This window comes from Chiloscyllium punctatum, chromosome 1 (assembly GCF_047496795.1).
Source record: "Chiloscyllium punctatum isolate Juve2018m chromosome 1, sChiPun1.3, whole genome shotgun sequence".
Lineage (NCBI taxonomy): Eukaryota > Metazoa > Chordata > Chondrichthyes > Orectolobiformes > Hemiscylliidae > Chiloscyllium > Chiloscyllium punctatum.
This window is the reverse complement of record NC_092739.1, coordinates 96301460-96373548: the sequence shown is the minus strand read 5'-3', so window position 1 is coordinate 96373548 and position 72089 is coordinate 96301460. Positions and strand designations below refer to the sequence as shown.

Genomic DNA, 72089 nt, shown 5'->3' with positions numbered 1-72089 from the left:
AGGTACCCCATTGGAGACTGGTTAGCAAGGTTAGATCTCATGGAATTCAGGGAGAACTAACTATGTGGATACAGAACTGGCTGAAAGGTGGAAGACAGAGGGTGGTGGTGGAGGGTTGTTTTTCAGACTGGAGTCCTGTGACCAGTGGAGTGCCACAAGGGTCATTTTTGTCATTTACATAAATGATTTGGATGCGAGCATAAGAGGCACAGTTAGTAAGTTTGCAGATGACACCAAAATTGGAGGTGTAGTGTACAGCAAAGAAGGTTACCTCAGATTACAACAGGATCTTGATCAAATGGGCCAATGGGCCGAGATGTGGCAGATAGAGTTTAATTCAGATAAATGTGAGGTGCTGTATTTTGGGAAAGCAAATCTTAGCAGGACTTATATACTTAATGGAAAGGTCCTAGACAGTGTTGCTGAACTAAGAGACCTTGGAGTGCAGGTTCATAGCTCTTTGAAAGTGGATTCGCAGGTAGTTATGATCGTGAAGAAGGTGTTTGGTATGCTCTCTTTTATTGGTCAGAGTATTGAGTACAGGAGTTGGGAGGTCATGTTGCGGCTGTACAGGACATTGGTTAGGCCACTGTTGGAATATTGTGTGCAATTCTGGTCTCCTTCCTATCGGAAAGATGTTGTGAAACTTGAAAGGGCTCAGAAAAGGTTTACAAGGATTTTGCCAGGGTTGGAGGATTTGAGCTATGGGGAGAGGCTGAACAGGCTGGGGCTGTTTTCCCTGGAGTGCAGATGCTGAGAGATGATCTTATAGAAGTTTACAAAATTATGAGGAACATGCATAGGATAAATAGACAAAGTCTTTTCCCTGGGTCCAGAACTAGAGGGCATAGGTTTAGGGTGAAAGGGGAAAGATATAAAAGGGACCTAAGGGGCAACTCTTTCATGCAGAGGGTGGTACGTGAATGGAATGAGCTGCCAGAAGAAGTGGTGAAGGCTGGTACAATTGCAATACTTAAGAGGCATTTGTATGAGTATACGAATAGGAAGGGTTTGGAGTGATATGGGCCAGGTGCTGGCAGGTGGGACTAGATTGAGTTGGGATATCTGGTTGGCATGGACGGGTTGGACCGAAGGGTCTATTTCCATGGTGTACATCTCTATGACTCTATGACTCTATGAAGTCCCTGCATACTCATGACCACAATTCTGCTCGAGTCTTCACCCACACAAGTTGGCATGAGGAATCCACTATATTATCAAGCTTGCTTTCAGACCAACTTAGACAATACCCCAATGCTTTACTTTTGAGTTCAGGGACATCTATGACTTAAACGATTCTGTTAAATCACTTTGCCAACAGGGACATCATCAGGGACATCACCATCATCTGCATAGGATGCAGCTTATGTCTCTTACCTTCCTTTCTTAGCACTCTCACTTTTTATCTAAGGAAGGACATATTGGCCTTAGAGAGAACAACGCATCGGTTGACAAGAATTATAGAAGGACATCAGGAGAGATTATATAAATTACATATGTTTTCTCTATCCTTCTAATTTAGTACTTAGAAGGTTGAAGGGTGGTCATATTGAGTCTTCAATATATTAACCAGAAAAGATGGGGTAGATGGAGATAAACTATTTCTACTGGTGGGTGATTCGAGATCTCAGGCATAGTCTAAATGTTAGGGCCAGACAGGTCAGGAAAGATGTTCGGAAGCACTTCCAAGCACAAAGGGTGGTAGAGCTTTGGAACTGTCTTCCACAACAGTAAATTAATGCCTCATCATTGGTTCATTTTAAATCTGAGATTGTTTAACAAAAATAAGCTAAGGTATGAAGGGACGTGGGCCAAAGACAGGCGTATAGAGTTAGACCACTGATCAGCCATGATTTCATAGAATGCTGGAACAAGCTTGAGGGGCAGAATGGCCTAGACCTTTTTCTACAGTCTTATGTAGCACTTATTTGGTTGAAGAATGGGGCATACTGTATGTTTTACAGAAATGTGATCACTGCTGTGATTGAATAGGGAAACACTAGCTAATTAGGAGACAACAATAAAACAGCAAAGAGCATTGAAATAATGACCAAATAAACTGTATTTCCTTTAATGTATTATTCTGTTATACTGGTCTCCCTCCTATTGTACGGATGCTGTGAAACTTGAAAGGATTCAGAAAAGATTTACAAGGGTTGGAGGATTTGAGCTATAGGGAGAGACTGAATAGACTGGGGCTGTTTTCCCTGGAGCATCGGAGGGAGGATGACCTTGTAGAGGTTTATAAAATCATGAGGAGCATGAATAGGATAAATAGACAAAGAATTAATCTGGTTTGGGGTGTCCAGAACTAGAGGGCATGGGTTTCGGGTAAGAAATTAAAATTTAAAAGGACGTAAGGGGCAACTTTTTCATGCAGAGGGTGGTGCCTGTATGGAATGATTTGCCAAAGGAAGTTGTGGAGGTTGGTACAATTACAACATTTAAAAGGCATCTGGATGAGTAGGAAGGGCTTAGAGGGAAATTGACCAAGTGCTGGAAAATGGGATTAGATTAGGTTAGGATACTTAGTCAACATGCACGAGTTGGACCAAAGAGTCTGTTTCTGTGCTGTACATCTCTCTGACCATGATTCTATTTATGTTTCAAAATGTTAAGACAGACAACAATATGATTTAAGGCTTCATAACATGACATTAATATTGTACCAAGTAAGGCAAGAATTCATCAGATTCCTGATGAAGGGCTCCTGCTTGAAACATCTATTTTCCTGTTCCTCAGATGCTGTCTGACCTGTGCTTTTTCAGAACCTCTCTAACTTTGACATGTAACAAAACAGGTAACTTCATATGGTGCACTGTTACTGATGCTTAAAGATCAACCTGTGACAGGCAGATTCTGACAAAATGCCTATTTGAATATTATCAATCTGGTGTTTAACTGTTGTTTCCAGGTGTTATTATCTGTTACCAAGCTGCTGTAGCAGGTTAGTTGTCTTAATAACACACTTGTACTCAAGTTGCTTGTGAAATATCAATCTTCTATAAAGATACCTTATAGGCAGTAATGCATGTTACTGTCAGCATAATATCCATTTTTTAATAACATAAAGAATAGGTGGTGTCCCTTTTATGGACTGGTCTCCATTGTGTTTTAAATCAGGAGAGAAAGATCCTCCAGTATCCCAATTGAAGACAAGGAATTAGTTCCCTTGTAGCAGGTAAAGCTGAAATGCACATATTGGCTTCATAACTAACAACTGCCATTCAGGAAAGTGAGTATATGTGATCATTGTAAGATAAAACTTCTTTTGTGCACTATGGGTAACAACATAATGAATTTAATATTTAAAAAGCAATATTCCCTCCAGCTGAGGAGAAACAAGATTCACATGTGAAACACTATCAATTGGGTGCGGTACTGAATGCCTACTGCTACATACAGTGAAGGCAGGCTGAAAATTTAAGGTAAATTACAGAAGAAAAAAACTCAAATTGCAGAAGAAAAATTGCTCCAACAATCTGCTTGCTGAGAATTGCATTTAAAAGTACTTTTCGCATTTCAGATGCTTCCTACTCTGTTAAGTGCTTTCATTATTACATACCCTAAAGAGCTGCAGCAAATCAACTGTTACGGGGTCTCCTCAAGCTTGAGAGCCAAATAATTTTTGAAAGAAAATCACAAACAGAAATTTTTGCTTCATTTCCTCCATTACATTTAATAACTATTATTAGAAATACAAATTCAGAACAGTCTGATGATTTTTTTACAGGCTTTATTAGCAGATCATATGTTCGAACAAACATTTAAAAATTTTATACAATATATTCATATGTCACAAGAATGAAAAATTACAAGAGCATTATTATCAGTCTTCACTTTGTAACATACCCTGAACAGTTTGACTTTACCAATGTCTCAATGCACTGCTTTCATTTGACCCCTAATTTTGTATTATTGAAAATACATAAAGTCCTACTATGTGATTTGGTCACTCACAATTATACCAGTGGAATGCAAAGGCATGGGCTTCAGTCAGTTTAAATGTCTGATATCAACAGTGGAAGGATAAGCTTAGTAAGGTTCCATTATATCCACTAAATTAGCATAATCTCAAATATCTTTAGATCCAAGCATGCATATAGGTGGAATGAATACCTGGCATTCTTAAGTTCAAAGTAAATTGGGATCTTGGACTGAATTTGATTAGCATCTGAAGTTTATTTGTGTTGGATTTCAACTTCAGACTGCAACTTCAAATATTTCAGAGGTGAAAATACAGAACTTGTATATAATTTGAATGGTATCTTCAAAGAGTAAACTACATTAGTTGTCCACATCAAAATATTAGTAGATTTTAATGTAAATATCATAATAATATTTGATATTAATTTGATATTTACAAACAAAAATCACAACTAATGTTGATGCTTCAAACTCAATACGCATCATTTATAGAACCATTAGCTTGACTGCATAATGCATAAACGACATTGGGGATATTTTTTAACATTCTTGTTAAACATTCTTGTTTTAACAGTAATGTGTATTAAAATCATGTCTAATAGCATCTGCATTGATTTTGAAGTTGTCAATTTCCTACTTCCTGAATTCAATTTTATGACTGCCACAGACATAGGCATAGAAACAACAATGTGTCAAAGCATCTGGGGTGTTTCATATCTGGATAAGAAATGGATAAGTTAACACTTCATTAACCCGGTGATGGCAAGAGTCATTGATTGTATCACGAAGCCATAGCTATTATCAATAACCTGTACATTGCTGCTATTTCAGGTTTGCTGGAACCTCTTGCCTAGTTGTCATTACAATCTTGATACAGAAGGTAAATGCAGGGGATGAATCCAGAGGACAGGATGAGAATTTTTGTTCTCAACGTAAGGCACTATTCAATCAAATAATGGCACCAGAGTCCTGGCAAAATCCTGTCACAGTCTTGTCAACAGTAAACACTTAAGTGACTTAAGTTCAACCTGATATAAAGGAAGATAGTTGTGACCATGAAAACGATCACAGGCTTAGGACCTCACCGTAGCTGTTCCTCAGGTAAACACCCTTAATCCCAATCATCCCCGGTTGCAATTTCAGTTACTTTTTCTCCAAAGTTTGGCTGTTCATTCGCAATTTCAGTGTTCCTTGCTATGTGTAACAGCTCCAATGATGAAACAATCCAGAATAGCCTCCAGAAGTCCAAAGCCCATGTACGAAATGAAAAATAGTATGTAACATTCATGAGTATCATTCTCCGGTAGATGTCAATGTCATAGATGCATTGGATAACCTTGGCTGGATAAATAATTACTTCTTTATATTAAAATCTGAAAGAACTCTGAATGCTAGAAATAAGAAACAAAATCAGAAATTGCTGGAAAATCTTAGTAGGTTTGGCAGCATCTATAGAGAGAAATCAGAGTTAATTCAGGTGGAGATGGAGTCCAGAGAGAGAGAGGAACACAGAGGCGTAGTTAAAGTCAGTGTGGGAGAATGAATAGCTGCTTATGAGGGCCATTAGTAGCTGATAATATGCTTTGTGTGGCAGCAGCCCATGTGATGACAAGGCCTGATGTGTGGATGTTGGGATAAGGACACGGCCTCAGACATTAAAATTGTTGAATTCGATATTAAGTCCAGAAAGCTTCACTTTCCTAAGTAGAAAACAAGCTGATGATTTTCCAGCTTGCACTGAGCTTCACTGGAGCACTGCAGTGAGCCCAAGACAGAGATGTTGGCTAAGGAAAGTGGCAGGCAACTGGAAAGTCAGGGTCATTTTTGCAGACAGAACATAGGTATTCTGCAAAGCAGTCAACTGTCTATGCTTCTTTTCCCCACTGTAGAGGGAGACCACATTGTGAGCAGGAGTACAGTAGACTAGATTGAGTGAAGTGCAGGTAAAGCACTTTTTCACCTGGAAGTTATGATTCTTGGATAATGAAGAGGAAAGATGTAAATGAACAGGTGTTACTCCTTCTGCAGTTACAGCGAAAGGTGTTGTGGGGCTGTAGGGATGTGGGGAGTGAAGGAGGAGTAGAGCAGGGTGTCCCACAGGGACCGGTCCCTGTGGATGGCTGACAAGGAATAGGAGGGTAAAATGTGACTGGTGGTGGTATCCTGCTGGAAGTGGCAGAAATGGCAGCTAATGATCCTCTAGATGTGGATGCTGGTGGGATGGTTGGTAAGGTCAAGAGATCCCTATCGTTGTTTGGGAAGTTAGCATTCAGGTGACTCGATGAGAGCGTTACTATGATGCAGCTTTACTTGATTCATACAACCTCTTTTTTTCTATGCTCACAAACACATAGTGCTAGGAGTAATTCACAGATTACTACCTTTCAGATCCTGTTTGCTAGTCTCATTCCAAGCTCTTTAAAATATACCCGCAGGGTCTCATCCTCCTACCTACCCTTTTTTTTGGCACTGATATGGATGTAAACTCTGACTGCTCACCCTATTCCATTCTGAGCATTCTGCAACCGCTCAGTACCATCTTTGACCCCAGCTCTAGGGCAGCAAATTACCATCCTGGAGTCACGCCTGACAGAATATAGAGAAACTAAGGTGATGGTGAAGGGTAAGTACTGAGGTAAGAATCTAAGAATTAAGATGTAGAAAATGTAGTCTTCCAATGCTAAATTTAATCCAAATGCTTTGATTTGCAATACTCAAAGTAAACTATATTTATGACAGACTTTACTAAAATCGTTCTGCACAACAAGCACTTCTGTTGAACAGAAACTGTCAAAAAAAGTATCTGGTATACACAAAATTTCCAGAAAAGCTTTAATTTTACAGATGCCGATTCTTCACTTCCTCTTCTGGAGCAGGTCCCGTATCAGGACATGGCTCCACTCCATGACACTACATAGAAAAACATTTGAGACCCTCACTTGCACTGACGAGATACAGCACTGAATGATATGAGGAACCAGATTCCCCCTGTCACCCAGTTGGAAAACCCTGGCCACCGTGCAGCCTTAAAGCAGCCAATGAATGTTAATAGGCTGGAGGTGGGGCTTCTGTAAATCACAGTCATGAAGATCTGCCTCAGCAAGCCTTGGCATTAAAAGTTGGGGCTAGGATTTGAGAGTTCATTGGAGAGAGAATAACCTGATTGGGGGAGCACACTATAACCCAGTTGCATGGCGGGATTGGCGGCAGTCAGTTATCTTCCACTTACCCCTGATGCACAATAGAGGAATGAGCCCCTCACCTCCTATCATCAGCCCACACAAACCTGCCATGTTGGCCAATTAAAGGCCTCAATTAGCCCATTGACAGACTCATCATCAGATGCCACCACCACCACTGATATAGTTGGACTGGGGCAGGAGTTAGTTGGCTGGATGGTAGAGAGGCCACCCATTAGACTGAACAATGCCTCATTGCCTTCAAACACTGCTGACAGGGGAATGAAAAAGCAGCCACAGCAACAACACATACCTGCATTTGTTGGGACAAGTGAATACTTTGCCATTTAAACCATTGCATTTCAACTCCTGATATCAGACTGCCTGAGGGCAAATACTATACTTATGTTATATTATCTTAACTTATCAATAATTATGCCCACTTCCCATATAATCAAATGCTAAATCCAACATGATGACCACCCAGTATAGGTAAGGCCACTCCAAATTTCCATTGTTGCACACACCCTAATGACTGCTGAATCCCATCAGAAAGATTGCTAGGTCCAAGTTCCAGTGGAATTGTCTCAGTACAGGGAGTGATGAGATCAATTTTGTTACCACTGCTTCAGCATCAATCAGTCACCACAGAACTGTCCTTGAATCAAACCTGTACTGTATGCAACTCATTTTCACAATTTGCTGTGTATTTTTAACTGAGTCATTGAGAAAGTCAATTATTTTATCCCCTTTGGACCTTTGTAGCAGTTACATACATCTGCAAATTCTTTCCTTTATTCTCAAAATTAGATTGCACCCCCTCATTGTACAATGAGTTAAAGAAAATCGGCAACAACAAATAGAAGGCAAATGAACTGGTTGTTCTATTTCAGTTCTAATGAAAAATGTATGAGATGAAACATTGGCCTGGGTCTTCCAAGGAGCAGCAATTGTTGTTGGATTACCATTCAACTTGAACGCTTCCTTGACAACACTGCTCCATATTTTCTTTCTGGATCTTCCAATCTCATCGTTATCAGAAATGCAGAGTGCAGCATCCCTTGAAGAACTCTGTCAAAGAGCAGCAGCCTGGGCGGAGCGACAGACGTCCCCCTTCAATGTCACTAGTCAGAGCGAGCCAGTGTGTGATGCAAGGCAATCAGTTCTTCTGTTTTCTAAGCTTTTCTGGCCAATTTTCTCGGTAACATTCCAGCTAAGTAAGTCAGAACTGCCCGATGGCTCCGGCTCATGCAGTGACTTTTGTGCAGAGTCCTACAGAGCATGGAATTACCTGTTGGAAGGTAAAACTTCTCAGGTTAATTCCCACAATGTTTAGGGCATCACCTGGTATACATGTTGCCTTCCTTTTCAGGTCTGCTAGTGATGGCCACTAAGGTCTGGCACTCTTGGTGATGGAACTACCTGGTTGGCATGCAGCTCTCCAGGGCAAGATTTCCATTCCCTGAGGGTTAGACGGCCCATGCTACCTCACTCAGACTGCCATTCACTTGTATAAGCCCTCTGGAAGTTCAGCTTCCTACAGGTGGAAGCAGTAACAGTGATACAACCTTCTTAGATGTTTTTGTTGTCTTCAGACACTTGTAATCACGTTGCACAACAAAATCGTGCAACATCACCTGACTTTACCAAACATGTATTCACTGTTATGTTGTAATATCACAAAGAGTCTTCCAAGACTTCAAACAAAAAATGAAAACAGTCATTTCACCAAATGAACATATGTCACAGAGGGTTGTGTAGGTATGATTTATAACTATTTAGATCTGAGGCCTCTGCAACTGTAGGCTAACAGAAAAGATGCCTGTCGATAATGGCATTTCTGGAATGTTCCTTCTGTTCTTTTATGGCTCTCTTCTCCAGGAAGGTGGGGGAATGGGCCTCAGATTGAAAACGCAGTAGAGGAAGTTGGGTGAAAAGGTCACTGGTTGATGATGGCCCTGGAGGTTGAAGAGAGAAATCCCGATTATATTGTTCTTTTTTACTGTTGTATGATAACTTTGTCGACCGATTACGAGAACTAGACTAGATCCTGTCTTATACACTGCAGCATCAAAGTTGCTACTTACTGCAGATCTTAGTAAGTAAAAAATAACTTTTATTCAGACCTCCATTTATATTCTTTTGCTACAATTAGCAAGGACAGCAACAATGCACCCTTACTGGTTCAGTGCAGCTAATTCAAAACTGTTAACCCTTCGTTCCAGGGCAAATCACAGTCATTAGTTTATGTTTTGTCAGTGCAGCTAAGGATCCACTTCATTAATAAAATATATAATAGGTTCTCATCATGCTAAAGTAGTCTAAACATTATTACTCATTTCTGTTATAGCAAACATTGATTATAGTAAAATACTGTATTATAATGATACAGGTATATTGTTATATTGTAACTATATGATAAATACTATAAAATGAAACTTGACTATACATGAAATAAGTGAGGCAAATTTTAATTGAAGTTCACCAAAACCTATTTCTCAACTGGAAGCTGTACAGTGTACAGTCATTTGTAAGCATTACCATTGGAGATTACAATGCTGTTCTTCATAAGAGTCAAATTTAAACTTACTATGTAAGTATAAAATGCGACTTTCATATCATTGCCATTACCAGCCTGCACCTTAGTAAACAAAGAAGAAATAAAGCTGTAACTTTCAAGCAGCTTTTCCTTCCCAAATCTTGCTATTAGGTTATCAATCGCCTCTACAGCGCTAGTTTTCACAGCACAACATATAAAAATATAAGAAATTGCCGTAAGAATAGCCCATTTTAACCCATTCAAAAGGATCCTGGCTGACCGGATTGAGAATTTAATTCCATTTCCCTGCCCAGCTGACATAACTTTAGACTTCACCAGAGATCAAAAATCTGTCTAACTCAGCCTTAAGTATATTCAATTAACCAGACTGCTTTCTGGCGATATGAACCCCAAAGATTAACAAACACTTCAGAGAAGAAATTCCTCTGCACCTCAGTCCCATGAAGACACATTAATTTGACTATACTCTTCATTATAGATTGCTCCATGAGGCAAACTTTCCTCTCAGTGTTTCTCCTGTCAAGCCCTCTCAAAATCTAAAATTACCTCTGATTCTTCTAAACTCCAAAGGATCGAAGCCCAAATTGCTCAACCTCATAAGACAATCCCTTCATTCCCGGATTGAACAAGTGAACCTTCTCTGAACTACCTCCAATGTAAGTGTGTCACTCCTTTAAATAAGTAGCTGGAGGGACAGATTTTCACTAGAACTAGGAAATTCCCCAACCAGCTTGACAGGAAGTGTCCCACGAAACCCAAATTTGTCTCAGTGGGTGGAAAGAGTAGGGTGGGGGGGAGGAGGGTGGAGGTGTGACTGAGTATACTGGAGGCAGCGACAAGAGCAGCTATATGCTAAGATGGGCTGAGTAAATCCCCATTTCAGTTCCCTGACACTTTGTTCTAGTTATTTATTCTGTATTAGCTCCTTGAGTCCCCACTCTGCACATCTCATCACCATTGTCACCCACACCCCATTCCACCTCCATTGTATAATGCCAACTATCCACCTCCCTTAACTTTTACACCGTCCATACTTATTCACACAATGTCCAGCAAGTATAGCCCTCAGAACTATATTAAGAAGAAACAAAATAATGGTTAGGGATTTGTCTATGATATTTGTAACTATATTAAATGACCACTGCTATCCATTAAAATCTATTCAAAATTTAAAACCTCATTGGTTCTATTTGTAACTTCATATCAAAGACAACTGATCTACCTTTGAGCCATCAATCAAACTTTGAACTTAGAAAGCCCTATGCTGAAATATCTACAAATAATTCTCACTGACACAGAAACCTTGTTACGTTTAAATTCAAAGTGCTAGGGTTTTAAATAACTTCATAACTTCACATGATGCCACAGATATTTTTTGCCCTTGCCAAAGCAAAACTTGTATCTATTTGAACTCAAGCACTACTCAAGTTAGGCATTTTCCTCATTTGTGAATCATGATCCATTACTTTCCCCTATCAGAAAAAAAAGGGATCTGATAGATATGGGGACAGGATTTCCATATTCAGGTCCCACCAACCATTTTTCATGATCTGTGAAGTCTCCACATCTCTGAAAAAACATCCAGGCCCAAAACTGTAAACAATTTTCCATGTGTGATCTCTCTAATGCTCTGTATAGTTGCTATATTTTGCAAATTTTGCTACTTTCATACTCCATCCCTCTACTATGATGGGATTCAAGGGGCTTGGGTCCCAGAACATTACTTGCAGCTCAGAGTAATAGTCCAGTGGTAATACCACTAGGCCATCACTTTGTCCCTGACTACTATTGAGGCCAAACACACCAGACTTTATCAATAACAGAAAAGTAGCAATTTTTGGCATCGCACAACTTTAACAAAAGACAGAGAAGAGAAAGGATTTCTAATCTGCTGCTTTGAAGTTTAAACTGTACCCCTTCAAAATAATGCCAAATACACACACACACATACGCAGACGCACGCACACGCAGTCACATATGCACATGCTGACACACACACATAGATACACACACGCAGAAACATACACACACACGCGCAGACACACACACACGCACGCATTCACAATTAACAGACACAAAACAGGCTTTTTCTCATTGACACAATGAGTGGGAAAAAAAATACAGACTAGGTAAACAAATTTCAAAGATTACAAGTCCAGATTTCAAGGGCAGGTTAAATTGGTTCACATAATCATTTTTTTCAAACTGATGTCATGCTGCTGAATGTAGGTTGTTCTTTGATTTGATAGCTGATCAGGGGGACCTAGGTCTTTTCTTGTTAGAATCCTTTCTTTAAAGCTTTCTTAGTTTTCTATTCTTTTCTCACATGCCTAACACATAAAGACAGATAGACTGAATTGAATGCTTTCAGTTTGCAGCCTCCAGATGTTTCTCCCTTTGCACTGACACTTGGAATTTTTAACTGTTGAACTTTATTTCTTTATTTTTCTACTTACTATGAAGAGCTGTAATGTCTAACATTTGACTTTGTTTCTTTATTTTTCTACTTTGTACCTAGGATTTTGTACTTAAGATGGTGTCGAGAATGGTGACATTGTACACTTTTCACAGTGCTCATGTACTTCTGTACTTGAGCACATGTCAATAAAACCTAATTCTAATTCGAACACTCTGCAGTTCAACCAATCAGTGTGCTGTCATTGAGCAAAATTCCTTTAATTCAAAAGCCTTTCGCTTCTACTCAGTCTTGAATCCTACACCTTCACCACTTGTATTGTACAGCTCAAAAATTTTCAAGTTGCAAATTTCTCTTGGTATTTCATTTTTTTTATTAGATTCCCTACAGTGTGGAAACAGGCCCTTCGGCCCATCAAGTCCACACCGACCCTCCGAAGAGCAACCCAACCAGACCCATTTTCCTCTGACTAATGCACCTAACAGTATGGACAATTTAGCATGGCCAATTCACCTAACCTGTGCATTTTTGGACTGTGGAAAGAAACCGGAGCACCCAGAGGAGACCCACGCAGACACGGGGAGAATGTGCAAACTCCACACAGACCGTTGCCTGAGGCAAGAATTGAACCTGCGTCCCTGGCACTGTGAGGCAGCAGAGCTAATCACTGAGCCACCATGCCACCCAGCTTCCAGTTCAGTTTGTGATCTCCAAAAACGTGTGTTCTTTTCCAGTCAATTTTTCTTTCACATAGCCACGCTAACTCTACTTGTTTGTATTATGAATTTACAAATATCCTGCTACTATTTTCAGAATACTGCATTTCAGCATTTATCCTTGAGAGGTGTTCAGATAACTAACCTATCGGTTCTTCATTTCTATCTCCCTCGATTCTTGAGTAGAGGTACTACTCTTGTGACTTTCCAATTCGCTGGGACATCTCCAGAGCCTACAAAATTTTGTGAGATTACAACCAACGCATCCACGGTGCAGCCACTTCTGTTAAGCCACTTGCAAAATGCAGAGGATGCAGACAATGGAAATGTGGAGCTGGTTTAAGGAACAGATATTGCGTGTCCTTGACAGGTATGTCCCTGTCAGGCAGGGAGGAAGTGATAAGGTAAGGGAACCATGGTTTACTACAGAAATTGCATCTCTTGTTACAAAGAAGAAGGAGGCTAATGTGTCGATGAGACAAGATGGTTCAGATGAGGCGATGAAGAGTTACAGCTCAGTTAAGAAGGATTTAAAGAGAGATTAAGAAGATCAAAGAGAGGACACAAGCAGTCTTTAGCAAATAGAATAAAGGAGAACCCTCAAGCTTTCTATGGGTATGTGAGGAATAAAAGGATCATTAGGGTAGGAATAGGGCCAATCAAAGACAGAAGTGGGAAGTTGAATGTATGAGATATTAGACTAGAAAGGATCGAGGTTAGTGACAAACAGGTGTTATCAATTCTAGAAGGGGTGAAAGTAGACAAGTCCCCTAGGCTGGATGGGATTTATCCGAGGATTCTCTGGGAAGCTAGGGAAGAGATAGCAGAGCCCTTGGCTTTGATGTTTGAGTTGTCATTGTCTACAGGTTTGGTACCAGAGGACTGGAGGATTGCAAATGTTGTGCCCTTGTTCAAGTGTAGAAGTGATCCAGGTAATTATAGACCAGTGAGCCTTACCTCTGTTGTAGGAAAGGTTTTGGAAAGGATTATAAGAGATAAGATTTATAATCAACTAGCAAGCAACAATTTGATTTCAGATAGTCAACATGGTTTCATCAAAGGCAGTCGTGTCTCCCAAACCTCATTGAGTTTTTAGAGAAGGTGACCAAGCATGTAGATGAGGGTTGGGCAGTTGACATGGTATACATGAACTTCAGTAAAGCCTTTGATAAGGTTCCACATGGTAGGCTGTTGGAGAAAATGCAGAGGCATGGAATTGAGGGTGATTTAGCAGTTTAGGTTAGAAACTGGCTTTCTGTAAGAAGGCAGCAAGTGGTAGTTGATGGAAAATATTCAGCCTGGAGTCCTGTTACTAGTGGTGTGTCACAAGGATCTGTTTTGGGACCACTGCTGTTTGTCATTTTTATAAATGACTTAGACGCAGGCATAGGTGGATGGATTAGTAAATTTGCAGATGACACTAAAGTCGGTAGAGTAGTAGACAGTGTGGAAGAATGTTACAGGTTGCAGGGGGACTTGGATAAACTGCAGAACTGGGCTGATAGGTGGCAAATGGAGTTCAATGCAGCTAAATGTGAGGTGATGCACTTTGGGAAGAATAAGAGGAAGGCAGAGTACTGGGTCAATGGAAAGATTCTTGGTAGTGTGGATGTGCAGAGTCCATGTACATAGATCCCTGAAAGTTGTCACCAGGTTGATAGTGCTGTTAAGAAGGCATACGGTGTATTAGGATTCTTTTGTAGAGGGACTGGGTTCAGGAGCTGCAATATCATGCTGCAACTATTATACAGTTCTTGACCCCATATTTTGGAAAGGATGTGGAAGCATTGGAAAAGGTGCAGAGGAGATTTACCAGGACCTTGCCTGGTCTGGAGGGAAGGTCTTATGAGGAAAGGCTGAGAGACTTGGGTCTGTTCTCATTGGCAAGAAGAAGGCTAAGAGGGGATTTGATAGAGACATTCAAATGATCAGAGGATTAGATAGGGTAGACAGTGAAAGTCTTTTTCCAAGGATGATAATGTCATCGTGTATGATTGGGCATAACTACAAATTGTGGGGTGATAGATTTAAGACAGATGTCAGAGGCAAGTTCTTTACGCAGAGAGTGGTAAGGGCGTGGAATGCCCTACCTGCTAATGTAGTCAACTCAGCCACATTAAGGAGATTTAAACAATCCTTCGATAGGTACATGGATGATTTTGGGGTAGTGTAGGGAGACAAGCTGAGAATAGTTCACAGGTCGGCACAACATCGAGGGCCAAAGGGCCTGTTCTGCACTGTATTGTTCTACGTTCTATGTTCTAAGACTCTTGGATGCAGAAAATCCGGTTGTAGAGAATGCAAGCAGCAGAGTTTCACTACTGCTTCAACTGGAAAAAATTCTGCATTATAAAGGGGGCAAGTGCTGAAGAGACAAATTCCTGTTATCCTTGATTTCCAACAGCTGTTTGTAAAATCCAAACTGTCAGCTTGCGAATTATTTTTCAGATCTCCTGTTGAGCAGGCAGGATTCTGATGTCATAAGGTGTGAATTAATTCTATGATTGTCAGACAGAATTGTTGGTCTCTTGTCATGGGGGTTATACAAATTTGTGATCTTCCTGCTGTTGCAGCTTTTATTTGGCACTGATGCTTTGTTCAGCCATTGAGAAAAGGTAAAGCTCTATATTGATCCTCAGAACTTAGTACTTTGATGCTTAGACATACAACTGAAATATACTTTTGGCATTCAGAGACATTAGTGACTGTTTGCAATATGATTTGGAGATGCTGGTGTTGGACTGGGGTGTATAAAGTTAAAAATCACACATTACCAGATTATAGTCCAACAGGTTTAATTGGAAGCACTAGCTTTTGGAGCGCTGCTCCTTCATAAGTGGAGTATAGGATCATAAGACACTGACTTTATGGCAAAAGTTTACAGTGTGATGTAACTGAAATTATATATTGAAAAAGACAAGGATTGTTTATTAAGTTTCTCATCTTTTAGAATGACCATGTTGGTTTCAGTTCTTTCATATGTAAAGCACAAAACATTTTTAAAAGTTACATTCTCAAGTGAACTTTAACAATTGGTGTCATGTCGGCCTAGATAATACATTAAGGTGTGAGGTGCCATGTGTGAGATTGTCAGTGCCACAATAGTCAGACTGATTCTAATCTAAAAAATGGATTTACGGAATCTTACATGGATTCATGCAATTTTTGAAATGTAATTCTGCAAATACACATTCACCACACAAACTTTTGTGTGTGTGTGTGTGTGTGTGTGTGTGTGTGTGTGGGGCGGGTGGTTATGAGTGTCTGCATGTGTGTGAGTGTGAGCATAAAGGTGTCTGTGATAGGGTGCGTGTGTGCGTGGGAGTGTAAGTGTGAGGGTATGAGAGAAAGCTTGTGTTTGAGAGAGGGTCTGCATGAGTGTATGGGTCTGTAAGAGTGTGTGCGTATCTATAGGAGTGTGTGTGTGTGTGTAGGAATGTCTGTCTGTCTGTGTATGTGTAGTGCAGTGGGGGTCACCTGTAGTGTGACATGAACCCAAGGTCCCAGTTGAGGCCAGCCCCATGGGAACCGAACTTGGCTATCAGCCTCTGCTTGGCCACTTTGCATTGTTGCCTGTCCCAAAGCCCACCTTGGAGGACGGTCACCCGAAGGTCCGAGGTCGAATGTCCTGGACCATTGAAGTGTTCTCTGACTGGGAGGGAACACTCCTGTCTGTTGATTGTTGTGCAGTGTTGATTCATCCATTGCCATAGCCTCTGCTCGGTGTTGCTAATGTACTATGCCTCAGGGCATCCTTGCCTGTAGCGTATAAGATAGACAATGTTGGCCGAATCACATGAGTACCTGCCATGTACATGGTAGGAGGTGTACGACCATAACGCGTGGGGACACCACCCACCATGTACGTGGCAGGTACTCATGTGTCTAGGCCAACATTGTCTATCTTATACACTACAAGCAAGGATGTCCTGAGGCATAGTACATTAGCGACACTGAGCAGAGGCTACGGCAATAGATGAATCAACACTGCACAACAATCAACAGATAAGAGTGTTCCCTCCCAGTCAGAGAACACTTCAACGATACAGGATATTCAATCTCGGATCTTCAGGTGTCCGTCCTCTAAGGTGGATTTCAGGACGGGCAACAACACAAAGTAGCCGAGCAGAGACTGATAGTCAAGTGCGGTACCCATGGGGATGGCCTTAACCGGGATCTTGGGTTCATTCCACACTACAGGTGACCCCATTGCATTACACATGCACAGACACAAACAGACGCACACTTACAGACACAGACACACACACACACTGACACACCTGTATATACACACACACTCCTACACAGACACACACTCCTACAGACACACACACACACACTCTTACAGACCCATACACTCACGCAGACCCTCGCTCATACACAAGCTCTCTCTCATGCGCTCACACATAAAATCCCACACTCACACACACACGCACCTTCTCACAGACCTATACCCCTTTGCACTCACACACACAATCTCACAGACACTCATAACTCCACTACCCCCACACACACCCACATGCGCATACACACACATATATAAGTTTGTGGGGTGAATTTGTACTTGCAGAATTACATTTTATTTTGCTCAAAAACTGTATGAATCCATGTAAGATTCTGTAAATCAGTTTTTTAGATTAGAATCAATCTGAACAGACAGTCTCACACAGGGCACCTCACACCTTCAATGCATTATCTGGGCCGACATGACACCAATTGTTAAAGTTCACTTGAGAATGTAACTTTAACAAAGTTCTGCGATTTACTTTTGAAAGAACTGAAACCAACATGGTCATTCTAAAAGATGAGAGATTTAATAACCAATTCAGGTCTTTTTCAATAGATAATTTCAGTTACATATTACTGTAAACTTTTGCCATAAATTCTGTGTCTTATGATCTTTTACTCCTCAATCACCCGAAGAAGGAACAGCGCTCTAAAAACTAGTGCTTCCAAATAAACCTGTTGGACTATAACCTGGTGTTGTGTGATTTTTAACTGTTTGCAATATCACATCGTTTACATCTAATCTCACTGCACAGCATAACTCCTGACAGTAATTATATCTACAATACTGCAAAGTGAATGAGGTCCATCTGAAAATAAGTGCTTTTGCAAGAAGTTTTAATACCATCACAGAGGAATAGGATTTAGTTTATTCTGGCTATCAAAAGATTGAATGCCTTATGCAGAGCAATGCTATGGCAGAAAAAACTCATTGTTTGAGTTTTAATATCATTTGAGTCATGTCCTACCGTGCCAAGAATCATGGCACAGTTGAATACAATTGAAAATGCTGGCAAAAGCCAACAACAGGATAGTAACTTGCAGCAGGGTGTCCATCCTGTTGCAAACTTTGCATCTAGAGCAGATCAGGATCCTGATTGACCAATTCCATACATCATAACTTCTCTACTTTCTTCCACTGATTTGATTCTCATTTACAGCTCCAAGCAGAGTTTACGTGGCTGATTTTCCTTTTAGTACTAGTGGAAAATCCACTCATCCTGTCATCAGTTAAATTTCTGAAGGCAATAAGGAACTTTAAAGATATGTAAATATCCATAATGGTAAACTACATAATGAAATGGCACGTTGCCAGCTGCTACTAGCATACTCTTGTGGGTGGTCCGGTCATTAAAGAAGTATTTCGCCTGCATCAGTTTTTCTTCAACTTTCTTCAGGCATCTGGCTGTTCTTAGTTTAAATTTGTTTCTCAGTCTACCATAAGCATGACTGAAACTTATCCCACTGATGACAAGGATATAATCAGTCTTCATTTTCCCACATGACCAGGTAAACTGGACAAAAGCTCAGTGCAATAAAAAAAACTGTTTCTTCAATTAGAGTAAGCAGAAAGATTGATCTGCTCAATACCTCTTAAAATGATTGAAATATGAAGGGACTTGAGTAAATTAGACAGACATTGGCTATATTTGGAATAATTGTGATCTCCATGGTGTTAATATAATAATGGACATAATTTCTTCTGGACATTGAGCTCATAAACTGAGTCAGTTGCAATAATCTGCAGTTTATTTTCCAACTGTATATGCCTACATATATTGCATCATGAGCAACAACAGCTTGCTTTATATAATCCCTTTCACATATAAAAATAACCTGAGCTGTCTCATGGAAATGCAAGGAAGAAATATGAACCAAACAAGGAAATGTTCAGAAAGAAGTCCAAATGCTCAGTGAATGTGTTTTTAATGTGGGTTTGAAATGGTGCTTGACCCAGAAGCAGTACAAATGACAAAACTCGCAATTTCTTTAAAATGTCCAGGGAATCTGAAATCTGTTAAGAGTTTGTATCAGTTACAATGTGATCAATTGTAATTTTCTTGAATGACAAAAATTACAAGCCTTTACCTGAAGTCCTGGCTTACATCTACTGAAGTTGCTGTTAAAAAGAGGCAGAACAAGTACTCACTCCTAAACTCACCATTTCCATGCCATTCTAAGTTTTCTGCTTCATGAAAAATAATGTATCAGTTTTAATGTTCTGGCATAATCTTAATACCTTGTGCTGAAGAATGCCAATTGGAGTTTTCTGAATGCTACTCAACAGATTGGTACTGTTTTCTGATCACTACAACAAATTTTCTATATGGTCCCATTGCTCCAACTCTTGGTAAGCTTTAATGAGAGATTCAGAACCCCACAAACAGATAGATTGGATGTAATTATTTGTGATTATTAAGGCAGAAGCACAATCCTACTCTAATACAACTTTTTTTTAAGGTTTAAAAAAGATACTTTTGGATAAAGGTTAGAAACATGCATTCTAAAGTCAGGAACTTACTCATGGGTACATTAACATCCCTAAGAGATGTTAAGGGACACTTATCAAATGTTTTTAATTTGATCCAAGATAAACTTGTAAATCACAGATTTCCTGGGGCTTGAGTTTGAGTTGGATTTATTGTTGTCACATACTGAGATACCATAAAAAGTGTTGTTTTGTGTGCTGTACAGGCAGATCATACCATACAAAGTGCATCAGGGTAGTAGAACAGAGTGCAGAATATGGTGTTACAGCCACAGAGAAGGTGCAGAGAGAGAGAGAAACAGAGACAGAGACAGAGATCACAATTAACATTTGAGAGGTCTGATAACACGGGTAAGAAGCTGCTTTTGAATCTTTTGAAGCTACATTCAAATATTTGTGTCTTCTGTGGAAACAGAGTGTGGAAACTGGAGTGGGAAGAGTCTGACAATGTTGGCTGATTTACAAGACAGCAGGACTTTTAGATGGAATCACTAGATGGAAGGCTAATTTGTGTGATAGTCTGGGTTGTGTTCACCAATCTTTTTAATTTCTTGCAGTCTTGAGAAGAGCAGTCACCATACCACGCTGTGATGCATCCAGATCGATGCTTTCTAAGGTGCATCTTTAAAAATTGGTAAGAGTCTTTATGGACCTGCTGAATTTCCTTAGCCTCCTAAGGAAGTAGAAGTACTTTTTTTGTTTGCTTGTCATGACGATGTAGGTGGACCAGGACAGGTTATTGGTGATCATCACTCCCAGGAACTTGACTGTCTCGACCATCTCCACCACAACATCATTGATTCAGACAGGGATGTGCCCTACGCTCTGCTTCCTGAAGTCAGTTCCTTTGTTTTGCTGACTTTGGTGGAAACATTGTTGTCTTTACACCATGCTGCTAAGCACTTAATCTCTTTCCTGTACTCTGTCTGATCGTTGTTTGAGATCTGACCGACAACAGTGGAGTCATCAGCAAACTTGTATATGAAGGTGGGGTGGAATTTGGCCACAGCCATGAGTATATAAGGAGTATCATAGTGGGCTGAGTACATGCCTTGTAGGTCACTGGTGTTGGGGATTATGGTGGAGGAGGAGTTGTCGCTTAGTCTATGGTTCAGGAAGTCAAGGATCCAGTTGCAGAAAGGGGGAGCTGAGACCTAGTTCTCATAGTTTAGAGATGAGTTTGTTTGGAATGATGGTGTTGAAATTATGGGAAACCGACCAATAACGTAGAGACGAGTACAGTCCAAATGGAAATTTAAACTCCATTTGAATAAAAAAAATTTCCTTATTGGCAGCTGTTGTCTCATCTATTCTGCAAATGTTTAGCAGATTGCAAGGGCACTGTACTTTTCAACTTTGGGCATTTTCAAATTGACAAGATCAACAGTAATCAACGAATAATCAGAACTCCAAGCTAAGGTTCTGAGGATAGAGGTTTGAATTCCACGACAGCAAATAATATAATTTGAATTCAAAAATCTGAAATTAAACCTCAGTTAAATGTGACCAAGTAACCATTGTCAATTGTCAGAAAATCACATGTGGTTCATTACTTTCCTTTAAGATAGGAAATCTGCCATCTTTACCTAGTTGGATTATATGTGACTCCAGACCAACAGCAATACATGTTTAGTAGGCCACTAAAATGGCCCAGCAAGCCAGTCAATTCAAAATCAACTAGGGAAGTGTTTCCTGCATCTGCAGCCCTTGTCCTATTAGGTGATGGAAGTCACAGGTTTAGAAGGTGCTGCTGAAGGAGCCCTGATGTGTTAGTCTAATGCATTTTGTAGATTTTACACCTAGTTGCCATTGTGCATGTTCAATGGTAACATGCAGAATTTTAATTATGGGAGATTCAGCAAAGATATACCGTTGAAAGTCAAAGAACAATGGTTAAATTGTCATTACCCAATACTTTTGGGCACACGTGTTACTTGCCATTTTGATTGGCCAAGTCTGGGTATTGTCCAGGTCTTGCTGCAGATGGTGACAGGCTGTTTTCGTATGACAGGATTCACAAATATTGCCAAACATTGAACTTCTGCAGTGATGACCTAGGGCTGAGGTGACTGATCTTCAACAACCACAACCGTCTTCTTTGTGCTAGGTATAACTCCAATCAGTTTTCATCTGACTCACACTCTCCTTCCAATTTAGGTGCAAACCGTCCTTCTTGTACAGGTCACTTCTACCCCAAAAGAGATTCAAATGGTCCAAAAATGTGAATGCTTCTCCCATACACCAGCTCCTCAGCCATGCATTCATCTGCTCTATCCTCCTATTCCTGCCCTCACTAGCTCGTAGCACTGGGAGTATCCAGATATTGCTACTCTCAAAGACCTCCTTTTTAAATTCCTGCCTAACTCTAATATACTGGCAGGGAGATTTGCTAGAGCTGCTTGGGAGGATTCAAACTAGTAAGATGGAGGGGTGGGGGGGGGGGGGACCCCAGGGAGATAGTGAGGAAAGAGATCAATCTGAGACTGGTACAGTTGAGAACAGAAGCGAGTCAAACAGTCAGGGCACGCAGAGACAAGGTCGGACTAATAAATTAAACTGCATTTATTTCATGCAAGGGGCCTAACAGGGAAGGCAGATGAACTCAGGGCATGGTTAGGAACATGGGACTGGGATATCACAGCAATTACAGAAACATGGCTCAGGGATGGGTAGGACTGGCAGCTTAATGTTCTAGGATACAAATGCTAGGAAGGATAGAAAGGGAGGCAAGAGAGGAGGGGGATTGGCATTTTTGATAAGGGATAGCATTACAGCTGTGCTGAGGGAGGATATTCCAGGAAGTACATCCAGGGATGTTATTTGAATGGAACTGAGAAATAAGAAAGTGATGATCACCTTATTGTGATTGTACTATAGACCCCCCAATAGTCAGAGGGAAATTGAGAAACAAACTTGTAAGGAGATCTCAGCTATCTGTAAGAATAATAGGGTGGTTATGGTAGGGAATTTTAACTTTCCAGACATAGACTGGGACTGCCATAGTGTTAGGGGTTTAGATGGAGAGGAGTTTGTTAAGTGTGTACAAGACAATTTTCTGATTCAGTATGAGGATGTACCTACTAGAGAAGGTGCAAAACGTGACCTACTCTTGGGAAATAAGACAGTGCAGGTGACTGAGGTGTCAGTGGGGGAGCACTTTGGGGCCAGCGACCATAATTCTATTAGATTAAAAGTAGTGATGGTAAAAGGATAGACCAGATCTAAAAGTTGAGGTTCTAAATTGGAGAAAGGCCAATTTTGATGGTATTAGACAAGAACTTTCAAAAGCTGATTGGAGGCAGGTGTTCGCAGGTAAAGGGACGGCTGGAAAATTGGAAGCCCTCAGAAATAAGATAACAAGAATCCAAAGAAAGTGTATTCCTGTTAGGGTGAAAGGGAAGGCTGGTAGGTATAGGGAATGATGGATGACTAAAGAAGTTGAGGGTCTGTTTAAGAAAAAGAAGGAAGCATATGTCAGGTATAGACAGGATAGATCGAGTGAATCCTGAGAAGAGTATAAAGGAAGTAGGAGTATACTTAAGAGGGAAATCAGGAGAGCAAAAAGGGACATGAAATAGCTTTAGCAAATTGAATTAAGGAGAATCCAAAGAGCTTTTACACATACATAAAGGACAAAAGGCTAACTGGGAGAGAATCAAGCCCCTCAAAGATCAGCAAGGTGGCCTTTGTGTGGAGCCAGAGAAAATAGGGGAGACACTAAACGAGTATTTTGTATCGGTATTTACTGTGGAAAAGGATATGGAAGATATAGACTGTAGGGAAATAGATGGTGACACCTTGCAAAATGTCCATATTACAGAGGAGGAAGTGCTGGATGTCTTGAAATGGTAAAGGTGGATAAATCCCCAGGACCTGATCAGGTGTACCGTAGAACTCTGTGGGAAGTTGGAGAAGTCATTGCTGGGCCTCTTGCTGAGATATTTGTATCATCGATAGTCACAGGTGAGGTGCCGGAAGACTGGAGTTTGGCTAACGTGGTGCCACTCTTTAAGAGGGTGGCAAGGACAAGCCAGGGAACTATAGACCGGTGATCCTGATGTCAGTGGTGGGCAAGTTGTTGGAGGGAAGCCTGAGGGACAGGATGTACGTGTATTTGGAAAGGCAAGGACGATCAGGGATCATCAACATGGCTTTGTGCATGGGAAATCATGTCTCACAAAATTGATTGAGTTTTTTGAAGAAGTAACAAAGAGGATTGATGAGGGCAGAGCAGTAAATGTGATCTATATGGACTTCAGTAAAGTGTTCGACAAGGTTCCCCATGGGAGACTGATTAGCAAGGTTAGATCTCACGGAATTCAGGGAGAACTAACTATTTGGATACAGAACTGGCTGAAAGGTAGAAGACAGAGGGTGGTGGTGGAGGGTTGTTTATCAGACTGGAGTCCTGTGACCAGTGGAGTGCCACAAGGATTGGTGCTGGGTCCTCTACTTTTTGTCATTTACATAAATGATTTGGATGCGAGCATAAGGGGCACAGTTAGTAAGTTTGCAGATGACACCAAAATTGGAGGTGTAGTGGACAGCAAAGAAGTTTACCTCAGATTACAACAGGACCTTGATCAGATGGGTCAATGGGCCGAGAAGTGGCAGATGGAGTTTAATTCAGATAAATGCGAGGTACTACATTTTGGGAAAGCAAATCTTAGCAGGACTTATACACTTAATGGTAAGGTCCTAGGGAGTGTTGCTGAACAAAGAGACCTTGGAGCGCAGGATCATAGCTCCTTGAAAGTGGAGTCGCAGGTAGATAGGATAGGGAAGAAAGCGTTTGGCATGCTTTCTTTTATTGGTCAGAGTATTGAGTACAGGAGTTGGGAGGTCATGTTGTGGCTGTACAGGACATTGGTTAGGCCACTGTTGGAATATCGCATGCAATTCTGGTCTCCTTCCTATCGGAAAGATGTTGTGAAACTTGAAAGGGTTCAGAAAAGATTTACAAGGATGTTGCCAGGGTTGGAGGATTTGAGCTATAGGGAGAGGCTGAACAGGCTGGGGCTGTTTTCCCTGGAGCGTCGGAGGCTGAGGAGTGACCTTATAGAGGTTTACAAAATTATGAGGGGCATTGATAGGATTAATAGACAAAGTCTTTTCCCTGGGGTGGGAGAGTCCAGAACTAGAGGGCATAGGTTTAGGGTAAGAGGGGAAAGATATAATAGGGACCTAAGGTGCAACGTTTTCACGCAGAGAGTGGTATGTGTATGGAATGAGCTGCCAGAGGATGTGTTGGAGGCTGGTACAATTGCAACATTTAAAAGGAATTTAGCTGAGTATATGAATTTGAAGGGTTTGGAGGGATATGGGCTGGGTGCTGGCAGGTAGGACTAGATTGGGTTGGGATATCTGGTTGGCAAGGACGAGTTGGACCGAAGGGTCTGTTTCCATACTGTACATCTCTATGACTCGATGAAAGTGACTTCAGTTTTGCTTGGCACTCCTGATGCAAAGAACAGTCACACTCACACCACCACTTGAGTTCAGCTTTTCAATGAGGTCAGGAGTCATGTCACCATGATTTGGAGATGCCAATGTTGGACTGGGGTGGACAAAGTTAGAAATCACTCAACACCAGGTTATATTCCAACAGGTTTATTTGGAAGCACACTAGCCTTCGGAGCGCCACTCACCACCTGATGAAGGAGCGACGCTCCGAAAGGTAGCGTGTTTCCAATTAAACCTGTTGGACTATAACCTGGTGTTGTGTGATTTTTAACTTTGTGACCATGATGGAAGCCAAGCTAAGCAACACTGAACAGTTAAGCAAGTACTGTTTTTTTAGCACTGTCGATAACGTCTTCCATCACTTAAATGATGATTGAGAGTCGATCAATAGGGTGTTAACTGCCCTGGTTGGATTTCTTCTGCTTTTTGTGAACAAGACATTTCTGGCTGTTTTTCCACAATGTTAGGTAGGTGTGTTGTAGCTGTACTGAAACAGCTTAGCTAGAGCTGCAGCTAGTTCTGACTACGTGTCCTCAGTGATATTTTGGAGTGTCAGCATTGTCATACATTTGCAGTATGCAGTAGGACAACTGAGTTAAGGGTTTGGATTGGAATGTGGAATTGTGATATTGTTGCCATCACAGAAACTGACAACTCAAGACACTCTGGTGTAGGATCTTTAGGCAAGACAGGAGAAGGTATAAAGTAAGATGTGGTATCACACAATTAATTAAGCAGTCAGTTACTGCAGTAAGGAGGGATGATATCACACAAACCTGCTCTTTCAGTTCCAACATAGGACTCTGATAATGCTAGATCAGAAACCGGGGATATTCCTAATCATGTTATGTGAGACAGTGTGGCAATAAAGACTGGAATAGCAGAAGAGTAAGGAATCTTTTAAATAGTTTTGAAAATCTTGCCTATTTTATCAACACTTTTTGACGCTTATGAATTGATAAACGTCTTCTCACTGTTTCAAAAGTAAGAACAGCCCAAATTCATGTCAGAAAAAATTACAGATTACAGTTAAATAACAAATGCAGACATTAAAGTTCTAACAAAAACTTTAATATCGTGTTTTGAATATTATTATTCTGTGATTGCACTAAGGATAAAATTAAAACAAACATCCTCCATAACTATCACAAGCAAACCATTCCTTGTAAATTCTTATTAAACTTCTTCCCTGGCACAGCCTGCCTGAAAGATGTAAGCATCATATCCAGTTTATGCAAGCATATTATCTTCATTTATTGTTCAGTTTACGTGAATATTAGTACAAAGTTGACTGTGCACTTCAACTAATTCATCTCACTAGTGCTTTGATGTGTATATAGCATTCCTGAGTGCTGCTGAAAGCCAGATCAACTTTCAACTTGTTCCAACATCTTATTTCACTGCAGCTTATTGTTTTCGGAATGGAACTAAATGTGTGGCTCTTTTTAAATATACAGCCCGGTGTACAATTTTAAAATACAATTTTAAATAGGAAGAAGGTAAATTCTCCAACATATGAATCCCAGTTACAAGATATATTTAAATCCTTACTACATTTGCTATTGGATTGCATGGTTTAGCACAGGTCAATGTAACCTGAACTAATGCCTCCTTTGCAAACAACAAAGTATAAATAGAATGACGAACTCATTAAAAAAAACACTATGACTCACTCGAGATGCACATTCATCAAGAAATTGCCAAAGCTTGTACACATATTCCCACTCTTACATTGGGCTGTTCTGAGTCCAGTCAGTGGGTGGGGAGGGAATTCCTCATCACTTTCAGCACACTCCCAGTGTATAAATGGCACAGTCCATTAACAGATTTCATTGCACTTCTTCAACTTTCACAGTCACCTGATGAAGGAGTGGCACTCTGAAAGCTAATGTGCTTCCAATTAAACCTGTTGGACTATAACCTGGTGTTGTGTGATTTTTATCTTTGTCCACTGGTCTTATTTGTATATGTTAGAAGAGGACAGAGAGCAAAGGAACTGCAAAGTTCCTGAGTCTGTAGATTATTGCTCTCTTGCAATTCAAGTTGAGAGGTTTTGAAAACGTCAAAAATGTAAACACTGATTTTGCAGCAGGGAACTGTGTTCAGTACTGTTCATGTCCCTGGATTTCTGACTATAAGCACTTGCATTTCTTTTTGTTAGGATGGTTATTTCAGATTATGCCCTCTCCACACAACTCCACCAGCAATGTAAATCTCTTGAGGGACAGATGTGATGGCCTTGTTTGATGTACATTTGTGTGTGCTATTAACATGGTGCAGCAGAGGATGGAAATAAAGAGGCAGGCATCATTTAATGAGGATACACTTTGCCAGTTATCAATTAACCTTCATTCAAATATGAAAACAGCAAATATCTAATTAGTACTTGTGGGGTGAAGGGAGTAAAAAGGGGCAATAGACAGAAGACGTGCTACCATTTTCAATTACCCACAGTGATCTTGGAGTATTATGAAAGTGACCAAAATCTGCAATTTTTATGGCCCAGGATCATTTAAAGAGAGAGGGAGAGGATCTATAAAACATGAAGAACTGTACAATATATTGACAATTTCCTTTTACTCTTTAGAGGATACAATGTCATCTCATCACAGCTAGACTGCATCATTGGTTGTTTCTCCAGCATCCAGGGTACAAGCAATGTCATTCATATAACAAGGGTACCACAGAACACCCATTCAACAATGCCAACTAATTCCATCCCATCAGATCCACTATTCGATTGAATGCGTTACAAGACCTTAGTCCTGTTTTCATTGATGTGACCTTACCAGCAATCTTCTCTTGAGTAAATTAGTCAGCACAAAAATGTGTGACTGTAGCCTTTATGAGTCACAAGTCACCTTGACAACAGGCAGTCTGTTTCCATGCAATCTTTTGTAATGTTATCAAAACATTTTCTTACACTTTGGGGTGAATTTTATTTTTCTTGGTTCTCTGGCAGTGGTCTTGGTGAGACATTAAAAACCCTGGAAACGTGGGTTCCCTTGAGTCTTAATGACCCATTGTATATATGCTGCCATTAACAAATTCTCCAGCCACAAGGCAGGACAGCTGGAGTATTCCACAGGACTACACAGATTGGATGGGAGTCACATATCCCTGTTTACAGTGAGGATTCAGAGATTAGAAGCCTGATGGGGAAATACAAAATTTAAGAGGGAGATTGGCAACCTGAAAGTGTAAAAGTCAGAGGCTTGAATGAAGGAGTTGCCAGGTGGGGTTCTGGAAAATTGGAAGTCTCAGGCTAAGGAACAAGATCAAAGAGCTGGGGGGTGGGGGGTGAGGGGCTTGGGGTGGAATTGGAGGCCAAAAAACATTTGAATCAATGGATTATTAGAGGCATCAATGGGCAGTGAAGGCTGGACAGAGGTTGGATGGGTCAAGGGGTTAGGAAGACAATGTCTGATTACTGACAATTCTTTCAGTTCCAGGCCATCCCTACAGTCCTTCCTCAGGTCTCAACAGGTCTCAGCCACCATGGTCAAAAGGGAAAGATGTCTCCTCCTGCATTGAGGGCACTTATGGCAGATGAGCCCCTCATCTCAAGTCATCCTGCTCCTGGAATACTTGACCTTCTCTCCCACTCATATGGTATTATCAGGAAACAATGCTGCGGACATGTTGTCCTTCTGCCCTTAGACAGTCTTGGTTCCAATTCCCTCCAATATTATCATCTTTCTCCTGTACCATCCAGTACCATGGTGAACCTAGAAGAAAGAAGGTTAGAAGCTAATAATGGATGAGCAATATCTTTTATCTGTTTAAGAGATAGGAAAGAGTCTGGAAATTTAATAATGTGTGATGCTGTACAAGATTCCAAGGTAATGGTCTGAACACAAAACTAATACCATGGGACAGAATTGTACACTGAGAGAGCTGGTCAAACTTCAGCAAACCTCAGGGTTAGGCTTTCCTCTAACTACCTGGTTTGCCCTGTGTTAATTAATATGAGGTGGTATTCCATTCATCCCCAGGAGGAAGTGCTGTTTCATGGAGTTAATTGGAAGTCAGCAACTCCCCAGGAGGTTGCTACTAGTGTACCTAGTGATGGCAATGAAATTGAACATCAATGGGTGATGGTTAGATTCTCTTCTGTTGGAGATTACTATTATCTGGCACTTGCGGTAGGTGAATGTTATTTGCCAATTAACAGCTCAAGCCTGGATAGTGTCCAAGTCTTGCTGCATTTAAACATGGACTGCTTTAGTATCTAAGGCATTGTGAATGGTGGTGAACATTGTGCAATCATCAGCGAACGTCCCCACATCTAATCTTACAATAAAGGAATATCATTGATGAAGCAGCTGAAGATGGTTGACCTTCAGACACTGCTACCCGGAGGAAGGCCTGTAGGGATGCCCTGGAGCTGAAAGAATTGTCCTCAAATAGCTACAATCATCCTCTTCTGTGCTAAGTATGACTTCAACAAATGGAAGGTATTCTTCTGATTCCAAGCTGCAGATTTGCTCAATGAAGGACGTGAGCTCTCCTAAAAATGTAAAAGCAAAGATTGTAAAAACCTCAAAGCAATGAATATCATTTCAAACTGTAAAGTATGAGTAGCTAAACTGAAACACAAGATACAAAAGTGAAATATTCAGGGACAAAGTAATTGATTGTTACCTTGCAGAAGTCAAGCATATTAGAAAACTAGAAGTAACATAATCACAAACAATGGTGCAAGATACTTCCATTGCCAAAAGCATTTAAAAGATTGGAACAGACATAAATGATGTCTGTTCCTAGATGCAGGCATGGTTCACATTTGTATTGTTTTTTTTATGGAAACAACATTCGATCCAACCAGTCCTGCCTTGTTCAAAGCATGAAAAAAAGGATAAAACACTGTACATTTAAGAAGGATGACGGTATTGTAATGTTTGTGATGTGAATCATCATAAAGAAGGACATTTCCTGAGTGTGGTTACTGCAGCTGGAAAAAGGACAGATACTGCTCATCTTGCAATCAACACTGGTAAAAATCAGGTATGTAGATGACTGTAACTTTCAAAGACATTTGTGGGGCAGTTTGTCTGCAGAGAGTTTTAAATTGCAGTCCAATAATTGAAAGGTTTGAACTATGGTAATTTGTTAAGTTTCAGTAAAACTTCTGTTTCAGGTTCTGTGTTACAATCTAGACAAGTCACAGAAGGCTTTGTTACTCGGGAGGGAATCTCGTGAGTTTAATAAAGGAATGAATCTGGAGTTGAACCCAACTGTTCATTTTGTCCATTTTGTTCAACTAATTCCTGAACATCCAAGATCTGTTGTAAGGCAGGGATGGAAAAAGAAATCCTTACATGGGGCTCCTTGAGGCCATTTTGAGTCAAATGCTCTCTTGATACACAGACTGTCACTCTCATTTCACCTCCAGAGTTCAGCTCTTTTGTTCATGTTTGGACCAAAACTATCATGACAGCAGGACCTGAATGGAGTTGATGGAACCCAAGCTGAGTGTCAGTAAGCAGGTTATTCATTTGCAAGTGCCACTTAGTATCACTGTTGAATACCTATTCAATCACTGATTGGTGATTGAGAGTAGACTGATAGAGCAGAAATTGACTAAGTTGAATTTATCCTGCTTTTTTGTGGACAGGACATATCTGACATGTATAATAATTTCCCATTTTATCAGCTCTGTGTCCAGACCATTACCTGGGAATCTTGTACAACATTACACATTATTAAACACCCATGCTCTTCTCTGTCTAAAATACCAAATGGATATTGCTCAACCATTATTAACTTCTAACCTGGTTTCCTTTAGATTCAGAGGTATATGTCAGTGTTGAACTGGCATGGCTAGGAAAGTCTTTAAGATGATTGTCAGAATCTTGTCAGAGTCCACAGTCTTTGCAGTATCCAGTGATTTTATAATATCACGTGGAGTGAATCAACTTGTCTGAAGACTGGCATCTGACATAATGGACAGCTCAGGAAGAGGCTGAAATGAACTATCCACTCAACACTTCTACTGAAGATGGATGCAAATGCTTCCAACTTATCTTCTTACACTGATGTTCTGGCCTTGCCCAGTGTTGAGGATAAGGGTATTTGTGGAATCTCCTCCTACTACTAATTATTTTATTGTCCACTATCACATATGACTAGAAATGGCAGGACTACAAGGTTAGTTTTTTAAAAAATTGATCTGTAGGACGTGGATGTTGCTGGCTGGCCAGCACTTATTGCCCGTTCCCTAATTGCCTAGAGTCAATCACATTGCTATGAGTCTGGAGTCACACGTAGGCCAGACCAGGTAAGGATGACATTTTCCTTTAACAAAGAGGATGATGAGGGCAGAGTGGTAGAATAATCTATATGGACTTCAGTAAGGCGTTTGACAAGGTTCCCCATGGGAGATTGGTTAGAAAGGTTAGATCTCATGGAATACAGGGAGAACTAGCCATGTGGATACAGGACTGGCTCAAAGATGGAAGACAGAGGGTGGTGGTGGAGGGTTATTTTCAGACTGGAGGCCTGTGACCAGTGGAGTGCCACAAGGATCAGTGCTGGGTCCAGTACTTTTTGTCATTTATATAAATGATTTGGATGTGATCATAAGAGGTATAGTTAGTAGGTTTGCAGATGACACCAAAATTGGAGGTGTGGTGGACAGCGAAGAAGGTTACCTCAGATTACAACAGGATCTGGACCAGATGGGCCAATGGGCTGAGAAGTGGCAGCCGGCCCAAATCTCTCCAAACCCTCCCTATTCATATACCCATCCAGATGCCTCTTAAATGTTGCAACTGGACATGCCTCCACTACTTCCCCTGGCAGCTCATTCCATACATGTACCATCCTCTGCGTGAAAAGGTTGCCCCTTAGGTCTCTCTATATCTTTCCCTTCTCACCCTAAACCTATGCCTTCTAGTTCTGGACTCCCCCACCCCAGGGAAAAGACTTTGTCTATTTACTCTATCCTTTCCTTTCATGATTTTATAAACCTGTATAAGATTATCCCTAAGCCTTCGACACTCCAAGGAAAATAGTCCCAGCCTATTCAGCTTCTCCCTGTAGCTCAAACCCTCCAACCCTGGCAATATCCTTGTAAATCTTTTCTGAACCCTTTCAAGTTTCACAATATCCTTCCGATAGGAAGGAGACCAGAATTGCATATGATATTCCAAAAGTGACTTAACTAATGTCCTGTACAGTCACAAAATGACCTCCTAACTCCTGTACTCAATACACTGACCAATAAGGGAAAGCATATCAAACGCTGCCTTCACTATCTTATCTGCCTGTGACTCCACTTTCAAGGAACTATGAATCTGCACTTCAAACTCTCATTATTCAGCAACATTCCTCAGGACCTTACCATTAAGTTTATAAGTTCTGCTCTGATTTACCTTTCCAAAATGCAACACCTCACACTTATCCAAATTAACCTCCATCGGCCACTCCTTGGGCCATTGTCCCATCTGATCAAGATCCTGTTGTATGCAATGGTAACATTCTTCGCTGTCTACTATACCTCCAGTTTTGGTGTCATCTGCAAACTTACTAACTATACCTTCTGTGCTCACATCTAAATCATTTATATAAATGATGAAAAGCAGTGGACCGAGCAGCAATCCTTGTGGCACATTACTAGTCACAGACTCTCAGTCTGAAAAGCAACCCTCCACCACCACCCTCTGTCTTCTACCTTCGATCCTGAGGGCACCAATTTAAATCTGAGATGATACAGAATTTCTTCTCTCAGGTGGTTGTGAATCTTTGGAAATCCTTGCCGCAGAAAGCTATGTAGGTGGAGTCTTTGTATATATTTAAGGCTGACATAGATGGATTCCTGAATCAAGAATTATGAGGAAAAGGCAGGAAAGTGGAGCTGATGAATGTCAGATCAGCCATGATCCTATTAAATGGTGAAGCAGATTTTTAGGGCTGAATGGTCTATTCCTATTGATATTTCTTATGGTCTTATGGTCTAATATTTACACTTTCCACTTTCTACCAAAATGCAATGAAATCATGATCCTTATATGTGTATCCTGGCAAACCACTGAGACAACCAAATATTACATTATTTTCTAGGTAATGTAGGCCCATGCCTACCTGAAATTTACTAGACAATCACATCAAAACTTTGTGCAGAGACCAAAATTATAAATGGCAATGGAATAAAAAACAAATAACTGCTTGAAACAAACAGCAGCAGGCCTATGAATTCAGGCCCACTATGTTACCTCATGACAGACCCAGTGAATAAAATTTAGTTCAGTGGCTTAAGATTTGAGCCTGGGAAAGGAAAATAACAGAGGGGTGAATATCATAGGATGTGTGAACCCAGAGATAAAATAACATTCTTAATAATGTACTGCTGGTAGCTGGGCCTAAATTCCAGACAACTGAAAGAATTTGAAATATCAAAAGAATTCATCCCTATGTCAAGGTCTTACCAAATATTTGGTCTGTAAACACCATGACAGCAAAATATGGAAAAATAAGTGTAAAATGTAATGAGATCAGTGCTTCACATTATCTGAGTAAACAATTGCAATAAACACTAATAGTTACTGTGTACGTACCAGGAAAACAAATAGAAAATATTTCTATACATAAAGTATTTCATCATATATAGTGTGCCTTTGAAACCTTATTTGTTTCCACCTATCATTTTCCAATTTACTCTCTTCATTTCCTGAACCTGCTCACTCAGAATTTGCTTGCAAGGTGGATAATGCGAATTAGGATATTTCCCAGCTCACCATGGATTATAGGCCTTCAAATATAGCAATCTTCATTCCATGTGCAAGATGGACCTGAGCCCTGAACCACTGAAAGGTGAGGTTATGTACTTTATTTGGAAGAATTGAGGCATAAACTACTTTTTAAATGGGAAAGTAGTATAGGATTCTCTTCAGGTTAACATGCAGGTTCAGTTGGCAGTTAGGAAGGCAAATGCAATGTTAGCATTCATTTCAAGAGGTCTAAAATAGAAGAGCAGGAATGTACTGCTGAGGCTGTATAAGGCTCTGGTCAGATCATATTTGGAATATTGTGAACAGTCCTGGGCCCTATATCTAAGGAAGGGTGTACTGGCATAAGAGTGGAGGTTTACAAGAATGATCCCAGGATGAAGGGCTTGTCGTATGACAGGCAGTTGAGAACTCAGGATCTGTACTCAATAGAGTTTAGAAGGATGAGGGAGAATCTGATTGAAATTTACAGAATACTGAGAGGCCTGAATAAAGTGGATGTGCAGAAGACGTTGCCACTAGTAGGAGAGACTAGGACCATGAACACAGCCTAAGAGTGAAGGGACAACCCTTTAGAACTGAGAGAAGACAGAGACAGATAGGTTTGTGATTAGTAAGGGGATCAGGAGTTATGGGGAGAAAGCAGGAGAATAAGGTAAGAAACATATCAGCCATGATCGAATGGGGGAGAAGACTCGATGGTCCAAATAGCCTAATTCTTCTTAAATCTTACAGTTTTATAGAATGCAGAGCACAGGCAGCCACAGATGAAGTGGACCAAGTGCTGAGGAGGGCTGTTTAGAAGGCCAGTTATGTTTTAAGATTTTAGGATCTCTAGCACTTACCTGTCACACCCTTTCACCTATTCCTTATGACCCTTCATACACCCATGCCAACTTACCCACTAACCACTCTGGACAGAGCTCAAGGGCTACTTGAAGGTGAAATTAAATAACATTCTACAACTCTAAAGAGGATTTCATTTTCCAGACAAGAGAATAAACAAAAATCACTTCATATTAGCCCATTCAAACCAATTTTTTAAATCTCAAATGTTTAATCTCTAATATAGTCAAACTTCTATTTATACATCAAGGAGAACTAATCTTTTAACAGCCACCATATACTGTCAATCAAACTGTGAATTCAGCACCTCTGATTGGCATTCATGAAGAACCCTGAGTAAATAATGAACTATCAAAATCACTAGAACAAATTAATTTTAACACTGACACCTGAAGTCTGTTTACTTCTCATTTTTAAAGGGGTGTAATTTAAGTAACTTCACATCACACTTCAAGAGCTTTCCCATCTACTCCATAAATCTGTACCTCCCCACACTGTGGGGTAAGTCTTGGCGTGACCTTATAGATGTTTATAAAACCATGAGCATATGGATAGGGTGTATAGCCAATGTCTTTTCCCCAAGGTGGGAGAGTCCAAAAGGACATAGGTTTAAGGTGAGTGAGGAAAGATATAAAAAGGATCTGAGGAGTAACTTTTAACACAGAGAGTGATGCGTGCATGGAACGAGCCACAAGAAATGGTGCAGGCAGGTGCAATTACAACATTTAAAAGGCATCTGGATGGGAATATGAATAGGAAGGGTTTGGAGGGATATGGGCCAAGTGCTGGAAAAATGGGACTAGGTCAGATTGGGATGTCTGGTCAGTGCAGATGAATTGAACCAATGGGGCTATTTCTGTGCTGTGTAACTCTATGACTCTAAATCCCTTGCAGCAGCCAAATTAGGTCTATTTGAAATTTGCACTCTGATAAAATGGTCCTGTCAGTTTTCCTTCACCTACCCAACCTTTCCCACCCAGCAAAAGTTGATTATGTTCAAAGACTTCCATACCCAGCTCCTACCCACCAGTTGGAAGTTTTTGCAGAGACTCTACAACTAGACAAAAAATCCAAGACATTGGTTCACACAACAATGGTTCCTTGCAGCTATTATTAACTTGTGTCAGTTCACTATTCGAGGAGGAAAAGCATCACAGCTTATAATTATCACTACAAATTCAAATGCATCCTACTAGTACAATAACAAGAGAATGCCAACAAAGACCAGCAACAGGCTGAGAAGTGGCAGATGGAGTTTAATTCAGATAAATGCGAGGTGCTGCATTTTGGGAAAGCAAATCTTAGCAGGACTTATACACATAATGGTAACATCCTAGGGAGTGTTGCTGAACAAAGAGACCTTAGAGTGCAGGTCCTTGAAAGTGGAATTGCAGGTAGATAGGATAGTGAAGAAGGCATTTGGTATGCATTCTTTTATTGGTCAGAGTATTGAGTACAGGAGTTGGAAGGTCATGTTGCGGCTGTAAAGGACATTCGTCAGGCCGCTGTTGGAATATTGCGTGCAATTCTGGTTTCCTTCCTATCGGAAAGGTGTTGTGAAACTTGAAAGGGTTCAGAAAAGATTTACAAGGATGTTGCCAGGGTTGGAGGATTTGAGCTACAGGGAGAGGCTGAATAGGCTGGGGTTGTTTTCCCTGGAGTGTCGAAGGCTGAGGGGTGACCTTATAGAGGTTTACAAAATTATGAGGGGCTTGGATAGGATAAATAGACAAAGTCTTTTCCCTGGGGTCGGGGAGTCCAGAACTAGATAGCATAGGTTTAGGGTGAGAGGGGAAAGATATAAAAGAGCCCTAAGGTGTAATTTTTTCATGCAGAGGGTGGTATGTGTATGGAATGAGCTGCCAGAGGATGTGGTGAAGGCTGGTACAATTGCAACATTTAAGAGGCATTTGGATGGATATATGAATAGGAAGGGTTTGGAGGGATATGGGCCGGGTGTTGGCAGGTGGGACTAGATTGGGTTGGGATATCTGGTCGGCATGGATTGGTTGGACCGAAGGGACTCTTTCCATGCTTTACATCTCTATGACTCTATGACCCTATGAACCCTACGTACCCTGCTACTCACCCACCCAAATAAGCTCAAGGGAATACCCACTCTTGCCAATGTTTGTCTGTAGACATAAAGGTGTGATTCAGTTTCAGAACAAATTAAATCCAGAATGTTTTTAATTTGTATAAGATGTTCTTAAATAAAGCATAATTAACATTTTAAATACTACACAGGCTGAATCAGTCTTCTTTAGGAGCATTGGATTACTTTTCACTAAAATGCAAAATTGTATAATACAGCATCACATCATATTGTATAAACCATTCGAGCAACTCAATGTGTTTGTCCTCATGTCAGACTATTTAGATTAGATTACTTACAGTGTGGAAACAGGCCCTTCGGCCCAACAAGTCCACACCAACCCTCCGAAGGACAACCCACCCAGACCCATTCCCCTATACTTACCCCTTCGCCTAACACTACGGGCAATTTAGCATGGCCAATTCAACTAACCTGCACATTTTTGGACTGTGGGAGGAAACCCACGCAGACACAGGGAGAATGTGCAAACTCCACACAGACAGTTGCTTGAGGCGGGAATTGAACCCGGGTCTCTGGCGCAGTGAGGCAGCAGTGCTAACCACTGTGCCATCGTGCCTTCTGAAAAAACACAATAATGTGCCATTCATAATTTATTTTACTAACATGGAAAAATGAAATCTGAATGTGATCCTGTTTGCAAAAATGTATATCCAGCTACTTTGACTTTACTATTTTTTATTCATTTTGAAGCTGCCAATGCATTATCTAATGCTTCCCAAATGTTGTTATGCCATTGTATTTTTTTAAAGAAAAAAAAAGGCGTGGCACAGTGGCACAGTGGTTAGCACTGCTGCCTCACAGCACCAGGGTCCCAGGTTTGATTCTGGCCTTGGGTGACTGTCTGTGTGGAGGTTGCACATTCTCTGCGTGGGTTTCCTCCGGGTGCTCTGGTTTCCTCCCACAGTCCAAAGATGTGCAGGTTTAGGTGAATTGGCTATGCTAAATTACCCATAGTGATAGGTGCTTTAGTCAGAGGGAAATGGGTCTGGGTGGGTTACTCTTCGGTGGGTTGGTGTGGACTTATTGGGCTGAGGGCCTGTTTCCACACTGTACGGAATCTAATCTAACTGTATGGATCAACTAAGCTTTCAAAAGCATTCATCTTGAAGGAGCTATGAAATATCTGGTTAATTTTGTTATTTTAAAGATACCAGTTTTCCACACCAGTTCTAAGTATTGCTAAAAATGTTCAGATTCATTTTGAAAATTATAGGAATGAAAAGCACCAAGCTGGAATAAGATAATAAATTTATGAAATATATAATGGCCAAACACCGCACTCAAATCAGCATGTTGTATACTCTGATTAAATATCTGAAAATGTTAATTTTTTTTAACTTTCCGATGGTAATGCTTGTTGGCATTGTTCAGAAAGCCAGCTTAACCTTTACTGAATACTGGCTGTGAAATGAACATGAAGCAGGAATATTAATGAATTGTGAAGATGTACTATGGCAGACAATATTTTATACCTATGGGACCAGCGGTACCAAGATGGATAAAAGAAGAGACAAAAAGAACTTATACTTGTATAGCACCTTCATCATCAGTGAACAATTCAGACAGCTTTAAAGTCCATGAAGTACACTTGAAATGTTATTACTGTTATAATGTAGGACAAGTAATCGCCTTTTTGTTTGCGAAGTTCTCTCAACAAAACTTGAATAAAATGCCTGATTAACTATGTTAGGTATTTGATGAGGAATATATGATGGTCAAGACACTATAAAAGCTCTCTTCTACATAAAATGCCATAGAATTCTGAACAATATCTGATAGGGTGACATGTCATCGGATAATATCTTGGATTCAAGTCTCTGCAGTGTGACTGTGAGCATATCATCGTTGTCTCAAAGGCCGGAGCATGTTATCATTGACCCAAAGTTGATACTAAGTTATGCTTGCCAAGTAGCTTACATCATTACATGATGGAAGTTTCTGTTAGCATATCGTGGCACCAAAAAAATTTCTGCATTTCTGTCCGCAATTATGAATTTTAAGGGTTCTGTGCATCAACTGTCAGTTAGAATCGATGCCCTGCATTCTTGCACACAAGAAAACAAGAAGATATTTTTGCTGCTTTGGATTCAGATTCACATACTTATCCTTCACTGCTTTCTTTGCACTAGCTGTGAGCGATTTTGTTTCCGCTCCACCTGTGGTGCTGGACTCTTTCCTGTGGTTAATGATGCATTTCCTGGCTTCCAATTTGGTAGCAAACCACTTCTGCTTAATTTCTCTGAATGAGTACATCTCTGATCCGACCATGTTAAAACAATTAGCTGTCTTTCCTTTAGAACTAAGAATAAGTCAATTTACAGATGTCCATGATTTTGCAATCCTGTATTTTTTTAAATAACATTTTGTGTCTTATAATTACAAGCATTTCTATTACAGATATTCTATGTCTACACTAAATGTTGACTCAGTATTTAAATTAGAACTCTGTATAAAAACATATGGCAATCTAAGTATCATATGAACATTTACAAAATAAAATACTTCAAATACGTGCAATTGGCTGTGATAACTGTTGTATAGGTGTAATATTTCTTTGTAGCTTTGCACCAATAAGGAAAGTCTCAGGTCCAGTTGCAGTTGCAAGAAATTTCTGTCAGGGATATGGTCCTCAATATCATTGACTTAAGGGAGACAAAGCAGCCCTGTTTTCCATTCTTGATTAATGTCCAATAATTCTGGAAAGAGTGTCCTGCAGCAGCATCGCAGTGAAGCAGTCAGGGAAGACTGTAAAAAAGTGACGTGGAACAAGAGAAAGCAGCTGACTGGGTAAGTAAGGTCATGTGAATATTTATACCATTTTTATTGCTTGTGGTTATTTAAGTTTTTATTTTTGGGTTTATAGTTTGTATGGATAATAATGCAGAGGCTCAGAAAAGAAGAACACTGCATTAATTAATATTATTTGATTTTAAGGGCATCCTAAGGGTTTAATTTAAATGGATAAGTCATGGAAGGAGAGCTCAAGGCTGTGGTGTGCTCCTCCTGCTCCACGTGGGAAGTTGGGCACAGTTCCAGGACCAGCATGTGTGAAGGAAGTGTCTCCAGCTGTATCTCCTGGAAGTCCAGGTATTAGAGTTGGGGCAGTGGTTGGTGACACTGTGTAACATTCATGAGGCTGATATTAGAGTGGATAGTACATTAATTGAGGTGATAATGCTGAATGCTAAGACACCACAGAGATGACCAACAAACAGAGGAACAGGAGAAGAGGGCTAGGCAGGTAGTGCAGGAATTCCTGTGGCCATTCGCTGCAAAATAGACCTTTGGATACAGCTGAATGCATTTGGGGGAAATGGTCTCTCAGAGGAAAGTAGCATCAGCCAATTTCATTGTATAACAATTTGCTCTGCTGCATGGAAAAGGAGGAACAAGTGTGAGAAAGTTATAGTAATGGGGCGGCACAGTGAATCAGTGTTAACACTGATGCCTCACAGCACCAGGGATACAGGTTCACTTCCAGACTCAGGCAACTGTTTGTGTGGAGTTTGCAAATTCTCCCAACATCTGTGTGGGTTTCTGCCAGCTGCTCTGGTTTCCTCCCACAGTCCAAAGATACGCAGGTTAGGCAGATTGGCCCATGCAAAATTGCCAATAGTGTCCAGATATGTGTACATTAGGTGGATTAACCTTGGGAAATGCAGGGTTAGAGGAATAGGGTAGGGAGGGTGCATATGGTTGGGATGACCTTTGGAGGGTCAGTGTGGACACATTGAGCTGAATGGCCTGCTTCGAACTGTAGGGATGCTGGGATTCTATAAGAAATTCAATCCTAAGGGGAATAGATAGATACTTTTCTGTGGCTGCAGTCAAACCTCCAGGATGGTACCTTGCCTCCTATGTGCTTGAGTCTAGAAATGTCTTGAAGAGGCTACAGGACATTCTGAAGTGGGACGTTGGTTGTGGTACATGTCGGTAGCAACAACATAAGTAAAATAAGGGTCCAAAAAGTAGAATACATGGGGCAAGGAAGCAAATTAAGAAGTCATACCTCAAAAGTAGTGTTCTTGGGATTATGAACAGTGACTGGTACTAGAAGGATATATCAGATGATATGTGGCTAGAGTGATCGTGTGAGAGAAAGGATTTCAAAAACCTGGAACACTGGGACTTGTTCTGGGGAGTTGCAATACAAGATGGGCAGGATTAAACCCCTGGCTGGACCAGAACTGATGTCCTAGGGGAGAATTTGGTTGTGCAGTTAGGTAGGGCTTAAACTAAAATGGCAGGGGGTGGGAACCTATGCAGGGAAACAGGAAAAGGGAAACAAGGGAAAATAACAAAATAAAGTATGGAAAATAAGAAAAGTGATAAGCAGAGAATTCAAGGGTATGAGTCAAACAGGGCCACAGTAATGTGAACAGGACCAAGGATCTTAAGAAGACAAACCTTAAAAGACCAGCCTTGTGTTCTAATACATGGAGCATTCGCAATAAAATGGATTTCTAAATCACACAAGTAGATATAAATGGATATGATATAGCTGATATTATGGAGACCGGACTGCAGAGTGGCCAAGGATGGGAACTGGATATCCAGGCATATTCCCGTTTTAGGAAAGACAGACAAAATGAAAAGGAGATGGGATAGCATTGCTAGTTAAATAAGAGATTAGCACAGTTGTGAGGAAGGATATTAGCTCCAGTGAAGTGGAATCTGTGTGGATAGAGCTTATAGGGGGTTATATATAGGCCCCTAAACTGTAGTGGTAATGTTGGGGAAGGCATTAAGCAGAAAATTAGAGGCACAAGCAATAAAGGTATAGCTGTAATTATGGGGAACTTTAATCTGTATACAGATCAGACAAATCAAATGAGTAACAATGACATAGAGGAAGAATTCTTGCTGTGTGCGCAATATGTTGAGAAATAAACTTGAGAACAGGCCATCCTAGACTAAATATTGTATAGTGAGAAAGGAATAATTAGTAATCTAGCTCTGCAATGTCCCTTGAGGAATAGTGACCATAAAATGCAAGCATTCTCTATTAAGATGGAGAGTGACGTAGTTAGCTCTGAGACTAGGGACTTGAATCTAGCCAAAGGAAATGCAATGGTGTGAGGCATGAGCAGGGACTGTTGGCAACATTACTTGAAGGATAATGGTGGATAGCCATTGGCAAACATTTAAAGTGTGCATGGAGGAACTGCAACAATTGTTCATTCCTGTCTGACACAAAAATGAAATAAGAAAGGTGGCCAACCATGGCTACCAAAGGAAATTAGTGATAGTATTATAACCACAAAGAGTGATACAAATTTACCTGCTCTGGTTTCTATTTCCTATGTTTCTAATCCCTGCTGGAAAGTGGACGCTAAGTAAGGATATGATAGGACCAGGCTTACTTGAACTCCATCATCAAACAGTTTGGCAACAATCAACATCCAAGCTCTCTCATACAGAATAGTCAATTAGATGAACCACTCAGCCTATGTCATTGCATGTAAGAGAGGGAGAGAGAGCATTGGTAAGTATAAGGGTATTTATATGTTAAAATAATGCAATGTTGACACACACTATTTGGCATACCTACTATGAGAATTTTCCATAGTTATGTCCCTCATATTGCATTCAAGAATTTCCCTGTCTTAGTTTCTCTTCATTCAAAATCTGATGGGAAATATATTAAAGTTTCCAAATGTTTATGAAACTTACATAATGGTCAGAATATTACTCCCCACCCCCCCACCTCACCCCATAACCATAACAATGGAAGCTAGAAAGTTACATAATAAACCATGAATTGACATTCAATCAAGTAATACAATACACACAGCTATATTGTTAGGCAGTCAGTCCGGTCACATTTGGATTAGCTGTACTTTTCTAGTATTGTAAACAATGACATTCTTTCAAAAAGGAACTTACAAAAGTGATGCTTATTTTCTGTGCAAAAACTAAAGAGCTGCAGGCTGGCTTCCACTTTTCCGTGCAATTCACTTCAGAAGAAATTAACACTTTTAAGAGTCAACACAGCAGAGTCACAGGATTCTTTTCTTTGAAGACTGTTTTGACACATTGTTGATATTCAGTGAATGCACCAAAAGGCTTGGGGATTAATATAGTCATATCCCTCGCCAACTGGCAGATTTTCAGAACAGTAGCCATCAATAATTTCATGCTAGGACCATTTGATGGGATGTGAACCATCCAGCACTGGAATGTCAGCATTCCTGGCCGCTGTGTTTTCACAGTTGTGCCCTCTGTTTAGATACCAGCCATTAATAGAAACTCCAGCACCTGCCTTGCACACCTCATTGTACTAAGTCTTACAGCTTCTCTTAAGGAAGCAAAGTTCTTTTAACCCCTTGTCATCACAAGGATTTTCCATTTTTACATGAGGAGGGATTTGAAGCAACTATTTTGATGTTGATTATTTAAGTGTTAAAAAAAATTACAACATAATTCTTACAAATTGATGTGTGTTATAATGCCCCATATTCATTGGTTTTAGAAAACAAATCTTTAATTGCACAACTTTCAAACCAAATGTTTGAGAATGCTCCATCTAAACAATAGTTGTGCGGTACATTTTCTAAAACTTTTCACTGAGTTTTATAATGAATCTTACACATATATTGCAGATATTTTGTAATGAACTGCTTTTGTAATTAATTTTAGGCTACTTCTGTGTATGAAGAAACCTAAGAGATTGCACTTCCATACCAAACAAAGTATTTATTTGTCTCAAAGCAGCCTGAGTTTTTTTTAATTTAAAATTCATAAAGCTTTTACTGTCTTCATGCAAAAGCACAGGAAGAAAAGGAAACCTTTGAAGCTTTGGAAAATTAATAATGATGGGTAATAGAGCATTGGAACCACATTGGCAGGAAACTATGCTCAGCGGTAAAAGTTTTGCTTTTTGTTTGGTAGTCCTTTTTTGATTGTTGCTGACAGTATAATAGATTGAATACAAACGAACAAATATTTTAATCATTTGATTATTTTTTGGCCTGGAAATTGTTTCAAATTATTTATAGCTCATTTATCTAAAATAGATTTTCCCTAACAGTTAGATATTTTTCTCAATGACTGCGTGTCAAACTTAACCTTATGGAAGACATATGGTTAGTTTTCAAAATGTAAGCAACTTTCATTCCAATGTGAGGTACGTTACAGAAGTTACTTTTTTCTTTTACTCCCATCAATCTTCTCTTCTAATACCTTGAAAGCCTGGTTTACGCTGAGTTATGGTACCAGAATTATTGCTTCTGCTCTTGATTTCTTACCTAACTTGATTTCTCACACATGTGTAAGCCTCAGCAATAATATTTGTCTGTGTGTTAGGGCTATCACACATGCTAAGTGAGTGCTAATGTACTACAATTTTGTCTAATGCATTATATACCTTACACTAATTTATTTTTGGATTCCAAACATGTCTGGAGGAAGTATTCTAATTTAATGCATTAGTTAATACATGGAAACACAGATTTAGAAGCTCAGATGAAAAATGGTCAAAATTGTGAATGATACTGCAAATTAGTGGTATTAGGACATAAAGGTATTACTGCAATTATGACATAAAGAAGGTTATCTAAAGATGACAAAGAGAACTTGATCAATTGGGTCAATGGACTGAAGAATGGCAAATAGAGATTAATTTGGATAAATGTGAGGTTTTACATTTTGGTAAAACAAGAAAAGACAAGACTTATACAATTTAAATAGGTCCTTCGGCAGTGTTGTAGAACAGAGAGATCTAGGGGTTCAGATTAGATTAGATTAGATTAGATTAGATTAGATTACTTACAGTGTGGAAACAGGCCCTTCGGCCCAACAAGTCCACACCGCCCCGCCGAAGCGCAACCCACCCATACCCCTTACCTAACACTACGGGCAATTTAGCATGGCCAATTCACCTAACCTGCACATCTTTGGACTGTGGGAGGAAACCGGAGCACCCGGAGGAAACCCACGCAGACACGGGGAGAATGTGCAAACTCCACACAGTCAGTCGCCTGAGGCAGGAATTGAACCCAGGTCTCTGGCGCTGTGAGGCAGCAGCGCTAACCACTGTGCCACCGTGCCTGCCCTAATTCAGGTACATAATTCTTTGAAGTTTGCATCACGTATAGATAAGGTAAAGAAGCAGGTGGTTGGAGGAATACAGCAAGCCAGGCAGCATCGGGAAGAGGAGAAGTCAATGTTTCAGAGATAACCCTTCTTCTGGAATGGAGATACGAGTGGGGGGGGGGGGGGGGGGGGTGCAACTGCAGATAAAGGGAGGGGATGGGTTTTGGGTGAGGAGAGGGACAGAATGGTGAGGTAGTGATAGGTGAACACAGGCAGTGGGTATGACTTGGTTGGTCAATTGGAGGAATTAATCTGATTGGTAGCTAGAAGGAAGGGTCAGTCGGTGGAATGGAAGATGGGGGAGGAGCTGGAAAGGGAGTCGGGGGATGTGTGGGAAGGTTATTTGTAATTGGAGAACTCAATGTTGAGTCCTCCAGGTTGTAGGCTGCCCAAGTGGAAGATAATGTGTTGTTCCTCCAATTTGCTGTCTGATTCATTCTGTCAATGGAAGAGGCCAAGAATGGACATGTCAGAGATGGAATGGGAAGGGGAATTAAAATGGCTCAGTTCTACCTGTTTCCCTAGATCCACAAGCCCAACTGCCTCAGTTGAACCATTGCATGCTCCTGCCCTACCAAACTCATTTCTTCCTACCTCGACTCTATTCTCTCGGTCTTGATCCACGCAGTTCCCACCGACATCCGGGTTACAAACGACATCATCCACGTCTTTGAAAACTTCCAGTTCCCTGGCCCCCAGCACTTTATCTTCACATTGGAAGTGCAGTCCTTAAACACATCCATTCCCCACAATGACAGCCTGCAGGCCCTCAGCTTCTTCCTCTCGAACAGAGTCATCCAGCCCTCCTCCGCCTCATTGAACTAGTCCTCACCCTCAATAATTTCTCCCATTTCCTCCAAATCCAGGGGGTGGCTATGGGCACTCGCATGGGCCTTAGCTATGCCTGCCTCTTTGTTGGCTATGTCGAACAGTCTGTCTGTAGTACATACACAGGCACTATGCTCCAATTCTTCCGCTGTTACATCGATGACTGCATCGGTGCAGCATCCAGTACCCAGGCTGAACTGGAGCAGTTCATCAACGTCACCCACAACATCCACCCCACCATCAAATTCACGTGGTCTATCTCAGACACCTCCCTCTCCTTTCTTGACCTCTCCACTTCTATCTCCAGCAACAGTCTCAGTATTGACATTTATTTTAAATCACAGAGTCCCATAACTACCTGGACTACATCTCCTCCCACCACGTATTCTGTAAAAACTACATCCCATTTTCCCACTTCCTCTATCTCTGTCACATCTGCTCTGACAATGAGATGTTCCACTCCCTAGCATCCCACTCCCAAACATTGTCCTATTTCAAATAACATTATTTTTCCCCCTCTGTCATCCAGACAGCCCTCCACTGTGCCTCTTCTATTCCCTGAGCCACTGCTCTAATCCTGCCCCCCCTCCAAATATAATAATGACAGGGTTCCCCTTGCCTTCACCTTCCACTCCACTAGTCTCCCCATTCAACCTATCATCCTCAAACACCTCCGCCAACCTCAACAAGACACCACCACCAAGAATATCTTCTCCCCATCCCTCTCTGCCTTCCGCAAGGACTATTTCTTTCATCACTCCTTGGTTTGTGCCACTGTCTCCACCAATACCCTTGATACCTTCCCCTGCAACCATATAACAAGCAAAATCTGTCGTCACACCAACCCCCTCACCTCCATCCAGTCCTTCCGGGTGAGACAGAGGTTCACCTGCCTCTCCTCCAACCTAGTTTACTGCATCTGGTGCTCCCAAAGTTCTCTTCTTTAGATCAGTCAGACCAAATGTAAACTAAGGGCATGTTTCACTGAACATCTCAGCTGAGCCCACAAGGGACAGCATGATCTCCCAGTCACCACCCATTTCAATTCCCCTTCCCATTCCCTCTCTGACATGTCCATCCTCAGCCTCCTCCATTGCCACAGTGAATCAGACAGCAAATTGAAGGAACAAGACTTCTTCCGCCTGGGCAGTCTACAGCCTGAAGGACTCAACATTACGTTCTTAAATTTCAAATAACCTTCCTTCCCATCCCCTGACTCTCTTCCTAGCTCCACCTCCTCCCTTCCATTGCACCGACTGACCCCTCATTCCAGCTACCAGTTAGATTCATTCCTCCCATCGATCCACCAACTGTGTTCATCTATCACTACCTCACCATTCTACCTCTCTTCCCCACTCAAAACCCTCATCTTTATCTGCAACTCCCCCTACCCTTACCTCCAATGTTATATCCAAAACTTTGACTTCTCCATTTCCTGATGCTGCCTTGCTTGCTGTGTTCATCTAGCCACCTGCTTGTCGACTCTGGATTCCAGCATCTGCAGTTCCTGTGCCTCACATATAGATAAGTGTGTAAAAAGGCATTTAGGCTGCTTGCCTTCAGTGCTCAGACCTTTAAGTATAGGAGTTGGGACGTTGTGTTGAGGATGTAAAGGATATTGATGAGGCGTCTTCTGAGGTATTGTGTCCAGTTCTGGTCTCCCTGTCGGAGGAAAGATATTAAGCTCGAGAGGGTTCAGCAGAGATTTACTAGGATATTGCTGGGAATGAAGAGTTTGAGTTATAAGGAAAGGCTGGATAGGTTGGGACTTTTTCACTGGATGTAGGAAGTTGAAAGTGACCTTATAGAGGTTTATAAAATAATGAGGGGCATGGATAAAGTGAATGTCTTTTCCCTAGAGTAGGGGAATTACAAGACTAGAGGGCATCTTTTTAAGGTGAGAAGAGAAAGATTTAAAAAAGAGATGAGAGGCAGCTTTTTACACAGTATGTGGAATGAGCTTTCAGAGGAAGTGATGGATGCAGATTCAGTTATAACATTTAAAAGACATTTGGATTAGTACATGAACAAGAGGTGTTTGGCAGGTTATAGGTCAAGTGTAGGCAGGTAGGGCTAGTTTAGATTGAGACTATGATTGGTATGGACTGCTTGGACTGAAAGGTCTATATCCATGCTGTATGATTCTATGGCTATATGCAAATATTCCCACACAAGCTAGCTGATGGTCCCTCAATCTGAGATGTAACTCAGTGCTTTAAGTTTCTGCCATGGGTTATCAAGTAACTGAATAGGCCAATTTGCCACTAATAGACCTTTGAGCACATGGTGAAAGACGTCCCAGAAGCTTATAGGATCAGGAATGCAGGAATTACTTCCATTTCTATTAATTTTTGCCATCCGCTCTGCCCTCATTATTAAGGTTCAGTCTCTGAGGAGTCACAAATCATGTTGAAAAGTGTGCAATTATCAGTAATTATCTGCCCTTCTGACTTTATGATAGAGGGAAGATCATTAATGAAGCAACTGAAAATGATTAGGCCTAGGACACTGCCCTCAGGAATTTCTACAGTGCTGTCCTGAAGCTGACATGATTGACCTTCAACAATTACAACTATCTTCTTTAGTGCCAGGAAAGACTTCAAAAAGCAGCCAATTTATTTCTGATTCTCATTGATTCCAGTTTTGCTGTGGCTCCTTAATCAACTCCTGCCTTGTTGTCAAGGGTACTCACTCTCATATCATCTTTTGACCATGTTTGGATCAAGGCTGTAATGAATGCAGGAACTGATTGGTGTTGATGGAGCCCAAACTGGGGTTCAGTGAGCAGGTTTATCCTGAGCAAATACTTTGATAATGATTGAGAGGTTGTTGACAGAACTCTATTGGATTGTCTTGCTTTGTGTCTACAGGACACCTGAGCAATTTTCTACATTGCTGGTTAGATGCTAGTGTACAATTGGTACTGAAACAGCTGAGCTAAGGGTATCGTTGGATCTGGAGCACATGTCTTCAGCACTATTGTTAGTTTGTTTCTCAGGCCCATACTCTATCAAGTTACTCCAGCTATTTCTTGATAATGACATGGAATGAATCGAATTGCCTGGTATCTGTAATGTTGGGAACCTGCTGAGAATCTTCCACTCAGCACCTCTGGATGAAGATGGATGTAAATGCTTCAGCTTTGCCTTATTTGTTATGCTCCCTATCAATGGAGGTGAGGGTATTTGTGGAGCTCCTCCAGTTGATTGCTTAATTGTCCACCACTATTCATGACTAGATCTGACATGACTGCAGGGCTCAGACCTGAACAGCAAGTTGTCAATTTGATGCTACAAATGCTATTTGTCACACAAGTAACCCTGTGGTGTAGCTTCACCAGTCTGACACTTCATTTTTAAATATGCCTGGTGCTGTTACTGGCATGCTGACCTCTACTCTCCATTGAACCCCAGTTGATCTTTTGGCTGGATCTTAATGATAAAGTGGGGCAATATGCGAGGCCATTAGGTTTACAGATTGCATTGTGTTCTGTTGCTTCCAATGCCCCACAGTGCCTCATGCAATCCCAGTCCTGAGTTGTTAGAACTGTTTGAAGTCATTCCCATTTAACACGGTAACAGTGCCTCTCAGCACAGTGCAAGGTTTCCTCAATATGTGGATAAGAATTCCTACCATTCCTATCATGGACACACACAGCTGTAACGATTAAATTAATGAGGTCAAGCAGGTTCATCCCTCTTGTTTGTCAGGGTTAGGGTTAGCGTTAGGATTATGGTTAGGGCTCAATCATTCATTATGATCTTGGCTGATCGTCCAACTTAGTACTCTGTGATGGCTTTCCCCTCATACCCTTTGATTCATTTAGCCCTGATTACAGAGCCAAAACAACAGAAAATGCCAGAGAAATGAATAATCAACTTTTATTGTGCTCCCTGGTCGTAATGAACATTGAATAATGCATGTCTTTATGGTTACCATGAAACAACAGTCAATTTCAAGTGTTGCATTATATTCAGTACAGAGAAGAATCAAAAAGATCCCCAATTTTAGGAAACTGTTGTAACTAGGAGAGATGTGGAGCGATGTTTCCTTTTATTGGAGAGTCCAGGACAAGAAGGCAAGAAAAATTATTTCTTCTCTCAGAGGGCTGTGAATTGGTGGAAATCTTAACTACAGAAGGCTCTCAAGGCTGAATTGATTACTGTTTTCAAAGCTAAGATAGACAGGTTTTTAACTATTAAAAGAATCAAGGTTTATGAGGAAAAGGCAAGAAGTCGAGATGTGGATTATCAGATTAGCCATGATCTAATTAAATGGTAGGGCAGATTTGATGAGCCAAATTGCCTATTTATAGGAATATAGTAACAGGAGTAGGCCATTCAGCCTCTTGAGCCTGGACTGCCATTCAATAATATTCAGGGCCTTAAGTATAGAAGTTAGGAAGTTCTGTTGCAGTTGTACAGGTTGTTGGTGAGGCTGCACTTGGCGTATTGTGCTCAGTTTTGGTCACCTTGCTATAGGAAGGATGTCTCTAAACTGGAAAGAGTGCAGAAGAAATTTACAAGGGTGTTGCCAGGACTCAATGGTCTGAGTTATAGGGAGAGGTTGGACAAGCTAGGAGTTTTTTTCTTTACAACGTAAGAGAATGAGGAGGAATCTTATAGAAGTGTATTAAGATCATGAGAGGCATGGATAAGGTGAATGCACTCAGTCTTTTTCCCAAGGATAGGGAATCAAGTACTAGAGGGCATCAGTTTAAGGTTAGAGGGGAAAGAATAAAAGGGAATCTGAGGGGCAATGTTTTTACTCAGAGGGTGGTATGCATATGCAATGAGCGGAAGGGTTGAGCCGGATATATTAACAACATTTAAAAGTCATTTGGCCAAATACATGGATAGGAAAAGTTTAGGGGGCAAGTGCAGGGAAATGGTGTTAGCATTGATGGACATTTTGGTCGGCATGGACCAGTTTGGGCCAAAGGGCCTGTCTCTGTGCTATAACACTCTATGACTCTCTATGAATCTAAGATCATAGCTGATCCGTGGCCTAATTTATTATGCCTGCCTTGGGCCCATGCCCCTTGATACCTCATTTAATAAAAAAAGGTCCATCTCAGATTTAAATTTAACAATTGAATTAACATATACGGCTATTTAAGGAAAAGTTTTCCAAACCTACCATACTTTCTAACACCTCTCCTGGATGGACTGGCCTTAATTCTTAGACTATGCCCCTAGTTCTAGAATCTTTAACCGGTGGAAATAATTTATCTACCCTGTCCTTCCCTGTTACTATCCTGAAGAGCTAGATTTGGGATCACCCCTTAAACTTTTAAGTTAAAAATCACACAACACCAGGTTATAGTCCAACAGGTTCATTTGGAAGCACTAGCTTTCAGAGAGCTGCTCCTTCATCAGGTGGTTGTGGAGAATAATTTTGTAAGACACAGAATTTATAGCAACAGTATACAGTGTAATGTAACTGAAATTATATATTGAAAAAGACCTGGATTGTTTATTACGTCTGTCATCTTTTAGAATGACCATGTTGGTTTCAGTTCTTTCATATGTAAATAACAAAACTTTCTTTAAAAGTTACATTCTCATATGAACTTTAACAATTGGTGTCATGTCAGCCAAGATAATGCATTGAAGGTGTGACTGCCCTGTGTGAGACTATCTGTGCCACAATGATCAAACTGATTCTTTTAATTTAACTTGTAATTCATTAATTTAATTTAATTTAATTTAATTAAACTTTTAAATTCTCGAGAATAAAGGCTTAATTTGTCTAATTGCTCTTCATAATCCCTGAAGCGCAGGTATCATCTCTGTAAACCTGCACTGAACTCCCACCGGGGCCAAAACATCCTTCCTAAGGTGTGGTATCCAGATCTGCTAACAGTACTCGAAGTGGGGTCTAACTCAGGTTTTGTATAACTGCAACATAATGTCTGCATCCTGATATTCCAGCCCTTTAGATATGAAGGTCAGCATTCCATTAGCCTTCTAGACTATGTTTTCAGCTGTTTGTGGCATTTTAAAGAGCTACACACCAGAACCCCTGATCCTATTGGTCTTCTGCTGTACTTAATTTTGTGTCTTTTGAAAAAAAACCTGATTTTTTTTCAATCAAAAATGGATTGCTTATGTTAGAATCCATTCGCCACAGCTTTGCCCATACATCTAATCTATCAATATCCTGTTGTAATTTTATGCTGTCATCCACTATTGCAATAACCTCACAGAGGGTGGTATACCATCACCAAGTTACCCTTTATTTACACGTGGAGAGTCCTTGACACTAATCCAGCTCCCTCAGAGCCAACTCTCAGAGTGAACAGAATCTCTGACACTCTTGCTTGTATCTGTCAGCCAGGGCTCCATAATTGGACTGACATTTCCAATCGGGGCACTCATATTCTGTGAGGTCCAGCTGGATGACCTCATTAAAATCACTGCATCTACAAAGCTACCCAAATTTATGTCATTCGCAAATTTAGGTATTGACATTTTAAGTCATTATCCAAGTCATTAATGAGTACTGTGAATAACTTAGGTCCCAACACTGATCCTGACGTGTTACCCATCACTTCCTCCCAATTTGAGCCCTTGCCCATTATTCCAACTCTCTGTTTCCTGCCACCCAATCAATTTCCTATCCATGTCAGTAATTTGTCCTCAAATCCATGTAATTTTACCTGAGCTAACAGTCTTGTGTGTGGGACTTAACCAAAAACCTTCTGGAAGTCCAGATAAACAACATCCTTTGACTAACCTATGTCCGCCACCTTTGTGACTTCTTCAAAATCTCTATGAATTCTATCAAGCATGACCTAACCTGCATGAATCTACACTTACTTTCTTTGATTAGTTTAATTTTTTAGGGATGATCAGTTACCCTATCCTCGATAATAAACTCCAACAATTTATCTACCACAGATATTAGGCTAACTGGTCTGTATTTCTCTGATTTCCCTCTGCCACCCTTCTTAAAGAACAGAGTGACATGGGCAAATTGCCAATCCAGAGGTACGACTGCTGAATCGAGGAAACTTTGAAAAAATGATGGTTAGGATATTGGATATGTGCTCTCCTGCCTCCTTTAATACCTGTGAATGGAAATCATCAGGTCCTGGGGATTTTTAATTCTTCAGTTTCATTAATTTCCCTATTATTGATGACTTCTTAAGCTAATGGTTTTTAGAATCTGTTCCTGATTCTCTGTTAATTTCTTTGGGACTTTCACCAAGCTAACTGACATGACTGCTACTTCTATGTTTCATGATCTAAAGACTGGAGAAATGTTTTTCAGTTTGGGGGAGAGAAATGTTATCGAATTATGCAAGATTTTTAAGGAAAATTTTTAAAAAGCCCAAAATATTACTTTGAATTAACTTACAGAAGTAGAAATTGGAAAGCAGATTAAGAGAAGAATATTTCTAGCACCAAGATCAGGTATATTTTGCACAAAAGCTGATAAACATGAGGAACAAAGTTTTAGATAAAATAATCATAGTGAAAATTATGATGTTCTCATGGAGTGATGCTCCAATTGATTTTAATGAATATATTTAAAGAATCTGAATGGTTTCACTCATCCATAATTATCTTGAAATCTTGTAATTGTCTTCATTTACTTGATTTGTAGTTATTTCGCAAAAGCATCGTGGACTGTTACTGTACTTTGTGTCGTAAATTGGAGAGCTCACAGAGTACAGTGGGATTCTGTATTGTATCCAGTACATGCTTAATAATGAAAAGAATTCATTGTGCACCCTGTGGTCTGCTGTCCCAGAATACTTTATACATAAGGTCATGTTTCAGTTCGTAGTGAGCTGAAATACTGTTTTGTATAAGGCACAAGAGATTAACTTTTAACAATCTTGTCCTTGCTGAAAATTGACGTGTGAGCTGGCATTGATCACTGATCAAGAATTATGAATTGAACCTGACATGGATTTGTTCATTGCTAGATGAAAAGTACTGAGGTGGAACCTACACTCGACCAACAAACGTCGTGTGCCCGAAACATCGATTCTCCTACTCCTCGGATGCTGCCTGACCTGCTGTGCTTTTCTAGCACCACACTCTCGATCCTGAACTCCAGTATCTCACTTTCTCCTATTTTGACATTGCTAGTCATGTTAAATCATGGTTAGTCTGATTGTGGTAGAAAGTGAGGACTGCAGATGCTGGAGATCAGAGCTGAAAATGTGTTGCTGGAAAAGCGCAGCAGGTCAGCAGCATCCAAGGAGCAGGAGAATCGATGTTTTGGGCATGAGCCCTTCTTCAGGAATGAGGAAAGTGTGCCAAGCAGGCTAAGATAAAAGGTAGGGAGGAGGGACTTGGGGGAGGGGCATTGGAAATGCGATAGGTGGAAGGAGGTTAAGGTGAGGGTGATAAGGTGAGGGGGATAGGCCGGATTGGGGGTGGGGGCGGAGAGGTCAGGAAGAAGATTGCAGGTTAGGAAGGTGGTGCTGAGTTCGAGGGTTGGGACTGAGACAAGGTGGGGGGAGGGGAAATGAGGAAACTGGAGAAATCTGAGTTCATCCCTTGTGGTTGGAGGGTTCCTAGGCGGAAGATGAGGCGCTCTTCCTCCAGCCATCGTGTTGCTATGGTCTGGCGATGGAGGAGTCCAAGGACCTGCATGTCCTTGGGGGAGTGGGAGGGGGAGTTGAAGTGTTGAGTCACGGGGTGGTTGGGTTGGTTGGTCCGGGTGTCCCAGAGGCGTTCTCTGAAACATTCCGCAAGTAGACAGTCTGTCTCCCCAATATAGAGGAGGCCACATCGGGTGCAGTGGATGCAGTAAATGATGTGTGTGGAGGTGCAGGTGAATTTGTGGTGGATATGGAAGGATCCCTTGGGGCCTTGGAGAGAAGTAAGGGGAGAGGTGTGGGCACAAATTTTGCATTTCTTGTGGTTGCAGGGGAAGGTGCCGGGAGTGGAGGTTGGGTTGGTGGGGGGTGTGGACCTGCCGAGGGAGTCACAGAGGGAGTGGTCTTTTCGGAACACTGATAGGAGAGGGGAGGGAAATATATCCCTGGTGGTGGGGTCCAGACCATAGCAACATGACGGCTGGAGGAAGAGCGCCTCATCTTCTGCCTAGGAACCCTCCAAACACAAGGGATGAACTCAGATTTCTCCAGTTTCCTCATTTCCCCTCCCCCCACCTTGTCTCAGTCCCAACCCTCGAACTCAGTACCACCTTCCTATCCTGCAATCTTTTTCCTGACCTCTCCGCCCTCACCCCCACTCCGGCCTATCACCCTCACCTTATCACCCTCACCTTAACCTCCTTCCACCTATCGCATTTCCAACGCCCCTCCCCCAAGTCCCTCCTCCCTACCTTTTATCTTAGTCTAGTCTGATTGTGGTCACAATTCCACGTTCCTGTACTCCCCAATAACCTCTGACTTCCTTGTTAACCAAGCATTTACCTACCTCAGCTTTAAAGGACTCTGCTTCTACAGCTCTATGGGAAGAGTTCCAAAACTCCTTCTTCTGTCTCGCTAATTGAAAGACATCTTATTTTTAAATAGAGTCTCCTCATTCTAGTTTCTCTCACAAATATCCTCATGATAGGATAAATAGACAAGGTGTTTTCCCTGAGTTGGAGGAGTTCAGAACTAGCGGGCATAGATTTAGGGTGTGGGAGAAAATATTTGAAAGGGACCTAAGGGGCATCTTTTTTATGCAAAGGGTGGTGCATGTATGGAATGAAGTGGTGGAGGCTCGTACAATTACAACATTTAAAAGGCATCCGGATGCGTATATGAATAGGAAGGGTTCAGAGGGATATGGGCCAAGTGGTGGCAAGTGGGACTAGATTTATTAGGATATCTAGTAGGCATGGACAGGTTAGATTGAAGGGTCAGTTTCTGTGCTGCATAACCCTTTTACTCTATGTGAATAGTATATATTTGATTGTAAAATCAAAGGAATGGTTATTGCTCATGGAACTCACTGTGAGATAGGCAAGTCTGAGATTTTATGAGCAACAATGTAAAAATGCCATTCTCCAAGGATGTCAAAAAAAGATGCCTGTAAAAGTGTTGTGATCTCCATGGAACTAACTTCCTCAAAGGTCAAGGGGGTCTCTTTTGTGCAGCAATTCAAACTGCCAATCATAATGAGGTATTCTCACAGTCAGCAAAACAGAAATTCAAAGGTACTGAATCCATTTACTTTGGATTTACAGTTTCAGACAACAAAATTAATGATTTAATTGGTGTAAAGCTAAAATAAAAAATAATTACAAACTAATAATGTGGAACATCTATCATTTCACAAATACAGAATTAATCTGTCGGGTGAGTAAGATTTTTTAACTATAATTAGGAAATATATTTTCCATTAAAATTTCAATTATCAGGAAATGCCAGAGAATTTGAGAAGTACTTTGCATTAGTCTTCACAGTAGAAAACATTAATATTATTCGAAGAATACTAAACGCAAGTGTGTGTGTGTGTGTGTGTGTGTGTATGTATGTGTCTGAGACAAAAAGGCAATTAAGTCCCCTCGTCCTGAGGGGTTGCAGGAGGGTTGTATCTAGAGGAGATAGCTACAGAGATAGTTATCTATTACATGTGTCTTCTATCAGATTATTTATTCCTCATCCCTTATTCCTGCATTCTTTATGAAAACGCTTGCCATTTTGGTGGATGAATGGCCAAATTAACTATGTCGTCTTAACATGATCAACTTTTTCTCTTCTAAATTTCTCACCTCAATGTATATAATACTTCTTTAATTTATTTAGTGAAGAGGTTATGATCCATGAAAGGAATATGATTGTTTTCTTGAATTTGTAAATTGCAAATTCACAGATTTTCGAAAAACTCATCATAATTTCCATATCCATATTTTTCACCTATGGACTACTTAATGAAAATGGCATTTCATTGATTACTATAGCCATAAGAACAAACACATTTGTACAGGTTATTTTAAAGAAAATACTATCCTTTTTAAAAATGTTATTATCTTATCATCTCCAAATTGCAACTAATGGAACTCAAAAATTCTTTCATTTTGTGCTGAGCTTTATTACTTACAGAGTCTAGGTAGTATTTAAGCTGGTCTGTTCCATACACTGTTGACATGCAACTGCTGTACAAAATGAACATTTAAAAGATTCTACCAGCAACACAGTCATCATTGGGCTGAAACATGTTATGACAATTACAATACTCTCTCTTTCATCCATATCTTCACTTTCTTCTTCTGAATTTTCTGTTTGATGTTTAATTTTGAATAATCTAGTTTAATGTTTAGGACAGTTCATGTCATAATAATACTTTGAATCATACCTGAAACAATGATTGACTCCACCTTAGGCATTTTGGATCTTCATATTTTATTCTCTTTGTTTCTCAAAATTGTCAGAAGCATTTCTGTCTTCATGTCCCTTAGTTAAAATTCTACTTTCATACTTTTGTCTGTGTCACACATTTTGACCCTGTCTCGCCAGCATGTTAAATTGCATCTCCATTTTCTGTCATTTGACCAGTTGCCCACTTGCACCATAAATACAAGTTAAAAAAATGCTTTCTAAGGAATCGTTTTTAATGCTTCCAAACGTTGTTCCAATGGTGTGTATTTGTCTGCAAATTTGTCTCCCATTAAAACTAGAAGTTTGTATGAACTCAACACTTTGGCAGAGTCAGAGGCAGGGTTACTGGACTCAAAACATTGACTCAGTTTTCACTCCAGAGATGCTGCCAGTACTAAGTTTCTCCAGCAATTTCTATTTTTGTTTCACATTTCCAGTATCATCTGTTCTTTGTTTTAACTTAAATACCAGCACACATCAGTGAATTTCCAAATAGAATTTCTGCAGTCTTGCATACAATCTACTGAATCCCATAATTTATTTTTCTAAGGAACTATCTTCAATCTTTCTGAATTTATCTCAATCTGACAATATCTCATAAGTAGTTAATAAATACTTTTTTTGATATACTTAACAATGGAAGTTAATAATTTGATTAAATCTTCATCCATGACAAAATCATCAGTCTTGAATTCTGAAAAGAATGTGTTTCTTTTCCTGTTTTTGAATAGTAACAAAACAGCCAAGGCCACACCTTGTTTCTTCTTCAGTAAAATAACACCATGGATCCCCATAGTTGCTTCATTCTCTCACAGGTCAAAGCGTTCACATTCAGCAAACAGAGGTGGGGTAATCATGCCCCATTATTTTAGATTGTTATTCAGCTATCTCTCTGAGTTTTTCTCTGTTTACTCTTGGTTAGAATAATGCTTGGAATTACAAACAGCTAACTTGTATATGCTACAAGTGTCAAAAACCAAAAGTTCAAGGTTGTTTCAATAGAGCCAGGCATATGCTTTTCTGATTGGACTTTTACTCCAAATCACCTATTACAACACACCAACCATTTGATTATTATTCTTCTTTATTATTTACTTTATTATTCACACATGCACACTAACAGTCATGTTTTCACCCAATTATCCCCTAATTATCATGGCTCCTGTTCCTTAGTTTCACTTGCTTTCAGGTATCTCTGCCAGTCTCTATTAAATGATAAGAACCTCCGATTAATTGCCTGACATTATAGCTTCTTTGTCTTTATCGTACATCCTAGAACTGCAACGCCAGCCCTTCAAATGACCTGAAGTTCTCTAGTTATTGCAGTGCCATTGAGAAAGTTCACCATTGATGGCATCACTATCAGTCCTTAATAAGGAACAAAGGAGGAGGTCATCCTGGAATGTAAGTGGAGTGAATTTGTCAGGGACAGTCAGAGAGCCCCTAGCCATGGGAAGGGCATAAGTTTGCGATAGCAAGCAGGAGGCCAATGGAAGATCAAGTGGGGGCAGCCCTCACTCCAGGCCTACAGGCAGGCTGCCGGCCTAAAAGACCAAGCTGTCTGGTCCAAAGATAAGTGAATTTCCTGTCAGCTATCCTGTTACTGCTAAATTACCAGTACATACAGACACACAATGGGTATGGCACCCTCTGACATCCCACCTGATTTTATACCTATTTGTATGTAAGCCTTGTCCCAAGGGGAGCATGAAGTTATTGCATTTAATTATTTTCTATTTTAAAGCAAAGGGTATAATTCTTAAAACTAACAACATAGGTTTCTCACACATAGCATGACATTTCTGTAGAAAAATGGAATTGGATTATTTTTCTGTATATTCTGTTTTCCATGCCAGTTGGCAGTTATGTACACTATTCTAGAAGTTCTCTAATAAATGGCACACAGAGCAGGCCATAGAATCAACTTATAGTCTAATTTACTAATTCTAAAACTGACTCCAAGGATAATTAGTTCTTATCCTGTTATTTAATTAAATCATGATATAAAATAAAATGATTTTTCCATCTCACAAGCTTGTACTTAATAAAACAGTTTATCATGAAGACTTTTATCAGAACATTTTCCAAAGTTAAGATACTTACTAATACAACATTTCCAACTACCAACCAACATACGTCCTGAATGTTTCTGTTTGTTATGAATGGCATACCTTTTGTAGAACAAAGATGAGAAGGTAAGACAAAATGAAAATGCAAAGAACTGCAGATGGTTTAAATCAAGAACAAGAACACAAGTTGCTGGAAAAGCTCAGCACATCTGGCAGCATCTGGGAAGAAAAATGAGAGTTAACGTTTTGGGTCTGGTGATCCTTCCTCAGGGTCACTGGCCCCGAAATGTTAACTCTGATTTTTCTTCCCAGATGCTGCCAGATGTGCTGAGCTTTTCCAGCAACTTGTGTTTTTTTTATTGTTGATGATGAGAAGGTAAGAGGTTATTCAGCCCATTATGTTTCACTGCCTGGATATTCTAAATATAAATCCAAAGCCCAATGCCTTGTAATTCTTTCTGCCTAAACTCTTTTTCAATATGGAATGGCCTCTTCTTCAACTATTTCATAGTTTAAGCAGTCTGCAGTATCTTACATAAGGAAACATTGGACAGAATATTATAGGGGTCTGACCAATGTGGCTTATGGCAAGATTCATGGCAGCAACAGATGGTAAGTCTGGTGAGGCCTATCTTGACATCAGGAGCATCTTGTTCTATCTTTTATGCTTTTTGCAAGTGGCATGAAAAGTTTCTCATAAGGCAGTGATGCGTTGTCAATTAAGGAGGGTTGTAGCTTGTTAAATGCATTGTCTGAAAACAGCTGGGGCTGTATTCCCTGGAGTGTCAGAGGCTGACAGGTGACCCTATCTAATTTTTTAACATCATGAGGGGCATGAATAGAGTAACTAGGTACGGTATTTTCCCTGGGTTGGGGGAGTCTAGAACAAGATGGTATAGGTTTATGGTGATAAGGAAAAGATACAAAAGGGACCTAAGGGACAACTTATTCAGGCTGAGGGTGGTCTGTGTATGGAATGAGCTGCCAGAGTAAGGGGTGGAGGCTGGTACAATTACAGCATTTAAAAGACATCTGGATGTATATATGAATAGGAAGCGTTTGGTGCGATGTGTGCTAAGTGCTGGCAAATGAGACTAGATTAGATTGGGATATCTGGACAGTATGGATGAGTTGGATTGAAGGGTCTGTTTTTATGTTGTACACCTCCATGACTCTACAATGATCCAACTCATCTCAGTATTCAGCTTTCTATTTTACCAAACTCTGAATGGTCTCAAGCCAAAGTGCAGCTCAGGCACAATTCTCCAGACACCAGCTGTATGTACACCTCACCCACAGATTTTGGCATCCAACCTGTGCCAACTCCTCATGACCATCATGGCACCTCTCTAATATACTCTGGTATTCAAAGGACTGAGATATCAAACTCCAAAACTATTCTTGTTTGACAAATTCCCCAACCAAACTTGTCTGGGGACCAGTTCCTAACTCTTCAGTGATTTTTCCATAAAAATTTCTCCCTGCCGCAACACTTGAGGTGCTGCAAGTTGGTTTTCGAAAGTAAGAATGTGTCAATGTATTTAAATTTGCCGATCCTGCTATTTTTGAGAGGAAGTACTAAAATCTCAGCGGTCCAAGCCCACTTCAATAGTGATGAATTGACACTGGGAAGATTTTGAATCAGAATTTATTCTAAATTGAGGCCTAAATTTTTGCCCCAGTAACAAGGCTCTCAGTCACATTGAAAGTGATAGACAAGCCTGGAAATGGAAAGTACCACCCCTCAGCAAGGCACTTTCCTTTTCTGCAGCAGAGGAAATTTGCACATGCATGCACAGTTCTTAAAGGCAGCTACCCACTGAAATCATTAGATGCCTCAGCTGAAAAAGGATTTTGGTAGGGTTAGAACATGGAGATTAAATGTGGTTAAAACAGATCTGAACTTTGAGCATTTCTTTGTAAAAACAGGGTATCCTATGGAGAAGTAAGTTTTGTGTTTATATCTGGTTCCAAGACACCTTTCAGGAGTTAAAGTGCCTTTGATGGAGGTCAGATGCCCTGATGAATTTGGGCATAAATGTGCATAGCTGAAAAATGTGTTGCTGGAAAAGCGCAGCAGGTCAGGCAGCATCCAAGGAACAGGAGAATCGACGTTTCAGGCATAAGCTCTTCTCCTGAAGAAGGGCTTATGCCTGAAACATCGATTCTCCTGCTCCTTGGATGCTGCCTGACCTGCTGTGCTTTTCCAGCAACACATTTTTCAGCTCTGATCTCCTGCATCTGCAGTCCTCACTTTCTCCATAAATGTGCATAAACTCATATTTAAAGTTCATTTGAACTGTGAACAGAACTGTCAAAATCAACCATCAAAATTATCAGAAGTACATGTCAAAGTGACCTGTTGAGAGGTCCTGGCAGATTATTTAAGAGGACCTCTTAAATGAAGCCTATAAAGGCCTTTCCCCTTTAAATTCTTGAAAAAAACACAAAAGTTGATAAGAAGTTTGCTATTTTATTCTGGCTGTTGACATAAGCCAGAGGGTTTCCTTTACTGAATTAATGCTGCAAGACTAGTTTCACAATCATTTATTATCATGTTAAAAAATCACACAACACCAGGTTATAGTCCAACAGGTTTAATTGGAAACACTAGCTTTCGGAGCGATGCTCCTTCATCAGGTGGTTGTGGAGTACACAATTGTAAGATACAGAAGTTATAGCAAAAGTTTACATTGTGATGTAACTGAAATTATACATTGAAAAATATTTTCAATGTATAATTTCAACCGGCATCTCCAAATCATTTATTATCACAATAGGGTAACTGCCATTACAAAGCTTGATTAACAGCTGTGAGTGCTTGATGTGGGACTATGAATTCCATTGTTTGCTATTATAAGGGATTTTACACTTTGCATGAAATACTTGTTGCTATAGCTGGCAGAAAGTAACTGTAATAAATAAATATTTATGATCTTTTTTCAATGCAGTTAAGTCTACAAATCTGATTTCTTCATCAGTCCTGAGGTCTGCTGATACTGGGGTTAGTTGGCAGTGTTGATATAATGTTAAAATGTGGTGGGTGAGGTAATGATTTGACACTATATTGGTATGGAGCCTGTGTGGAGTTTAGCATAGAAAATTTGAGGGCCATGGCGAATGGGTAGAGGGACATTGTTTGACATGCATCATGCATCATGGGTTGGTATGGCGGGGGCATGGGGAATGTATGGATGGTTGAGAACTAGAGTGGTGTTTCAGGTTTTATTCTTTATTGTTAAACTTTCCCTGAGCCACACTTTGTACCCAGCTTGTGGCATCCTCTTCTCTCATTCCATATTCACTTAACCTGAATTCTAATGTAATTCAGCCTTCAGACTGGAAATGCAATGTCTGGGCAGCCAGAGTTGGGTTCACAGAGCTGGGAATTCTCCTGACTCTGCACAACTGACTTGGGAATATAAAATCTGAACCTGAATGTTCTATCAGCAATCCTAGGTAAACCATTTGTTGGAGACATAACCGGTAACTCCATTTTCTGTACTGGACTTTTACAATTCTTAGGCAGGATCTAAGAAACCCATTTTCCAATTTATATTAATCCTGGCTTCTCACTGTATACAAGTCTCAGTTCCAAATGTGCTCTATACTAGGATAACCTTTTATTTAAAAAAATAATTTTACAAAGCAACTTGATGCCATTAACGTCATGAGTGGCAGATGGAGTTTAATTTAGATAAATGTGATGTGTTGTATTTTAGGTAAGGCAAATCAGGGCAGGACTTATACACTTAATGATAGGGTCTTGGGGAGAGTTGGCAAACAAAGAGACATAGACGCAGGTTCATAGTTTCTTGAAGATGGAGTCACAGGTAGACAGGGTAGTGAAGAAGCCTTTGATACGCTTGCCTTTATTGATCAGTGCATTGAGTATAGTTGTTGTAATGTCATGTTGCAGTTGTACAGGACATCAGTTAGGCCACTTTGGAAACACTTTATTCAATTCTGGTCTCCCTGCTTTTGGAAAAATGTTGGGATGGCACTGTGGCTTAGTGGTTCGCACTGCTGCCTCATAGAGCCAGAAGCACAGGTTCAATTCCACCCTTGAGGCAACTGTCTGTATGAAGTTTGCACATTCTCTCCATGTCTTCGTGATGTTCCGCCTGGTACTCCAGCTTCCTCCCACAGTTAGGTGGATTGGCCGTGTGGGTTAACCATGGGAAAGGAAGCGTAGCAGGGATGGGGTTGGTTCTGGTGGTTCTGGCACTTTGGAGGATCAGTGTGGACTCGATAGGCCAAATGGCCTGCTTCCACACTGTAGCAATTCTATGAAAAACTTGAAAGGGTGCAGAAAAGATTTAGAAGGATGTTGCTAGGGTTTGAGCTGTAGAGAGAGGCTGAATAGGCTGGAGCTGTTTTCTCTGGAGTGTTGGAGGAGCGGGGTTTATAGATGTTTATAAAATCATAAGGGTTATGGATAGGGTGAATAGTCAAGGTCTTTTCCCCATCGTGGGGGAGTCCAAACTTAGAGGTCATAAGTTTAAGCTGAGAGGGGAAAGAATTACAAGAGACCTAACGGGCAACCTTTTTACACAAAGGGTGATGCATGTATGAAATGAGCTGCCAGAGAAATTAGTGGAGGCTGGTACAATTACAATATTTAAATGCATCTTGATATATTCGTGAATAGGAAGGGGGTAGAGTGATGTGAGCCAATTGCTGACAAATGGGACTAGATTAATTTTGGATATCTGGTTGGCATGGATAAGTGGATCCAAAGGGCCTGTTTCTGTACAACCATATGACTCTATGACTTTATGACAAACATCAAATTTCAAATGAACATGCACTCTCATCACTGACCTTCAAACCCACAAACCCTTACTAGGTACTGCCTTTTGATAACATAGAGTCATAGAGTCATAGAGATGTACAGCATGGAAACACACCCTTCAGTCCAACCCATCCATGCCGACCAGATATCCCAACCCAACCTAGTCCCACCTGCCAGCACCCGGCCCATATCCCTCCAAACCCTTCCTATTCATATACCCATCCAAATGCCTCTTAAATGTTGCAATTGTACCAACCTTCACCACATCCTCTGACAGCTCATTCCATACACGTACCAACCTTTGCGTGAAAAAGTTGCCCCTTAGGTCTCTTTTATATCTTTCCCCTCTCACCCTAAGCCTATGCCCTCTAGTTCTGGAATCCCCGACCCCAGGGAAAAGACTTTGCCTATTTATCCTATCCATGCCCCTCATAATTTTGTAAACCTTTATAAGGTCATCCCACAGCCTCTGACGCTCCAGGGAAAACAGCCCCAGCTTGTTCAGCCTCTCCCTGTAGCTCAGATCCTCCAACCATGGCAACATCCTTGTAAATCTTTTCTGAGCCCTTTCAAGTTTCACAACATCTTTCCGATAGGAAGGAGACCAGAATTGCACGCAATATTCCAACAGTGGCCTGATCAATGTACTATATAGACACAACATGACCTCCCAACTCCTGTACTCAATATCCTTTTCCACAGTAAATACTGATGCAAAATATTCATTTAGTATCTCCCCCATTTCCTGTGGCTCCACACAAAGGCCGCCTCGCTGATCTTTGAGAGGCCCTATTCTCTCACTAGTTACCCTTTTGTCCTTAATATATTTGTAAAAACCCTTTGGATTCTCCTTAATTCTATTTGCCAAAGCTATCTCATGTACCCATTTTGCCCTCCTGATTTCCCTCTTAAATATACTCCTACTTTCTTTATACTCTTCTAAGGATTCACTCGATCTATCCTGTCTGTACTGACATATGCTTCCTTCTTTTTCTTAACCAAACCCTCAATTTCTTTAGTCATCCAGCATTCCCTATACCTACCAGCCTTCCCTTTCACCCTGACAGGAATATACTTTCTCTGGATTCTTGTTATCTCACTTCTGGAGGCTTCCCATTTTCCAGCCATCCCTTTACCTGCAAACATCTGCCTCCAATCAACTTTTGAAAGTTCTTGCCTAATACCGTCAAAATTGGCCTTTCTCCAATTTAGAACTTCAATTTTTAGATCTGGTCTATCCTTTTCCATCACGATTTTAAAACGAACAGAATTATAGTCGCTGGCCCCAAAGTGCTCCCCCACTGACACCTCAGTCACCTGTCCTGCCTTATTTCCCAAGAGTAGGTCAGGTTTTGCACCTTCTCTAGTAGGTACATCCACATACTGAATCAAAAAATTGTCTTGTACACACTTAAATTCCTCTCCATCTAAACCTTTAACACTATGGCAGTCCCAGTCTATGTTTGGAAAGTTAAATCCCCTACCATAACTACCCTATTATTCTTACAGATAGCTGAGATCTCCTTACAAGTTTGTTTCTCAATTTCCCTCTGACTATTAGGGGTCTATAATGCAATCTCAATAAGATGATCATCTCTTTCTTATTTCTCAGTTCCAATCAAATAACTTCCCTGGATGTATTTCCCGGAATATCCTCCCTCAGCACAGCTGTAATGCTATCCCTTATCAAAAATGCCACTCCCCCTCCTTTCTTGCCTCCCTTTCTATCCTTCCTGTAGCTTTTGTATCCTGGAACATTAAGCTGCCAGTCCTGCCCATCCCTGAGCCAGGTTTCTGTAATTACTATGATATCTCAATCCCATGTTCCTAACCATGCCCTGAGTTCATCTGCCTTCCCTGTTAGGCCCCTTGCATTGAAATAAATGCAGTTTAATTTATTCGTCCTACCTTGTCCTTGCCTGCCTTGACTGTCTGACTCACTTCTGTTCTCAGCTGTACCAGTCTCAGATTGATCTCTTTCCTCACTATCTCCCTGGGTCCCACCCACCCACCTTACTAGTTTAAATCCTCCCAAGCAGTTCTAGCAAATTTCCCTGCCAGTATATTAGTCCCCTTCCAATTTAGGTGCAATCCGTCTTTCTTGTATAGGTCACTTCTACTCCAAAAGAGATTCCAATGATCCAAAAACATGAATCCTTCTCCCATACACCAGCTCCTCAGCCATGCATTCATCTGCTCTATCCTCCTATTCCTGCCCTTACTAGCTCATAGCACTGGGAGTAATCCAGATATTACTACCCCTGAGGACCTCCTTTTTAAATTTCTGTCTAACTCTCTGTAATCTCCCTTCAGAGTCTCAACCTTTTCCCTTCCAATGTCATTGGTTCCAATGTGGACAATGACCTCCTGCTGGCCCCTCTCCCCCGTGGGAACATTCTGCACCCTCTCTGAGACATCCTTGATCCTGGCACCAGGGAAACAACACACCATTCTGCTTTTTCTCTGCTGGCCACAGAAACGTCTGTCTGTGCCTCTGACTACAGAATCCCCTAACACAATTAATCTCTTGGAAGCCGACGTACCCCTCGTTGCATTAGAGCCAGTCTCAATACTAGAAACTTGGCTGTTTGTGCTACATTCCCATGAGAATCCATCACCCCCTACATTTTCCAAAACAGCATACCTGTCTGAAATGGGTATAGCCACAAAAGACTCCTGCCCTAGGTGCTGATCTCCCTTACCCTTCCTGGAGTTAACCCATCTATGTGACTGGATCTGAGACTTTCCCCCCTTCCTATAACTGCCATCCATCACATATTGTTGCTGTTGCAAATTCCTCATCATTTCTATCTGTCTCTCCAACCGATCCACTTGATCTGATAAGATTCGCAGCATTTATGGCAGATATAATCCACAGTAACCCTTAAACTCTCTTTAAACTCCCTCATCTGACAAGTAGTACATATCACTGTAAAGGCCATTTTTGCTCCTTCACAATCTACTGACCCAGAAAATAACACTTTCTTATTCCTCCACAAACACTGCCCCAGATTAAATTAATAGCTATGGCTTATATTTTAAGTTTAATCAAGAGACTTATCTCCAAAAATATATAATCAAGAAAGAATCCACTGTACCCGCTACTGCACCCTTTCTCTTGGACAGACTTAAAACAACAATTAACTTACCTGATTCTGTGCTGTGAACTTCGCCCAACAGTTCCTCCAAGATTAGTTGTGAATTTCATGTTCGCCTTCATCCTTTTCTCCATGTTATGAAAAATCCACTTGCAGGAATACAATTTACATCATTAAAATTTGCCAATTCATAAAGAAAATTCATAAAGAAGACAATCATTAATTTAATGTAGTCAAAGCAATAACATAAAGCATATTAAAACCTGGCATTGTGAAGTTCATTGCAATGTCATGTGCACATACCATGTGCATTTTCTGTCTGTTTTCCATCCCAGTTTTAGAAAGAAAGCTCTTCCAGATACTCTTCCTATACAAAATGGCTTTATAAATAATGGCTCATTTATTCTTCTTGAAAAGTCCTGTGTTTAGATGGCCTACATTTTTGCAGACAGAGTTCTGCTTCATGTTTTAGTAACTGATCCTGACTAGCTTCAGGCAGCAAAGTGCCTGTTGATGTGTGCACACAGAGTCAGGAAGCTGACTGAACATAGTAAGTACACAATGGCTCAATCTATTGTGAAACAGTGCATGAAAAATAAGATCAGACTTGTGCTTCAAAACAGTATAAGTCAAACCATTTCAAATTATGTTTTAGATAATAGCATTAGATTAAAGATTTTCAGTCAAAATCTGATTTTTTTGTGTGTGTATTGCACATATAGTGTAGTTCTGATACGGGGGGGGCGAAAGTTTGGTGTTTACCAAAATCACATTTATTTCAAAGTCCATGTTAATTTCCACATTTGCCTGCTGACAGAATATATGCCTTGAATCATGTCACATTTATGCAAATCAAAGGACAATAATATCAATGGGTATTATATTATTTACTCCAGAATTGTATCTGGCTCGTTATCTAAGCATATTTATGAAAGCAGCAAGTTGTTGAGTTTACAGTCCTTAAATTCCCACAAACTTTGTGTAAAATGTTGGCATTGACTGAACCAGTTCAAAAAATAAATATTTTGTCATCTTTGTAACTAAGAAAGCATTTCAGAAATTTCCGGGAGAGGACTTTTTTTTACACTCTTTTAACGTGAAGGGCTGAATGTTCTCACTCTTTAGCAAAGTGTCATTTTCAGTGAGATTCAGTGTAACTGGTCTGCCATGGCCCGTGTTAACTTTTGTCTCCTAGTCGTCTGCCCTTTAACTCATTTATACAACTGGCTCTCCAGAACACAGCTCATAGGATTTTGTGCCAGGACTGGCAGAGAGTGCACACCGCTGCTAGAACTTTGCAATGTTAACATCGCTGGTGCCACACTTCAACCCTGGCCCTTAGCGTTTCAGTTGCTGCAGACCTGAAGCTGGTCTTCACAAAGTCATCAAAAAGGATGTGGCAGAGAAAGGCAACTTACTCCCTTGCTTTACCCCAAAGAGAAAAACTGCAACTGTTTCCACCCACTTTGCATGCAGTGTGAGCATTTAGTTCCATTATTACACTAATCTTTATTCATTTGTGGGAGTTGGGCATTGCTGGCTAGCCAGCATTGATAGCCCATCTCTATTTGCCCATGAGAAGGTGGCGGTGAGCTGCCTTCATGAATCGGTGCAGTCCTTTTTCTGCAGGTTGACCCACAATGCCGGTAGGGAAGGAATTCCAGGATTTTGACCCAACAACTGTGAAGGATTGGCAGTATATTTCCAAGTCAGGGTGGTGAGTGGTTTGGAGGGGAACTTGCAGGTGGTGGTGTTCCCAAGTACCTGCTGCCCTTGTCCTTCTAGGTCAAAGTTTCGTGGGTTTGGAAGGTGCTGCCTAAGGATCTTTGGTGAATTTCTGCAGTGCATCTTGTAGATAGTACACACTGCTGCTACTGAGTGGCAGTGGTGGAGGGATTGAAGGTTTGTAGATGTGGTGCCAATCAAGCGGGTCGCTTCATCCTGGATGGTGTTTGCCCCCTGATAACCATTGATTCTAGTTTTGCCAGGGCTCCTTGATGCCATACTCGGTCAAATGCGGCCTTGATGTCAAGGGCTGTCACTCGCATCTCAACTCTGAAATTCAGCTCTTTTGTCCATGTTTGAACCAAGGCTGTAATGAAATCAGGACTAATGACTTTGGATCAAAGACAGCAAGTTTTCAACTTGGTGGCTTCATGAGTAAGTTGTAGGTTCCAATGAGATGAACAATGATCTCTCCATCCTTCATGTTCCTTTCTGTGTTACTGTCCCTGCACGTCTATTGACCTTTCAGCCTTCCCACTCCTTTTCCATTGAGCCATTTTCTATTAGAGCTAAAGCTCCCCCTTTTCCTTCGAGGCCATAAACTCACTTCATGTTGAGGTTAGAGTGATTGCAATTTGTGAAAACTCCCATCCTCCAGCTTTCTGTGCCCTATTATGTACCATGGGATCCCACACTTTTATCCAAAATTGTCCCTTTTCATCATCATCATTCTCTCGGCACCCAGTCCAATGAAGCCCATCCCCAGATTTGAACTTCCTGTTTTCTCCAAGACATCATGGACTGCCCTGAGAAGTACTCTGACATTTAATACTCAAGCTCCCATGACAAATGGCCCAAATGACTTGAACAGCACCAACTGTTACTAGCCCAACCCCTGTATGGATATCTCCACAGCACCCCGACTGATATCACTGATCCCAAGATTGGTTGCACATCACCTGCAAGACTGACCGTGTCCCAGTTGTCAGACTGCAAGGACATAGACCTCTATGCTCTGACCAGATGACTGTGGCCAACTGAGGTCCAAGTGCACCAGAAAGTTCTGGAACTGGAATTCAATGCCATGAATGGCATTGGCACATCAATTGTCATGCACACGCCTTCAGATCAGCTGTGAGCATATATGCACAGTCGCACAGCTTACTGGGAATTTTGGTCATCACAAGCAAGATGTGGAGATGCATGAGATACATCTGTGTCCCCTGTGGCCAGAGTACCCTTGCAGAAGTGTGCAAAGGATAATTGTCCCTGAGCTTCAAAACAAAGTCTGAGGAGCAGAAATAGTTTGTAAGTTGTAACCAAAGCAGCTATGATGATATGATAAGACTAATAGACTGGTCATGTCCACCTGCAAGGACAAAGGATGGAAGAGGATAGTATTCTTGGAGGTGGATGAAGGCCCAGAGAAGCAAGCAGCAATCTGTGATACCATGTAACCACTCTGATTTTTATGTTGGGAATTGCTGCCATCTTGTTTCTTGGGGAAAGAAGGACGGATCTGCATAGAAATGAGGTGAGAGGATCTAACAATGTGATCAAAATGCATGAAAATAATATGGTCACTGTTCATTAGTGAGATTTAAAATTTGCCATTTAAACAATAACGGGAAAATTGAAAGCATTTCTCTCAAGATTAGGTATCAGATGTTTTCACTTTCACAGTATTTTCCTTATTTTCTTACCATTGTCCATGCCACTCAAAGCGGTGGAAAATTCCACGCAGAGATTTGGCAGCTTTCAACAAATTTTACAACCCCAAATAATCTGTAAATCCTCCACGGTTGGTCTTGCAGATCAATACAAAGTTCCAATTTTGTCTTCGGTGTGAGTGAGTGTTACCTTTGTCACCCTCAGATGTCATTGTCCTCCAATATCGTTTAAACAAAACGCTCATACACTATCTTTCCCCAGCTTCCACCTCCCCTCTAGCTCACTTAATTCATTCTACCCTTCCCCTTCCATCTGCATTTCCCTTCTTCTAACCCTTTCAAGAAATTCTCTGCGTTCTCTCTCTTACTTTCTGCCCAGGTAATATGTGTCCCAAATCTGTTTGAGGAAAGGGGAAAGCATTTCACATTAACTGATCCAGTTTTCAACTAATATCGATCCAAGTCATTTTCTGCAGGAGTCACGGTCATCGAGTGTCATGGTTCAGTTTCCCCAGCACAGGCGAACAGAGGTTAATTGTAACACAACTACCACCACTCTGACTGATATCAGATGTCCCAGTACATCCAACAAATCAAACCTTAGACCGCAACTGTCTCTGTGCCTTAATAATGTACTGGACAGTGCACTTGCATTAGGAGTCTTGCAGTGAAATATTAAACAGAAAAAGCTATTGCTTAAATACTATTCTTCCCAGAAACAAGTCTTTTATCAGATTTATTGTGGAGTCAAGGTGACAGTCATCAGTCTTACAGTTATAGCATATGACCTCCTGAAAGCCTAAACCCTAAACCTGCTGTCAGCCAGACTGGAAAGCACATGTGCTTGCCTGTCAGTATAAAATTTAATGTCACTGTTTATAGAAATTCATGTGCATATTAACTTTTGCAGAAATGTGAACAATTCTTATAAAATGGACAGTAAGAAGTAGTGATCAATATGTATGAAAATAAATAAAACAAAGAACTGCTTTAAAATCTCTGAATGGACTTGCTATTGTGTCAGAATACTATTTTGTGTTTCTTTTCAGATTTTGCTGTGCTGCTGACAGTTTGTAGATGAGGTACACTTAATACTCAGGGAATATCTCAACTGATACAAATGAAGCTGACAGTGATAATACATTTATGAATTTCAACTTGCTTTGCTGGCATTCAATATCTATAACAGACACTCTCTCCCCCAACCCATGCTATCAATAAGGCATCAGATCGATTTACTGTCTATATATGTCTCAAACAAATATTTATAGGTATTTCCACAATATACTTAAAAGACTAATAGATCTTTAGCAAGGTAATATTCAGTTCCCAGGTTTTCCAGATTATGATCATAACTTCATTTGGTTTTAAATAAATCTCTTTTTTATACTACAATTCAAACTTTGCTTTACTCAACTGAGCTCTAATCAGTTCCAGTACTAAAAGTTGTTCTGCCAAGCTCTGTACAAGGCAGTGAAAAACACAACTGTCAAAGCTAACAGATGGCCTTCTTGCATCAACTGAACGACACTGACTGCTGCAATTTATGATGTGCAATATTTTTAGGATCTTATCAACCTTCTTTGATTTCAGAAACATTAAAATATTTGTCATTCTTCTCGTCAACTAACATGCAAAATTTTTGACTTTGCACCGTGAGAAATCTCTAGCTAATTGAAAATGCAGGGAATGAAGGTTGCCTTTAATGAAATCTAGTAAAATGCTCAGACTATTAGTATAAAATCAGAAATCCCTCAAGTTCTTCCTACAAAATCTTTTATCTGTGG

General features: G+C 40.6%; 1 long non-coding RNA gene across 1 annotated transcript; it reads right to left on the bottom strand.

Moving 5' to 3' along the window:
* Positions 1-26119: 26119 nt before the first annotated feature.
* On the bottom strand, positions 26120-67373 carry LOC140477424 (uncharacterized). The gene is made up of 3 exons (XR_011960723.1): positions 67211-67373; positions 66959-67056; positions 26120-29546 (listed from the first exon to the last, which is right to left on the bottom strand). It is a non-coding gene; the product is annotated as an uncharacterized lncRNA (long non-coding RNA).
* Positions 67374-72089: the final 4716 nt, after the last annotated feature.